Here is a 55091-nt window from a genome sequence, read left to right on the forward strand (position 1 = left end):
TAAAATGAAATTAGTGGAAGATATGTAGGCACTATAAATATTACTAAAATATTAAAATGATGATAAACAATGTTAATTTTGTCTAAAATTCGTAACATAAATAGAAAGATTCATTATGAAAACAATTAATATAATAATTTAAAATGACAAATGAAAACGGAGATAATACGAAAAACGGAGATAATAGTCTTACTAAATCAATTATATATACCACCCTCTCACTTCTAACCCACATTTCATGCACTCTTGCTTCCTCCTCCCTAGAAAAAAATCACAAAATTACAAATAAATCTCCTAAACTCTCAAATAAAATATATATTCACATATTATCCAACCAAAATCATGGGAAATTGCATAGAAACTTGTAGATTTGAATCAAAAAGATCAATAAAAGAAGACCAAAAGAAAGAAAAAGAAGGAAGTAAAGGAAATATGGGAGTTTATGTGAAAAATGTAGAAAATAATAAAAATGGTGTAAGAGTAAAAATGGTGTTAACAAAAGAAGAGTTGCAATGGTTGATATTGCAATTAAAAAACAGAGAAGAAGGAGATCATGGCAAGAGAATTGAAGATGTTTTACAAGAGCTTGGAAAAGGAAGAAAGAAAGTTTTTAATGGAAATCATTCTTGGAGACCTTCTCTTGATAGTATTACTGAAATTTCTGAAGTTCTTGAGATGAATAAATAATTTTTAATTTATTTTTTTTAGTTTTTTTGGTTTTTTTTTGGGGTAGTGTGCCTTTTTTATGGGGTGCTTGTTCATGAGATGAAGGTTTTGTGGTATGATTTTGGATTATCCAATGTATAAATATGTTTTTGAGATAGATTGAATGTGTTCATGAAAATCTTTAATTTGCAAATCAATTATCTATGAACATGTATAAAAGTCATTTAATTTGAAATTTTTTAGGTTGTATTTGAAACCTGTTTCATTTTAAAATGTAGATTTTAATTATGAAATAAGTTTAAAAATTTGAAAATAATGACGTTTGTAAAGTTATTTTCAAATTATAAGCTTAAATTGTTTTTAAAAACAATTGTGAAATCGACACAAATCTAAAATTGATTTTTTTTTACTTTTAAAATAGTTAAGTTGAGTCAAATTTAGATTTTAAATAAAATCATTATTTTCAAGCATAATATTTTTATAGTAGTAGTTTATTGCTCACCACTTATAGAAAGATCGAGTTTTTTTCATCTCTACCCACTTTACCTTGAAAACCATAATTGCCTTAATATAGCCAAGGTAAATTCTATATGGTTTATTTAAGAAAAACAACACCAGGTAAAGCCTAATAATTTCATATCAACCATTATATAGTACTATGTGTCATCATCATCTTATCCAATATATTTCGCTTATAGAAATATACTGCTATGTGTTGGAGCCTTTAATTACACATTAATAACATTATGGTTAGGATGATAATTGAGTCTTTTTGATATATTAAAAGTATTTTCTATTAAAGGACATAAATTCTATTTTCATATAATTTTTTCCTTCCCTATAATTAAAAAAAGAACACATTATAATTAGAGTTAAAATAAGAATTAAGAGTACATAAACATATAGTAATTATAATTTAAAATAGAAGGTTTGCAGCTTATTATAAAAAATTGAAAATGTATGTTTTTATCCGGCATGAAAGTGTGTCTGTGATCCATTTGGTTGATTATCCTGCATGTGTGGATCCTTAATTTGCGCTCTCCACCACATTGTTGTTTAATCGCTAGTTATATCCCGTTTTCGGAGCGGGACCATTTTAAAACAAAAAAAAAAAAACTTTAATGTCTCAAACAAAAAATTATATAATTGTTTAATTGGTTTTACTTTATTACACGAAGTATATCAAAGTAAACGAACTAATAAAATTCTAAATATAATACCAATATAATTCATAAAAAGTAATCATATAATCATTTCAAAAAAGTAATTATAATATGTTGCTTTTTAATGTACCATAACTTTTAAGTTTTATAATATGCTGCCTTATTTCCAAAAAAAATAATTATATAGTGAAAATCTTAGTAAACTTTATCGTTGAAGGTTTTACCTTTTATCTTTGTGGTAGAATGTCAATTCTCACAATCAACGGGAAAAAATATTATTTCTCTCCTTATTATCTGTAAAGTTTCTCTAACCTAATCTTGAATATAAAAAAAAATAATCAAGCTTCTACCTTGAAATATAGACTTGTCATTTACTTTGGCCAGTGAAAGTAAATGCCTTTTTCTTCAAAATCAATCTAACACTATTTTAAACATATTTATGTAAAGACTTTCAACTATAAAGATCTAAAAATCTTAGAGACGCATAAAATTATCTAAAAACTCTACACTTTTTCAACGAAAAATATGTCTAAAAAATTCAAGTTCGTTCAACACCAAAAAATTTCTAAAAACGTAAAAACGCTTAAAAATGTCAAAAAAAACCTGGGCGCGTAAAAGCATTTTGCATAATACTCTTAGAGTAAGCTATAATATATAATTTATACATTCGATCAAAGGCGACCTTCGTTCAGGTTGTTAATGTCCTACCTTCTTCAAGATTTTTCTATAACTAAGCTTTTTACTTACCAAAAGTGTTTGTGGCTCAATGGATAGAGCATCTGCACGTTGAATAGAAGGTTTAGAGTTTGACCTTTATTGGGCATACTTATAGGTATTAGTTGAGGGGTTTCTTAACTGCGCACATCCTGTTTACTCCCTCCTTAAAGGGAACGTCCGCATCTTTCAAGAAAAAAAATCTCCATCCAAACCCTAACTTAGACGGAATATTGAGAGTATCCTTAATCTTAACTTAAGCCTTTTAGTTTCAAAATGTTTTTAGTAGAATTTCCAATTATAAATGTTAAGATCGGTTACGAATTGAACTAAATTGATTTTGCACATATAATAATTTGCAAGAAGAAAAAAAATGAAAGCGTAGAAAAAACTCGATAATATATTGTGATAAGGCAAGGAATTATAATCAAAGAGTGGATACATCATCGTTCTTTGTGAGTGAGACATATATGAAGGCTGTTTTGGAGTTGTCCAATTTTGTATATGTGTTCAAACTTCTTTGGTCTTTGTGATAGCTTATAAGGCAATATTATACTTTTATGTTCTATTGGATTAGCATCATCATCATCCTACTCATAGAAAACTAATGTTAGGGTCTGGAGAGGGAAAGATGGCGGCAACTCATACCCATAAACGAGAGCGCAGCCAAAGGAGTCCCCCGACTCGAGGAAGATAAAGAGACGTGAATACACGTGAAAGATAACCTAAAGGCCTATAAAAATAAAAGTAGAACTAGGAAAACAAAGAACTAATAGAAAGGAAACGAAAAAAGCGAGAGGTTAAGGACACTAAAAGGTAAATCAAGAGGACATCAGTAATCTAAGACATGGATATAACCTCTCCAACTGCTTCCATCCCTAGTCAGGTCCGCTGAGAGGTTTAACTCATGCAAGTCAACTTTTATTTGCTCACCCCAAGTTCTCCTGGGTCTTTCTCGACTCCTTTTATCCTCTACTATAGTGCTTTCTACCCTCCTCACAGGGACGTCGAAAGTCTTTCTCTACGCATGACCAAACCACCTCAATCTATTTTCCGCATTTTTACAGATATAGGGGCTACCCCTAGTTTGTCTGAATTTGTAACAGGCCCCCTAATTTATCGGGTTTAAAAATAAATAAAATATAATAAAATAAAGTATAACAAAATAAAATAAATAAGTAATATTAAACTATACTATTTTATATAGTTAATTATAATAAATAAAGTAAGTTTAATTTTATCGGTAACAAGTTTTATCGCGTACGATGTTATCGTGTGACGTTTCTTTGCTGTTTTAACAAAAGTATAATAATTACTTAATTAATTTTTAAAAAAAATATTATAATGGAAGGGAGGTGAAGGGAGCAGCCGGTTTTGGAGGGTATGGGAGGAGTCTTGTAACTCATCTCATAATGGTGTAATTAGGATTAATTAGGTTGGTCCTTAATTTCCCATATTAATCCTAAACATCCTTTGTATTCCTCACACTTCAAAGCCTCAAGTGAACAAAGAAAAAAATCAGAAAAATTTTCCTCTTCCTTGTGCTCTTGCTTTCGGTATTCACAAACAAAAAAAAAAATTTGTTCTCTTATTTTTGTCATTCAACCTTTTGATCAAAGGGGTAAGTTTAATGGAATTGCTAATTGTAGATTTTCTTCTTCATCCTGAAAACCAGTACTAAACGCCTGTGTTGGGTGGGCGTCTCTGTACCCAACACCACCTTACAATCCAAGCATGAGGCCCGATCTCCCTTGCTCACTAAGAAATAGTCAACTTGGGTTGCATGTCCGGCGCTCTTATAAGTGGTCAAATGCTCGTCTTTCTTTCTAAAGATCGAGTTTGCTATGACCAAATCTTTTGCTAGCGCAAACTCCAGTAAATTCTCCCTACTCTCATTCCTTGCCCCCAAACCAAACCCTTCATGTACTGAGTTAAAGTTGCCTGCATCTCTGCCTATGTGTCCGTTAAAGTCTTCTCCTACGAAAATTTTCTCATCTTCCGGGATAGTTCTCATAAGGTCTCCTAGGTTATCCCAGAACTCGAACTTCACCTACTCATCGAGCCCAACTTGGGGCCCGTATGCACTGACAATGGATATAATCTCTTCCCCCACTACTATCCTAACTAGCATAATCCTGTCACTACACGTCCTTACTTCAACCAATTGCTTCGGGATATCATTAAACATTAGGATGCCAACCCCTTACTCTGCCGTCCAAACCTGCATACCACAACTTATATCCCTTTATACCTTTTGCTTTTTGCCCCTTCCACCTAGTCTGTTGAACACATGCTACATGAATTCTGTATTTAGAAAGCTCATTTGCCAACTCCAACGACTTCGCTTTTAGGGTACCTATGTTCTAAGTTCCCACTCTTAGTTCTAGATCCTGCTTACGTTGCCCACCTGACCCCTTCTCCTTAGACCTGACCTCAGGTGACCATAATTGCTTCCTAACTCTATATTCAGCTACTACAGACTAAGGTAAAAGGTTACAAACAGATCACCAGCATGGATCAACACAGAAGACAAATATATAAAAAGAAAAACGTAAATAGATTATCAATTCAATGAAAGAAAGCTAGAACACTGTGAAACAAACCTTTCGAAAGGTAAGAGGACACTCCAAGATATAAAAAAGGCAAGTACATACACAAAACAACCAAAAGACAGATCTTTCAAACCCAGCACACCAAACAATATTAAAAAGTAAGCAGTTAAATAAAACCCTAAAGCAAGAGATGCACAAAAAATTACTTAGAGATGTGACATACGAAAAGACGATGGAGGTTAAGAAGTGGTATCACCTGCACCTCGATTGGGTGGTTACCGGTGTACTAACGTCGATGGTGCTTTCACCTTTACATTGTTTACTTTCCCCGACGTCCTCTTTCTCCTTCCTCTGTAAAAATACCAATACCAAGCCAAAAAAAGACTAACAAAACTACTAAAACCTGGAAAAGAAGGTTAGATATTTGAAAATTTAATATAAGTTTTTAAAATGAAATATTGATCATTTTTAAATTAAATATCATTTTAAAGGATATGTTAAGGGAAGGGATTGCTAGGTTAGAATAAAACATATAACCTTATCTGAAAAATGTGATGCTTGTTCTACCTGAGTTAACAGCTTGTTTGAGACCATTGCATCAAGAGACGGACCCATATAATTAACCTATTTTTCTAATTGATCATTTTAAAATTATAAATGGTATTTTAACACATTAAATATACATAGGTGATTCTAATAGAAATGGTCTTACAATGAAACTGTCATATTTGAAATCATGTGATTCTTTAACTAAAATATTGCAATATGACTTTTCTGAATTGAAAACCAAAAAAATTGTTGGGCCTCCAGCAAGCAAAAATCCAAAGTTTACTGGATCATGCGTCCATCGCTTTTTAATCTTATAAATGTTAGGCCCACGTGACGTTCTGTCCATCTAAATTTTATATAATTTTTGTGAGAGATCGTCTTTCTGTGAGATCACTTTAAAATTATTATTTGCTAGTAACAATTCAATCACCAAATTTTGTATGAGACCGTCTCATCATGAGAGGAGCTCATATAGTTAGTCCATTTCTCTATTTGATTCCTTTAAATGTTATGAGTGATTACTATAAAATTCTATGTGAATACTTTAAGATTATAAGTGGTCACTTTAAGACAACAGGTGGATATGGGGCCAACTCAATAAAGATGATGTAACCGTGATGTGAGACCGCCTCATTTAAGAATTTATGAAATAAAAATAATATGTTTTTGTATGGAATTTTCTTTTTTATATATATATAAAAACACAGATTCTTGTGAGAGACCATCTCTAATTGGGCTGGCTCAAAAAGGAAAATATAGAGTAAATTTCTTGGTATGCATTAAGAATATTATATGTAGGCATTTAGAATATTGTAAATATTTAAGTACATACTCAGACTCAATGGGCATTAAGTATATAGTAAATAGGCATTAAAGATACTGTAAGTAGGCATTAAGGATATGGTGAGTAGACTAGTAGGCTAAGTTTCTCGGTAGGCATTAAGAATATTTTAAGTAGGCATTAAGAATATTTTAAGTAGACATTTTAAATACTTTTTTGGTAGGTATTAAGTATATTATAAATAGGCATTAAGGATAATGTAAGTAGGCATTAAGGATACAGTAAGTGGACATTAAAGTTTAATGGATTGGGCCTGAGAGACGTCTCTCAAAATAGACGGTCTCCCAGGAGACCGGCTTATATAAAAAAAGTAATAAAACAATACTAATTGATAACGAATAATAACTATATAAATATAATAGCCCATCTTGTAAGAGACCTTCAAAATAAATAAGAAGCTCATAAGCTAAAAGTCTTTATTATTGGGCAATTTAACCCAAATATGAAGCATGTCTCACGGTGAGACCGTTTCATACAAAAATTTGTGTTTAATATAGTAATTATTCATGTTAATTTGTGTAAAAATTATTCAAAAAGTGTGAATCATGCCTGGTTTTGAATTTTAGATTTGTTCTTTCAGGTTATCGGATCGATTTCGGTTTATTGATTTGAGTTGATTTTAAATCAGATTTTAAGTCTACATTGATTTTTACATAATTTTTAATTTATTTTGAAGTTGAATCAAGTCGATTTCAATTACAAGCTCGAATAAATATTAAGTTATTAAATTTATTTTAAACACTTTACTTTTGAATTTTGATAAATGAACTCAAATAATAGAGCTAAAAGCTGGGACAAATACGAGATGAACTATTAGTCAATAAGTCTAATTGTAGCCCGTGTTAAGAGTTGACGTGTTTAAAGCGCATGTCACCAGGAATTTTCGTAGAAGTAATCTTATCTCGCTTAGGTTAAAGTGTTGAACTATTACTTCTGTTAATAGAAAAATAAAATATAATTATTGTAGGTAAATTAAATTTCATTATTGATATCATTTGGTAATGCATATGGAGGTTCTAAACATGTTCGATTGTGTAGAATTCTAAAAAATTAGGGTCCTTATTATTAATAGTTTATGTTAAATGTTTAAAGATACAATATTATAAAAAATTTCATATTTTTTGAGATTGCATACGATTTTTAAAAAATTTGTCATTTTTTAATCCTCTTCCCGTAACGGATTGTTCATCCAGCGGCTAAGTATATTGTATAACAATGTTTGTATAAAAGTTCTTCTAATTTACTCTGTACAGTACTACGAATTTTTGGACAAATATTAGGAAATTTAGTGGTAAGAAAGATAAGACCAAAAATATTGGGTAGATGATATTAAAATTGAGAAAATTATATTGATAAAAAAAATAGTAAAATAGTATAAATATTTTCATAAAGAAAGTGAAACCAACAAAAATAATAATTGTAGCGAATTTAAAACAACATACTCCCCTCAGTTTACTATTAATGTAACGAATTAAATAAGATTCCACTTGACTATGTTTTAACTTATAGATTCATAATAAAATACAAATTAAGAGTAAGAGATAAATAGTACTTCCTCCGTTCCGTTTTAGTCGCTACATTTGTATGGGCACGGGTATTAAGAAAAGTAATTGACCTACACTGTAGCTGATTGACCTACATAGTATTTTATTATTGTTAATTGAAAAAGAAAAATGAAAAGGAAAAACAAGTTGTTAGGTTACTTTTTAGAGTATAATATAATATTTTATTATAGAATATAGAGTATAGAGTAGGATAAAAATAGGGTAGGTAGAACTTTAAATTATTGTTTTATTACTAAAAACGGAAATGTAGCAAGTAATATGAAATTACAAAAAATAAAAAATATAGCGAATATTCTGAAATGTAAAAAGTATCTAAAAAGCAAATGAGACGATTAGTACTAAATTTGGAGGGAGTATTTGATAACGAAAGTGATTTATTAAGTAGGAAGGACTAAGGAGAATGACACTTGTGGACTATAATATTCAAAAGTCATTTCTAGCTTTTTATTTTGTATAGTCTGATTAATTTATTTTATGCTCTGAAACATCTATTCATACACAGTTTTGCTATGTCATGCGAACATAAATAACATTTTTTAAAAATATGTATATTACATATTCTATGACCTCAATTACTCCTAATTCAATGATCTGTTTGGTAGGTAGTAATAAACGATGATAATGAAAATGAAAAATTACCGTAATTTTATTAGTTGGAATATCTCTTGGCTACCTTGATGGTCATACTTGTTTAACTTTAATCATCTCATTTTCTTTATAAAATTCATTCCAACGCATTACCATTAGGAGAGGTAATATCAGGTAATAATGAAAATTTGTAAATAAAAAACTTTTTGTGATCAAAGTTTTATTACCATCAAAATGATATAGAACTTTTCATGAAATTTTATATTATAAATTATTCTCATTATCACCATTTAATACACTAGCCTGTTAGAATGACTTTTTGTTTCATAATAATATATCTGAAACTAAAATCACTCATTATTCCTTTTAATATTATGACTGAAGAAACATATATATTGCATTTACAACTGCAGAGTGGTAATTTCATTTGCTAGTCCTTGATGTATGATTCCCCAATTTCATTATATGAGATCCATGTTATATTTTATCTTATTATCTAATTTAATAGGAGTATGTTATTATAATTATTTATATTTTATGTTAAACTCAAATAAAATCTTAATTTTCACTTAACTATATATTCTCTTACACTATAAGAGATTAGAATAATATCAAATTTTAACTAACGGAATCTAATTAATTAAATTCATTAGTGCATCAATCACTTCAATATTAATATGAGATTATATTAGAGTATATAACATATCCTAAGACCTCAATTATCAGCTTAAGCTTTTAGTTGAGTTAGTTAAAGAAATTAATAATGCAAAATATTTTTTGAATACTGTTTGTATTAAATTATTATGATAGATACAACCTATATTTATACAAAAACTGATAAGCTAAGCTGGGAAGTAAATAATTACATAATAAGTGATTACCGTAAATTATATTAAGAAAATATTCTCCTTTCCCGTAGTTCCTTGACAGAATTATCTCCCAATTATATATTAGAAAAATTGAAAATATTTGCAATAAAACATACTCTATTTTTAAACAACTAATAATTTCTCAATAAAATTTTACTCTTAACTCTCTATTAATAATAGAAAGTTCAAAATATATATTTTTACAAAACTGAAAATTGAAAATTGTAGTATTGTAGTACACTACAATTTTCCTTTTCTAAACTACGTTATGAGAATCTCTTAACTAAATTCTCTACGAAATCTATTCTAGAGATCTACTAAGTACTAATCAACTAGTCGATCTTAGCCAAATACCAACTTAAGTCTGATAGAGTATATAATATACTATGATGTTTCTATTATCAGTTTGAACTTTTTAGTTGATCTGATTTTTACATGTCAAATGAATCAATTCAACTAAAAATTTAAACTGATATTGAAACACCATATATTTTCTTTTTATGATTTTATGTACAAGATAAGGAAGAAAAAAAAGTAGGGACAAGAAAAAAATAAAAAATAAATAAACTTATTTGTTCTTATGATAATATTCATCATATTCTTCCTCCTCTTCAATAATGGTAGAAAGCTCTTTTTCAATAGAGGGAGACTTAATTATAGAAGAAACAACATTAATCCTTTGGGCAGGAAGATTAACAAGTTGATTAACAACTTCTTTAAAATCCAAAGCACCTTCTTCTTTACACTTAGCTAACAATTTTGTTGCTTCTTCTTTAGTTAACAATACTTTAACTCTAACACTATTATTAATCTTGTTATTAACCTCCTTAATTATCATCTTCCCTTGATCATACCCTTCAATTTTTTCTTCATCTAGAGAAGATAATAGAGGTTCCCTTAAGTTTAAGGACTCATCATTCTCAGGGTACTCACTACGGGCATACCCTACAATTTTAGGGCTTCTTTGTAGCTTTTTTGGTGGAGATTTAGGTTTCTTAGTTATGGTTTCAAGTATTTTTTCTATAGGAAACATAGTTAGCATGTTTTAAGGAGAGAATTGTGTAGTTTAATAGATGGGTTTGTTAAGGTGTGTTTGGTTTAAACTTTTAAGGTATTGTACATTATAAATAAATTGGGGAAAGTGAGTGTTGTATATATATATATACCAAGAGGAAGACTATAAAGTTAAAAGTATAATGACCATTTGGAGACCATTTGGAGTAAACTATAGAGCCACTCTCTTATTAAATTGTCTAGTCTTTCTAGTGGGACCAATAGCTTCTTATTTGAAGTTATTATTAGTATATTACTTTTGAGATATTGGTCATGGAAAAGAATAACTAAACCACCTAAAGTTTGAAAAGATGGTAAAAATTTCTAATAGTGGACTTGTAGTTAGATCAAAAGAGAAGATTAAAAAAATATGTAATTTAATGTATAAAAAAATAAATGTAATTTAATTTGCTACTTCTATAATATACACAAGTCTTTTATAATCTTAGTATAATAAGACAGAAATAAAGAAATATAGGTCATTTTAATGTTAATCTCAATTTTTTAGATTTGGGTATATTATACTAAATTCAAAAGGATGAAGGTGAGATCATTCAACTACTAGGTCTATTGTGTGGTTAAATAATATATGAGTAATAATCTTCAACTTAGAATCTAATTGTAAAACTTAATTTATAAAAAAATTAATATTTGTTGGGATGAGTTATCCCACATCGATAAATTAAAAATGGTGTGCACGCTTTATAAGCTATTAGAGACCTTCTTCCCATTGCCATATGGTTTTGGGATGGTATATATCTCCTTGGCTTATGAAGTGTGTGCACTTGTGTCCCCCCGTTAATATGCTGGCATTCACAATAAGTCCAGCCTAATTTAACAATATTAATAATTTAATCTTATATCAATTCGCAATAAATAATCTCACCTTTAAATAAATTTTTTAATAATCTAACCTTAAATTTCATGTGAAATATCTAGCCTCCTATATGAAAAAAAAGCATGTTTTAATTTAGGTGAGTTTTTGGTTCCTTAAAAAAAGTGTAATTACTTTCGCTTAACGTTCACTTCGAGGCCATGGAATAATAGGGGTTTACACTTTTCAACAGTTGTGATTAATGAAGTCTACGCACGGCATTAACAGTAAATGTGTTTTGTAGAAGTATTAATCACGAAGACTACTATTGAAATTTAAAGCTACTATTCTTGTTTACTTTTTACTATTCTCTGTTTTTCGACGTTTTTTTCTTTTTTTTTAAGATTTCAATGTAAATTTTAAAATTAAATAATTTTAATTGTGAGTTTTTTAAAATTCTAAAAAAAATATTTGAAAAGTATATATTGAAACAAATTTAACAAGATCCCACATGAATATGTTTTTTCTTATAAATCGATGAGAAATCGTAGTCATAGTTTGACACTGATATTCGTAAATTCTATTTGAGAAGAACTTTTGAAAACGAAAGATCAATTATCGTGATTTATAAATCACCATAAAAGACAAAAAAAAAAGTAGAATAAACAAAATTAAAAAGATAAATAAAAAATAACAAAACCCTCCATCTTATCAAATACCACTACATAAGGGTAATTTGTTACCGTTATTTACTAAAATTTACTAGTATTAATCTACATCTTAATAAATTTACTTTATTTTGCTTTTTATTCCTCCTCGCGAATTTGGTCTAATTCTAGTTTTAATATAATCCAAACATTTTTTATTTCTATATTCTATCACTTAAATCTTAAATATGATGCTCCACTATTTTACTCGGGCCACTATATATCGAAAATCCAATTATACTTTTTTTTTTTTGTGTTATTTAATTATATGGTAATTTATTGGCACGAAGGGTACTAATCATAAAGAAAAAAAGGAATAATGAAGAAATTTCAAATTTTTTTCTTAAAGGGTGTAAATCTATATTAAGTGTCCGACTAGTTTAAAAATTAATGATTTATATACATCATTTATATATGAAATAATAATGTAATTTAAAGCGCGTAAAGAGACAATTACACATAATCCACAATTTCTAGGGTGATAGAAATGAAATTTATCTTCTTTTAAAAAAAATATTATCATAGAAAATTCTTGATCTCCATGCATAATTAATCATGATAAGACCAGTACAAGGGGTCAAACCAGGCTCATAAAAGAACGTATAATCTATGATCTCATCACATTAGCTTAAATTAATCACAAAATCGGGTGAGAAACGGTCTCTTTGAGAAACGGTCTCTTTGAGAAACCATCTCTATTTGGACCGATTTAATATATATTTTTGAAATATTGAAAATAGGCTTTTAAAGTGATGTAAGTAGGCATTCGAGATATTGTGAGTAAGTAATAAGAATACATTATGTAGACATTAAGAATAATCTAAGTAGACATTAAGCTTTAATGAGCTGAACTTTAGAGATGTCTATCAAGAGACTAGCCGTAAATTAATTGGGATACAATAATATCATCAAAATATGTTAGAGTATATAACTTATCCTGGAGCCTCAACCATCAACTTAAACTTTTGGTTGAATTGGTTCCTTGACCTGATATCAGAGCCAACGTGACAAGAGGTCACGAGTTCGAATTTCAACTACTCATTATTTAAAGTGAAATGTTTAGTGTCAGGTATTAGAAGGGTATGTGCTGCATCCTCATGTGAAGGGATTTGTTAGAGTATATAACATATCTTGGAGCTCAATCATCAATTTAAGCTTTTAGTTAAATTAATTTTTTTACAATATACAACAAAAAAAATAATATAGATCCATTTAAAGTCCGTCTAAATCCCGTTATCAACCCATCCATTTATGTCAAAAAAGGCATTTTTAATGTCCAACCACTATGAGGCACCTATTGCCTTATGGGGTCATTTGATACTCTTCGGATTATAGAAAAATATATGCATTTTTGCAATGTATAGTAAAAGAAAAATAACTAAGACTATTATAATTTTTCAAGTTAGTTTTTTAGGAGATTGTCTCCTTAAGAAACGTATTTTAAGTCTAATTCATTAAAAATTAATACATATTTACCGTATTTTTAATGTTACTTACATTATCCTTAATGTTTACTTATCGTATTCTTAATGCGTACTTTTAATATCTTAAATGTCTACATATATAATTCTTAATGCCTACTTACAATATTTCAAAAAATATATAATAGACCGGCCCATTTAGAAATAATCTCTCAAAGAAACCGTTTCTCACAAAAATTTGTAATAATTTATTTAAAATTAATTACAACATTTTTTAAAAACAATTGCCCACTTCTATAATTCTTCGGCTGATCATCAACTTTTTATATTTCTAAACTTCATATATTCATCTTCTTTATTTATGGCCATATTTATTGGAAATAAATTTAGTGTACATTACTACGTACAAACTTTCAGTTTCAGTTAAATAACATTAAATTTGTTATCAACTTTTGAATCTGACTTTTTAAAAACACTTAACATAATAAATTTGACAAAAATATTAAGTCTCAAAGTTCACTAAATTACAGGAGTGGGCAAATTAAGAGCAACACTTGTAAATAAAGACATACCAAAATCCTGATTTCTGACTCATTCAACACGGAAAAAGTGTACTACTTAATGTAATGATGTTTTGAATGGTTCAAACGATGCATTAGTATTAGTTTCATTTTCAATAATCAAGTTGCTTTAAATAATATTCCTTTTTATTCAGCTTATGTGTCTTATTTTTTTTTATTGTTAAGTCGTTTTAATTGTCTAATTTTTATTTTTGGTATGGGTTTTTGACTTTTATGCTCTTAGTAACTTTATCATATTTTCAATTATACCCTCCATTAACCATAATAAGTTTTCTCCCTTACATTAAAAATCCATAATACCACTCTCTTTCCTACCCTTAGGGTCGCACTTTTAACTCTTCTTAAAATTCGTGAAAAATGAAATAAGACTGTTAAAGTAGATAGGAGGAAGTATAAGCAAACAAAGTTAGGGATAGAACCCTACAAATCATGTCTTATCTTCGGGTAGCTTTTTCCTCTTAGTCGTTGTGCACTAAATAGTTAATGTTTAATGAGAATGTGACATTTTTGTTATTCTTGAAGACTTGGTCGTCAATTTGGGTTTAGAATTTTCCATATAAAATTGAATGCTAAGTTTAATTTTCAAACATTATTTATGCTAACTCTAAACTAAAATTAAACTAGTTCTTAATTACTTCTTGTGTTTCCGTTATGTTTAAAAAATTTCTTATAAAGAGAGAAATTCAAATTTTATTTTTTTAGATATAAAAATTTGAATATATATACATATATATGAAATATTGTTATACTTTTTTAATGTGTTAAATTTCAATATACATTTTATACAATTTTTTTTATAAAGTATCATACAATTAACTAAAAAGACTGAAAAATTACACGTGACGTCTTAACATTAGGTTACCACATGGAATAAAAAGATTTCTTTATTCTACAATTAACTAAATAAGACAAAAATATATTGCAGTATTTGTGTAGGTCATTAAATAAGTTAAAATAAAAAAAAGCTGACAATATTAATTTTTGATGTCAAATCTCAAAAAAATTTGTTAGAGGTATATTTTAAATGTTTAATATTTTAGATTATTATTTATTTATTTTATACTTAAAATATATTTTTTATATGTAATATTGCTAAACATTTTATGCATTGCACAAAATTGTATAATAGTATTGTATTATATATTAGCTATTAAGATTTAAATTATAGTCGAAAACTGAGAAAAGTCTAATGCAGTACAATAGTACTGTCGTTGATGGAAGCCATCATTATTGTCATTAATGTAGGTCATCACTATTATTAGTTGAAATAAAGTTTGATAAATTTAGGATATATATATAAGTGGATCAGAATTTAGTAATTTGAAGAGTAATTACTGGCTGTATTTTTGTTGGTTGTTTATGTTCTATTTTTTTAGATTTTAGAATAGGCTAAAAAGAGAGAGACTTAAGTAAGAATCAATTTTATGATCTTATCTGAACAAGTAATACGAGATAAGATATGGTTATTGTTTAGGATCTACTTTTAATTTATTTTTTTTTGTTTTTAAAAAACAGGCACTATTAATTTATTTTTTAATACTATTTATTGTATGGAACTCATAAGACTTATTATATAATTTTAAAGCTAAATATCAAAATATTTAGTTACACAAAAACTTTTATATATTATAGGAAAAATAAATAATAATACTCCCTACTATTGTTCATGCATTATTTGCTAATGTCAAGTACTATTAGTTATTATATATTTCATAATATAATCCCAAGTATTTGCGGCCCGTTTGGTTGATGGTAATGAAGTAATGGGAATGAAATATTGTAATGGCAATACTAATGAAGGAATGGATATGAGAATTGGTAATGAAAATTCTTTTGTTTGGTATGCACAACTAAAAAATTATAATGGAAGATAATATTCCATTGATTGCATTTGGTTGTTAGTAGTAAAAAATGATAACGACTCTTAGTTTCATTATTGTATATTTGTATCTAAAAGCATTATTGTATCTAAATTATTCTATCTAATGATTCTTTTTTTAATAATAATATTTTTTTGGATAATTACATACATTACCTTTTTTTTCTTCATTATTTTTTTTCTTCAGCTCGAAACAACATTACCTTATTTTATTACCACAATAATACTTCATTACCATTACCGCCTAATACCATGTTGTTTGATGGTAATGAAAATGGCCCTTTTTGGTAATTTCATTACCTTATTTTATTATCATCCATTACCATTGAAGGCATCCAAACAACCAAAATTTTCATTACTTAATTTTATTACCATTACCGCCCTCTAATACCATGTACCAAACGGGCCGTTGGTGTACTTACGCAGAATAATTTAAATTATTGATTTATGCTCATAATTGAGTGCTTAATTAGAGAAAAAACAAAATATGGATTATTTTGAGAAAGTACACAATTATTATTATACAATAATCAATACTTGAGATTGTTCTATGTGGATCAATAATATTTGGGAATTGTTATTTGTGTGATTATCTTTAAATCATCAAATAATTTTTAAAAGAAAATATTAAAGATTTCTATGCGTCTTTAAAGTCTATATATGAATATATCATGATAGACCAATAAATTTGACTTGTACAACACTAATACAGTAATACTCCTAAATAGAAGTAAATTATCTGAGCAGCCATCATTTAATGCCTCATAATAATTACTCCTACAAAGTTAAATTCTTGTTATAATTTAGTTATGAATTCCAAGTACTTCATTCAAGCTGGACTTGTTTTAATTGATTTGTAGATAGCGTAAATGAAAGTATTTATTGTCCATTTAATCATTGATATTTAATTATGTAAATGATAATAATAATTAAGAATAATTTAGCTTAGAAAATTATTAATTCAATAATATTTAAATGAAGAGTGTCATTAACTACTTTTTATTTTTTTCTTTAAAAAAATTCCCACTCATTAGGAAGATGCTATTAAGTGGTAATGTTAAAATTATAAAAAATAATAAATATATTATATTTAAGAACAAAATCTTCTTCATCATGTGAATGATATAATAAATTTTACATAAATTAAAACTAAAATATATTTGCAATGTTATAATTTTAATATTAATAACTAAACAAGGAGAATAAATGGATAATAATTATGAAAGAATTTGAAGGATATTAAGACATCACATTGGCATTTAATCAGTTTTGTCTTACGGTTTTACCGTTAAAGGGTTGCAACTTGGGCAACTGGTATAAAATTCTAGAAGTACATACTTCATTCTCTATTAATAAGACTAATGTTTATCTGAATTAAGAAATCAAATCTTTAAAATGATAGTAATGTTAAAGTAGATGGTAAAAATAGTATTCACTCTATTCTCTATTGATCAATGTTTTCACGAAAAATATTTTATTTTAAAGTGACAAAATTAAAAAAGGAAATTCCTATAAAGTGATAAATTAAAACAAGGAAATTGAGATAAAGTAATAAAATTAATATGACTAATGTTTATCTGAATTACGTACTACTTCTATTTAATAAAAGTGATTAGATTAAAAAATGAAATTTCACATGGTAGCACAGAGTTTTCGACTTTTTTAAGTGGTAGATAAATATTTATTAAAATCCGCATAGTGATCTTAAGCTTTTAATTTTTTCATGTAGCTGACAAAATGTTAGGTTCTTTGTAAAATTATGTACTCATTTTGAACATATTTTTGAAAAATGTGTCCCACAATTGTGATTGCGATGTTTGTTTACTGAAAAAGAGTCGTTATAATGAGTAACAATAATAATGTAAATATAACAATAAACTTAACATTTTGTCTACCAAGTGGAAAAATTAGAAATTTAGAGTCACCATGCAGATAAAAAAACTTTGACTATCACTTGAAAATACCAAAACTTGAGATCACCCCATGAAACATTAAAAAATTTTGGGTGTTTGGATGTTGGTTTTTACATTGGCTTTTTAGTTAGCTTATGACTTTTAGCTTGTTAATTGATTAAATAGACAAAAAACATTTGATAATTGGCTTTTAAGCTAGTTGAAAAATTGGTTTTTTAAATCAAAATAAAAAACCATTCCAGTTAGGTTTTTTTGTTGGCTTTTGGTTTATTGATTCACTTTTTGTGTAATAAATAACCAACAATTAATACCTAAATTTACCAAACATCTCCATAAACAACAAGCTTTTTCAATTAGCTTAAAAGCCAACAAGAACAATTAATATTTCCAGCTGATTAAACAAGCAATTATAAGACTAACAGCAAACAACCAACACTCAATTGTCGACACCCATTTATTTGAAAACATCAATAATGAAGGCCCTTGCTAGCTAGTTGCTATATAGTGATGGCCTGATGAGACCTTCATGACGGAACTTGTCTTTCCTTACAATTATAAGAATCAATACTAGGAGTACTATTTGTCGACGCCTTTCCCAATTCCCACCCACAAACGGCAAACCCCTCATCAGAACGGGGGCCACAACTGCCATCCTCGATGTCCTTCTCGACGCCTTGCTACTGCCCACGCGAGTTTGATTTATGGGTTGTGGTTAGGAGTGTTCAACGGGTCGGGCCCCTATTTGGAGCCGTTATCCAGTCTGTTTTTATAAGAGTTTTAAATGGATCGGATCGAAAATGAATTCTTCTACGATTAAAAGGAGTGGGCAATATAAGGGGCAAAGGTGTAATAAGGATCGAACACAAGCCTTTAGAAATGGAAAAATGGATCTCTACTATTATTATTATAAATGACAATATCAATAAGAATTATTAAATTTTTACAATTTAATTATTATAAATAATATTTTAATCATTATAAATTAATCAATGGGGATAGTAATAATTTCTATTAATAAAATGGGTCAAATAAAGTCCATATAAAATTTTAAGAGCCTTATCTGACCGGCTCATATTCACTTAGCCCCAGCTCGACCCTTAATCGGCCCATTAAATGTCTCTAGTTGTGGCCTTGTGAGAAGGTTGCCGGAGTTAGGGGAGGGGTTTAATATGGTCGCCGGTACCATGAGAGCGGAAAGGGAGGATGACCAGAGCTGGGTAGAGGGGAATGAAATTTTTTCAAGTATTTTTATTTTATTTTATCCATTTTAAACTTGAAAAAAAGAATAATACAAGATGAACTGATAATCAAGTAGCTGATATTTTGGTCTTTTCGTGCCAAATGAATAGGGCAGTAAAGTTGACCCGACCTGTTAACCCGATCTAAATTTAATCCGAAATAAGTAGGTTTGAATTGAGACTTTTGACCAAATTAATTAAATGGGTCAATCCGATCTAATCTGTTTATTAAATGGGTTAGGTTCAGGTTAAAATTTTAAACCTAAAAAAACATGTATAATCCATTTAATTAAATGTGTTAATTTCAAGTTAAATCAATAAGTACAAGCTAAACTTAGTTCATTTAATATTTTCTTATTTTTCATAGTAAATACAAAATAAATAACAAAAAAACATAAAGTTAAAATTAAAGCCTAAAAAAATCAAATTTAATCAACGTTAAAAACCTTAAAAAGAAAACAAAAAAAATTATAAACGGGTTAAGTAAATGAAATCAAGTCAACCTGATCTATTGCAGGTGGGGTCAAGTTGTGATTTTCGACCCAATTAACTAAATGGATTGGGTTTGGGTCAAGAGTTTTCTGATTTGTTTATATATGACCCGAACCCGAACCAACCTGATCTGTTTGACAGGCCTACAAATGATACTTAAAGGTGAGAGTTTTAGATATTAATCCAAAGTTTAGACTTATATTGGTAAATAGAGGTGTTCAACGGGCCGAGTTGGGTCGGGGTAATTGTTAAACGGGACGGGGCGGGTCAAGCCCGTTTAAATCCAACCCTCTTTGACCCGATTTTTAAAATTTTATAAAAAAGTTTTATTTTTATTATACTTTAAGTCCCCTTGGATCGACTCACTTATGTATATAATAATATCATTTAAAAATATAAAAAAAGTGGTAAATTTTTTTTTTCGCAATTAATTCTTATAATTATCCGGCCCAGCCCTTTACACTAAGGCCGTTAATAACCCGCCCCATCATTAATTCGACCCGCTAATAACCTATTAAAATGTGATCTGATCCTTGACCTGTTAAATCGACCCGCCCTGTTGAACATCTCTATTTGTAAATAGTCCAGAAAAGTATTTGAAACAGCTCATTTAAATAAATTTGAAGATCATTGAAAATACAGATATGGGTGTGCAAGAAGGAATAATTCTTGACATAATAATTTTGTATGCAACTTACAATTTAACATCAATATATATAAGAAATAACAACCAATCGATATTGGAACTAGAGCTGGTAACGGTTGGCTATGTGTTAGACTTGACCCATATGGTTTAAAAAATAAGTGGATTTAAATAATAATTTTAGAAAATTTATTAGACGGGTAACACCAGACTACTAAGTTAACGGGCGGGTTACGCCATAAAAAATACTGGTGGGAGAATTCACCTACCCACTTATTTTATAAATATACAATTTTTATAATTTTTATTTTTAAAATTATATGAGAAGATAGAACACTTCAATAGCCAAACTCTATTTCTATGCCTTATTCACTTTGATAGTTCAATAGTGTGGACATTAGGAGTTCTAACTTCACCGTTTTATGTATTTTTCCTGCATCGTCAAGTGTCTTATCTTTAGAGAAAATTCCGTACTTGGACTATTTCGGACAATGTGTTGCATTATTTTTAAGATTATATTTTAAATTTTTTATATTGGTCATGCTCATTTATCCGCAGGTCTCGTACGTTAAAAAAATGGCGGATAGCGATGGAAAATAAGGTCCACAAAGGCAGGCAAACTATTGAAAATTTGAGTCCGAAGGAAATTTTTTAAAAGCATGTCTGGTCTAATATTCTCCCAACTCCGACCATAAACACCCCTACATGAGAAGGATGAGGGAGTATACTCTATTGATGTATTTTTTTATTCAGGTGTAGGCTAGAAAAATATTTACAAATATGAGAGAGAGAATTAAACATTTATGTAGGTGGTGAGTATTTAAACCTTTTGCAAAAGTATTATACTCACTTAGTTCCTAGGATTATGCTACACTATATATTTTTTTACATTGTTCGATGCACCGATTCAATTGTTAATATTATTTTTTACTATAAATAAAAATAAATTATAAAAATTTGACATAAATATTTCTTACATTCAAACGAAATAAATAAAATTTCACTTAATTATATTTTAACTAAATCAACTATTGCATAATGGTAGGAACAAATAGAATATTGGTGATTGTTTGACCATTTTTACATTGATTAGAATTTTTTATTGTAGGTTAAACTTAGAAAATAAGAGAGTTAAATAAGATTTAATTTTTGGACTTTCTGCGGACAACACCATGCTTTCTCAAATTGAAACAGGACGTGAGACCTTTGAATTTTGACCAAAACTTTGAAATGCGTGAATCATCAGCATTGGTCAGACTAGTTGAATACGTCACATGAAAAACCCGAACACATTCCAAATCCCTCCTTCATTTTCTTCCCTCGTTTTACAGACGCGGACATTCAAACTCCTTGAAACAAACAAACAAAGAAAGAGATGGGTGGAGGATCAGCACACGCTTTGAAGAGAATCCCTCGCATCAAATTCCCCGTACGCCATTCCAAGCAATCTACTGCTGGTAAGTTTCTTTAGCTTTCAACCATATTTGCACAATTTACTTTAGTTCTTCATTGCCTTACAATTACTCACATTAAGATGTTATATTAACATGTTTTTCAATAATTTTGACAAAAAAAAAAAACCCTATTCGAACCCAACCCTTTCCGTTTAATTAATTGAATTGATTTGGGTCAGAATCGGTAATACCGTAATATGATATTAATCCGCCTAAACCCATAAAAATTAAATCATGCATTTAGTTCAGATTAATCCGTGTAACCCATTTGAATTTGAAGTTTGACATAAAGGCTTTTCAATTAATAATGATTTTAGTTAAGAATCGATTTGGGTTGAAATTCTTGTTCGTGAATGTGATTTTTTGTAAAAATGATAGATTTCAACACTTTTGCTCTGTTGTATAAAATTCAAAATAGCAAATTACATGATTTATTTAGGAAATTTATATGATTTTGTATCGGAGTTTTGTTTTGTTTTATAGATAGAATCATGGATCTGTGTAAAAACTTAAAGAGTTAGGCCTTTTTAGTTTAATTTACAGAAAGGTTGATTAGAAGTGGGAATGCATTTTGGGAAATGTGGGAGCGTAAGTCTCAAACAAAAAGGATGGTTTATGGAATCAAATAAAGTGAAACAGTTTTATTGTCTAAAATTTGCAATTGTGTTCATCTCCCCATGCAAGGCATGCATCATTTTTATGCTTTTGTTTATGGGTTAAGGACTTAAGGGTTAGTGTTGGTCATTTACAAGTTGAATCGAGGAAGAATCCTTTGATAGGATTAGGAGCTTCTATGGACAGTATGTTTATTTGCATTATTGTGTGGGGTGTGGGTCGAGGGTGTGTGTGGAGTGGGGTGGGGGGAGGGGGAAGGTGGTGGAGAAAAGTGCTATCAATGCTGAGTTCTGGGATTTGGTGGTCCAGCCTTAGGATATTGACCACTAATTTATTAGGCCTTGGTTGAGCTTTTACCCATCAATTACTCCCTTCGTTCCCAATTTGCCCCACTCCGAGTAGTTGTTTTGGTTTGTGGTTGCAGAATACAGCAACAACAACAATGTTAGAGTCTCAATCCCAAAAGGTTTGATTCGGCTACATGAACCAATATATTAGTTCTAGTGATTATCTACATGAATTTTTCTTTTCCATTCATTCTATTTTTTACCATCTCAATTTGTAAATCTACATCTTTCATATCCTTTTCCATTCCTATCCTCCAAGTCATCTTCAGTCTTCCTCGTCCTCTTTTTTGTCTTCCAAGCTCTAACTTTCTATTTTTTTACTAGTTCGAGAATACTCCGTCTTTGCACACTCCTAAAACAATTATCTTTCATTTGTTCCTCAATATTTTGAACTCTTAAAACATTTGATATAAATTATTTCGAATTCTATCTCTCAAGGTATGTCGATTCATCCATCGAATCATTTGCCACTCCCATCTTTTTACTATGATCCTTTCTAAAAGCCCAACATCATGATTCATAGTAGCATTAGTCTAATGGTTCTTCGATAAAACTTGCCCTTTTAACTTTAAGGGCACACCTCAATCACGCAATATTCAGTAGTTGCTCTCCAATTTTTTTTTCACTCACCCTTAACTGTATGGGTCTCATCTTGTTAGATGCCCCTCTACTCTAAAATATGGACCTAAGATTTTTGAAACATTCACTTGAAGCGATTCATTTCTCTTTTAGCTTTATAATATAATGCCTCTCTTTATCTTGTTTGCACTAAAATTACACTCCACGTAAACTGTCTTGCTCTGACTCAATTTGAAACCTCGTAACTCTAACTCTTGTCTCCATTGTTCTAAAACAAATGTAGATGTGACAAAGAAATTATAGGCTAAAAATAGAAATGGTTCAAAGGCTAGGAGACGGTCTAAAATGAAATGTCTGTCAAACTAAACTCTTATGGGGCAGAGGTCATTATTCTTGAATCTTGATGGAATACCCGTGAATTAAGTTACAAGAAATTATAATCTAAAGGAACATTTAGGATGTAGTATATGTTACTCAGACTTAGCTTGAATATTTGTGTGGAACATGAGTACATCTTATGTGTCCGATTTGGCTACTTGCTAATTTTTTCTTTAATTTTAGATCAAAATGAAGTGTTCAAGTATCCTACTAATGTCGAATTATTGATGATCTGACATGATATGAGAGGTAAAATGAACAGTCCAAGTGTTCTACATTGTTAACTATTCATTCTTCTTTTAAAGGCTAAAGCTATGGAATCCAGTTTCTGTCTTAATCTTTACATTGATGTTTTGATCTATAATCTGTCTCTTTTTCTGAATCAATATATTTCAATGTGTCTTAACTCTCTATATTTGATCCAATGATGAATCTAGTGATGACTTTTCCTTTTTATCTTGGTTGGTTCTAGACTTCTAATTCAGTGTATACTCCAAAATTTTAAGGTTGGCTGCCTACTGTCATATGATTCACTAATCTTCTTCCGAATTGCGAATCAAAATAAGCAGATTATTGTTAATTTTGGGTTTTTTAGAGTCATTTTGAATAAATCAAAAGTTCAAACGGCGAATTAACTAATGAATTATGTTACAGTGGATTTGTGCGCCTGTTTGAATAATGTTATCTGTTAACAATTCGTTTTCTGTTTAATTTGTTTTTGATATTTACAACTTATTTATATAGGTAATTTTCTTTCTTCTGTTTGCTAGATTCTTCTTCCCTAACGACAGATGATGCCTTGAAAGCATTCCTATCAAGGTCGGGTTCCAGCAATACCGCCTTGTTTGCCTCCGGGAAGGCTTCTGATCAGCCTAAACGAACACCCGTCTCAAATGATGAGATTGAGGCTATACTGGTATTGTAAATCTTCCTAAAGCAATTCAACATATACCCCTCTAGATTTTCAATTACAAACTACTAACCATTTTTCATATTTTTCTACTTGTATTGTCTGCAGCTGGGTGGATGCATCTGAACTTATTAATCACCCCATTGGCTGTATACTTTTTTGTAATAACTCATTTATGTGGGCCACTATTAAAACTGATCTATTGGCTCACATAGTTGACGACAATCTTTTGACATTCAGACTTTAGCATTGTTTTGTTGTTATTTAGTGGAGCATGGTGAAATGGATTTGGCTTTGAAACTTTGATGCTACTAACAACAATATTACACCTTTTGTTGGTATTATGCTAAACTACAAGGTTTTGTATGTCAACCATAGTGGATGCGTTAAAGAATTGATAAAGACTACTAAATTGTGTGTAAGATTAAAAGTGAGCGAAAATTTTTAAATAATAATTATAGAAAGTGGGGGAGAAACTACCTATTTTTAGAAATGTTGTGAAATTAAAAAGGCAGATTAAAATAAATTTCTTAACAAAGAAAGTAAGTGATAATTAAGAATATGCCATTGTTGCTGCCTGATGCATAGACTCAAGGAAAGAGAATGAAAGTCCGAATATGCGTGTGATCTTGTGAATTCTGGTCACAGGATTTAGGTGGGGATTGATGCGGTGGGAATGGATCTTTCCCATTACTTTTTCACCATTATTCATACTAAGATCTTGACATTTATTTTAGAATGAAAATAAAATGTTAAAATTCCGTCAATTTCTTTCATCAAATTATTAGATTGGACAGTATAGTCTCTTTTACTTTATAAGTAAGAGAAAGAATTTCAACTCGGGATTGTTTGGTTTGATCTGCTCATATACTTGATTTAATGAACTTCTCATACTTAAAGTTCAACCTAAAAATGTAAATATTTGAAAAAAAAACTCCAATCAAACTAATAAATAAACGTACATAATTTTGATATGTAAAAATGGAAATTTGGAGATTAAAAGGTGGAATTGGGATTGAAAATTGATTGTTGGGAATTGTTAAAATATAATCCAAGTTCTTGTTTGATATGTGTGATAATGAGATTGGAAATAAATTATTAAATTTACCATTTTACGTATTCTAAATAAAGATACATGTTTTGATTTTCTAATAAATAAGGGCAATTTAGTCTTTTTACATACATTTCAATTTCCACCCACCCATTACCACCCCTTCCATGGTATTATTTCCTTGGGAATTAAGGGTTCAAATTTCATTCCCGGTCCCTAAATTTATTCCCAATACCATTTACCAAACATGAGAATATAGCATACTTGGGATTACAATTTCCATTCCCACCTTTTATTCCCACATATCAATCACCAAGGTTGATGTTCCAATCCAAAGTGAAACACTTAAGACTCCTAAGTCCTATCCTATGAAAGTCAGGTAAAGTTAGCAATTACCCTCTTTTTCGGATAAAAAGATTTGGATTCAACTCTCATTAACCCCTCCAAGCCAACTTTGTAAACCAAAAAAACCCTAATCTTTGTGGATAGATAAATCTTAGGTCGATTATAAGTCAAATATTTTGGGTCAGTTTAAAATCGAATCTTAGGTTCACATTAGTTTTTACATAATTATAAATCTATTTTAAAATTAAATTAAATTGAGTTCGATTATAAAGGTAAATAAATATTAAAAGTTCGTTTTGAACGCCTTGCAATTTTATAGTTGAACTCATAATGTTAATAGGATGAGCACATGATTATGACCAAAACCCAGCATGCTAGTACCGTATGTCGTGATTAGTAAAACAACATGAGACGTATTCTTCCTATTGGTCTATTCAACTCTATTTCAATTTCCCTTTTTTTTTTTGGCGTTTTACAACACACAACAAAACAAACTCAAACCCCCCCTTTCTTTCCTTTTTTTTCGTCTCTCTCCTTAATCATCAATCCAGCTAATTCCATTCTCTTCTGCAGATTCCACCTCCATTAAAGGTACTTTCTTTAGTGTTTTTATTCCCCTTTCATCCTAACTTGATTAAGTATTCAATTTTTCAAGGAATTTCACAATCTCTGCAAATTTTGCTCTTGGGTTATTAATCAAGATTAAGTTTTTATTTCCATGTTTTCTAAATTAAAAGTATTTGTAATTTGTGAGTATTCTGTCGATGGAAATATAGTGTTCATTAGAAATTTTGTTTAATTTTATTTTTATTTAAGTTTATTTTTTGGATGATTGATTCAAAATCAATTTAGGATGATCATTGATAATGGGTATCCAAGTTGAAGTATTTTTTGAAGGGTTGGGGTTTCTATAGAGGATGATGGCTGGATGTGATTTGTGATTAGGGTTTAATTTGAGGATGTAGATAGCCTAATTCAATGAAGATAGTGAGAGATATTTCTTTAAGTCAAGCCCAAAGTGAAATCTTTTTTCTATTTTGGGGGAGCGAGGATTTAATAATCTATTAAGCTTAATATGGTACATAAAATTATTCTTGATTGGCTAATTAGCTGGATCAGTTGAAGTCTTTTTGGAATGTATACCTATTTGGTAGCTGCTACTAAATGGGTGTTGTGTTAAGACTTTTTAGCCTATATATCCGTTAAAAGTTCCCTGCCTTTCTGTGGTGATGAAGCTCTACCCACATACTTGTGTATTCCTTCATAGTAAATATCCGTTACCCTTACGGCCCATTTGGTAATCGTTACTAAATGATGGGAATGATAATGAAAAGTTAATGTAATTTTGGTAGAAACATCTCTTGACAAATCTAATGGCCATGATTCTCCTTCAATAATCTCATTTTCTTTTATAAAATTCATTTCAATGCATTACCATTTGAACATGTGGTATTAGATGGTAATGGAAAATTGTGAAGTGGGAAATTTTTTTATGATCAAACTTTCATCACCTTGAGATTTGCATGATACATATCATGAAAATTTATACTACAAAGCATTCCCATTACCGTCAATATGTACCGTTAACCAAATGGGCCGTTAATACCATCTTTTCAAGTGGCAATGGATTGTAATGACGTTTATGAAGAAAAATAGATGTTTGGTGATAGAAAGTATTACCATGAAGGTTGGCATGTAACTTTTGTAGAAGAAATGACATACTCAATATCGCCACCATTTAGTATAGCTTCTATTAGGAGCATTAAGGCAACGTAAAATCTTGGTGGGTTTGTGGATTACGAAGAGATTCACAGCTATACATGATTGGATTGAGTGTAAGGGTTGCTGATAGATATTACTTGGGTGCATACTTGAAGATTCTAGTTCTATGTTAGGTAGCTGTTTGTTCAGGTTGCAGCACAACCGAAATGATGGATGACTGTTAGTTAAGATGCTTTGTGCTGTTCCAAGCGTGTTGTCATTTTGTTTTCCAAAGTTTGTTTACTCGCAATGGTTTAGATTTGGCCGCGACTAGCTATTTTGGTGCTCATCATCACACCAAAATTATACGGCGTTTACTTTTGCCCTAAGTTAGACATGGGTGTGGAACAATACATTTCGGAAAACTATTCTAGATTACGAACTAATGATTATGACATGCCGAATTCTCAAATCGCAACCTAAGGTAGACCGTAAACTGCTTAGTTACTCAGGATAGTCTATGATAAACATGATAGGAGTCTTGAGGTACAAACTTTATATGGGCATTTGATACGTTGTTTATTAAGAAATGTGTAAACTGTCTATGGCATTCTTCATTTTGTATGATTCAACTGATGGCTGCTAGCCGCTAGTTCATTACTAATCACACTGATAACTTCATTTCAAGGAAGATCATTACTAAACACAATGGTATACAAGAAAACTTGAAGAAAATTCTGGGCGTTTATTGCATGGTTTATAAAGGATTATGTACTACACAGATAAAGCTCGTTGGATGCTTTCTTTTTTAACTCTAGAGGTCCCTGCTGTATGATTGAATAGTAGCTTAAGATGTTAGAGTATATGTAATTTGGAATACAGGGAGATTAATCACACAACATACATTCATGTCTACGTGTGTGATTAGTTTAATATAATGACCGAATAAAGGGATCAATGGATACAGGGGATGTTTGGTAGAGAGGATATTGAGGTAAAAAGAGTAGAATCAATGTCAAAAAGTAGATTTGACAAATTATCTATTATGTGGTTAGTAATTTGTATATTGTGGGCTCGAAGAACAGGTTATAGTGAATCTACTCTTTCCACTTAGGTAGCGTGATGAGCTTGAAAGAAAAAGAGGAAGTGGTAGTCTGAACACCACTTGAATAAAGTAGTGTCGCATGATTTGCTAATCTCCCAATTAATATTCCGTTAGTTGTTAATTGAAAAAAGAAAAATGGATTGAAAATTTGGAATCTGTAGGAGCATTGTACAGTAGTGTCACATGATTTGCTAATCTCCCCGCGAATCATTAATCGAAAAAAGAGAACTATGGTTGTTTTGGGCTATTTGTAGGCGATTATGAACAAAAATCGCAAATTCAGAATCAAATTAGCTGGAGAAGTATGTGACATTGGATAGGAATGAGTTCAAGAAGAAAGCACATGTGGGTGATCATTAAAATTGATTTTTCGTAGTTGTACTTGTACATTAGTAATAGATAGTGCTAAATAAGGCATAAAATTCGGTTATCATTGATCTCTCAAGTCTCACATTGTTTTGTTTTGTTTCGTTCGTGTAGCCAACGACTTCATATTACGAATTAAGTTTTGCATTTTTTGCTACTACATGTAAGGTTCCTTACATGGGATTTCCTCTGCCTTCTATTGAACTTTTGCAGCCTATTTGGTGAAGAGGAAGCTCCTTAATGGGTGATGGACCTAGAACAATAGAGATCATACCAAATTATTTTGATACTTCAGCTTCTGCAGAATCTCCACTACCCAGAAGTTCAGATACTTCAGTATCCGGTGAAGATTCTCCTCGTACTTCCACATCTGCCTCTACATCTCATCAAGAAAGAAATTCCGCTTCTTCTAATACAAGCACCAACCGGCCCAGGTACCTTATGTTTCTAAAAAGCAAACCCGTAAAATCTGACAATTTCTAGGTTATTCTTACCCTTCTTTTTTCCCCTCGGACTTCAGGTTCGTTCAAAATCGTTCATCCACTCGAAAAACACTGAGAACTGCGTCATTCATGTTAAGGTTATTTAGTTTGAAGGGGCTGCGTAATATCGCTGGTCTTAATGGTGAAGAAAAGGTAAATGTAACCAACATTGAAAAATATCATCATCATCTTACCCAGTACATACCACTCTTAGAAGCTATGATCAGGGTTTGGGGAGGGTTGGATGACAGCTGACCATCAGGGTTTGCCCTGAAATTTTAGGGCCCAGGACGAAAAATATATCATGGGCCCTAATTATATGTAAAATATAGATTAATAAATACAAAATTTGTAGTATCAAGAAAATGTTACACACCAATACATCTTAAGTAGATTGTTAATAATGAATGAAATAAGTATTGTATATCTTAAGTACATAAGGTCTCAAATTTGATGCATATGAAGACAAAATTTGTCTAATTTTTTCGTGGGCCCTAGACACAGGCCCTTCTTGTGCTTGCCTAGGGCCGGTCCTGCAAACCATATTCCATATTCTTATCAAAAGAGTCTTCTATTTTACTTGATAACACTGTACTTGCTTTTTCCTTGTACTCACAGGTTGAGCTGAGTGCTGTAGCACTAGAATCTCTTCGATCAGAACTTGCTGATTTAGAAGAACGAGAGGCTCATTTAAAAGCACAGTACGAGATGCTTGCCCTTTCCTCATATATCTTGTTTTCAACCGATTAGCTTTAAAACCTCTCATTGACTTGTTCTGTATATTACAGGTTGGAACATCTTGATGAAATCTTGCGATGGGCTCGACTAACAGGATACTTGTACATGAGAACCGTATGGCTCAATTTTCCATTGTTCAGTGTCTATGTTGATCAACTTTAGTTTTCAATAATTATCGTTTTTACCTTTGTCATCGTTGCAGCGATGGGCAGCATTACCAGGCGAACTGCCTCCCATTGATGATTGTGATGTTGATGATTGGGTTCCACGCTTTACCGTTCTACAAGGATCTTGTATCTTTTTCTACCTGTCTTCTACAGGTACTTAATTACGTGGTGTCGACATGTTTGTTTATAATTTAAAGCTTAATTAAACTAAAAGATCATAATGGGCTGACAAAATTAGAGATGGTCTCTTATAAGAATTTGTGAACATAGTAGAAGCCAAAAAGGCGAAAACTGCATGAAAATGCCTACGCAAATGAACTAAAATTCTATGCTGGAAAATTTTTCTCGCAATCCCCTTTTTTCTACTTCCTCTGTTCTTTTTTACTTGCTACACTAGGCTTTGCACAAGAATTAAGAATTCTGAAAACCTAGCTTGTAGGTTACTGTTCATCAGTAAAAGTAATAATTTTTTATTGTTGTTATTTTTAAAAGAAAAAGGAAAAATAGTTGATAATTAGCTTAATTTCAGATAATTAAGAGAGATATTGTTTCATTTCCCCCCCAAAAATTTTTACCCACCCAAATTCTTTGTTTTCCCTCCAATATTACAAATTATCAGCAAAACTAAAATTTTTTACACAAAAGTCAGCATACACATTTCATCTTCTATAAATAGATCAAATTGTTCATAAATTTTCAACACTTCTTCATTTCAATTTTCTCCAACTGCTGTCCTTTCCTCTTAAAAAGTTCATAAGAATTTGGATCCAAACCAATTTCTTTCATCAACTCTACAAAACCAACAACAAGCAATCAAAACCCAGATCAAATTACAGAATCATAAATCAAATTAAAATAAAACAAAAAAATAAAACGATATAAACAAAAAAAAATTACAGAATCAGAATCATAATCAAATTAAAATAAACATGACAAAACAAAAAAAAAAAGAGATCAGATCCAACATTAAATAAAACGATATAAGAACAACATGCAACAACATCTTAAATCAAACCAGATCTGATAAAGTACCAAAACTAGATCATGATTTACGGATCAAATCATACCAGATCAAAGTTTTAAGAAAATCAACATACGAAGAACATGCAAGAGAATCATTAATCAAAACAGATATCATCAACTACTAGAACAAGATTCAACACTAAATAAATCGAAATAAGAACAACATAATAAGAACAAGATCTCATCGTTTTCGTAATTTAAAACAAACCAAAACCATGACAAAACATGACAAAACAAACAAAACCCAGATCAAATTACAGAATCATAAATCAAATTAAAATAAAACAAAAAAATAAAACGATATAATCAAAAAAAAATTACAGAATCAGAATCATAATCAAATTAAAATAAACATGACAAAACAAAAAAAAAAGAGATCAGATCCAACATTAAATAAAACGATATAAGAAAAACATGCAACAACATCTTAAATCAAACCAGATCTGATAAAGTACCAAAACTAGATCATGATTTACGGATCAAATCATACCAGATCAAAGTTTTAAGAAAATCAACATACGAAGAACATGCAAGAGAATCATGATTTTAGGATCAAAGCATACCAGATGACGATTAAAGCAAAGTTTATAAAGAATATACCAGAAGAACTAGAGAAATTTCGGAAAACCCAGATGTAAAGCTTTAACCAAATACAAAACCAAAGATCAGAAAAAACCCAGATCTAAACCATCCTTTCGTGAGAAATAGCTCAAGAAAACCAAAGAAATTAACTCAGAAACGCATTTGAAATGAAAGAAACCCAAAGATGTTTAGGGTTAGGAAGAGAAAACGGCAGAGAGAATGAGAGAGATGGAGAGCGGAAATGGCAAAGGAAGATGGGATTAGGGTTGGGAAAGGAAACGGGTGCCTTATATAAAGGCATATCAACGGTCAGATTTGCCAAACGAAATCCAACGGCTAAGATTCATCCCACCATTAATATAAGTAGTTGGAAAGGTTGGTTTAAATGGGAAAATAATTAATTAAGATAGTGTATTTAAATAGAGGAAAAAATTAATTGGGATGGTTGGTTATGGGAGATTAGTAGAGTTTTTAATGAGAATAATAAATATGGAGGGAAAATTAATTTTAATTGGAAATAAATAAAGATTAAATAATGGTAGGTAAAAAAGTTAGAGAGGTATAGAGTATGATAAAAGTAGGGGTAGGTAGAATTTTAAATGATTGATTTATTACCAAAAATGGAAATGTAGCAAGTATTGTGAAATTTCCCAAAATGGAATATGTAGCAAGTATTAAGGAACGGAGGAAGTACTTGTTTGTTATGTTTGAGCGGTTTCAACATGTTTATTTGTATTGGACCGTATTGATGATCTGATAAAGCTGCTGCAGATTTGAGTCCTCAGGATTCAGCTGTTATTTCTGATATTGTTGAAGTAGGCCCATTGGCATGTTTAGATCGAGAAGATGAAGAAACTTGGCACTGCTTTTATATTGTGACACGATATGGACTTAGGATCGAATGTGCTAGTGCTTCCGAAATACAGGTAAATTTAGCATTTCTACGCCCATCAGCGGAATTCTTCCTGAACTATTATGTTCCGTTTCTTGATACTAGAATCTTGACATTTTTATGCAGGTTGATTCTTGGTTGAGAGCATTACGAACTGAATGCAAGTTTGAAGCTGATAAACCTGATTCCGTTGATCAGAACCATGAAAGCAGTTCACAAATTTGTACAGAACATAGCTAATGATTGTAACGTTATTGAAATGTTAGTGTGAAAAGTTGGAAGTTATTATCTTGCTTGTAAATATAACCACATTCGACGTAAATAAAGTAGTTCGTGCTTATCGATCAGACTAGCGCTACAGATGGGGATTTTTGTGTCGTCTTGAGGCCGTGTAGTGTAGATAATCTGTGCCCCATTTTTTGGTCCTTGCTACATAGTTGAAAAAATCTGACCGGTTTATGATTCACTTTGATGATCAAGTTATATTCACTTTCATCATCATCATAATACTCATTCTATCCCACCTATAGAAAAATTATGTGCAAGGTCTAGAGAGGGAAAGAAGGCAGCAACTCATACCCATAAAGGAGAGCGCGACCAAAGAGTCTCTCAATTCGAGAAAATTTGGCACAGTTCATCAATCGGTCTTGGTGTGTATTTTATTCTTAATCTATAAGTTAAAACATAATCAAGTGAGATTTTGTTTGATTTGCTTCAACGCAAGAATTATTAATGTTAATTTTTTATAATTTTTTAGTATGTACTTTATAATTAAAGATATTAACATTTAAGTTAGAACATTGGATAGTGTGATACGTAAATTTGGCAAAATCTGAGGGGCAGAGGAAATATCATTTAATAATTGATAACATTTAAGGTTTCATCGAATTTGTAAAGCCATAAATTGTACGTTGAGTTAGTTTAGTACACAACATGAGTTTACCCGACACCATTTTATTGACCTCCTGATCTCACGTAGAACTTAGGTTTGAATTACGCCAAATCAACCTCAATTTAAATCGAGCCATAACAAAGAACCTTCTCATTTAAGAAGCAATAAGCTTTTAGTTTGATCTTTGTTATATTTTGCTCAACTCATTCGATTAACAACATATGTGAATATCAATTCGAAAACAAGTCGATTAGGGATCATTACGATTAGGATCAACTTCAACTCGAATCAACTTACGAGATATTAGTTTGTGACAATTCGTCACATAATCGTATCGTGGCCCACTTGTGTGGACACACGACACCCTTGGTTTGGGCCTACAAACCCACGGGTCAAGAGCGTTCACTTGCACATATATTTGGTGAAGTTCAGTGTTTTCCAAAACTATATGCTTATACAAGGATTAGCTCATAAACAATACATTCTACATATGGTTAAGGCTTTGAGTAGCAAAAGGTACTTGACTCTACAACATCATAAACAAATGGAATAGAACATAACTAAATCTACAAGTGTTGGAAGTTGAATCATAGAAAACAAACCCAGATCCATCCCCTTTTACCAAACCAAACCAACCAATTTATTTCCTCCGATAAATACTCTCCACTCCAGTCTACATCCCTGCTCCAATCACTCCTCTGACCATTCTTTCTCTCTCTATATCTTCGTTGCAACACCCAATACAATGAGGTCTCAGATTTGCAGATCTGCTTCTAAACTTGCTCGTTCTGTTGTCTCTTCCTCCAAGAACACCACCCGTTTCCTCCCTGGTATATCCTTCCTCCCTTCTTTTTTTCAGTTGGAACTGTATATTGGTTCATATAATCGGTTTCAAATCTTTTGAAATTACGATTAATAAAATACAAAATAAGATTGGTTAGTGGGTCAATCTATTATTTTCTGTTTATTTTTGTTGATTTCTAGAAACATTAATTTGCAAATCTTTGTGTTTGTGTGATTAGATCTGATGGATATGTGGGGATGTTAACTAGTTTAGTGGGTACTTTAGAGTTGGGAACGATTTTGTCTTAAAGTTATTATTTTTGGAATATGATATGATTGGTGAATTGCTTATCTGGAAGTAGTATGTGGGTTAATTTATATAATTGTTATTACTAGAGGTTTATGAATGTCTTAATGATTAGATGCTTCTTAACAGTGAAAACATAGCTTTTAAGTTCTAATCATGAATGTTAATTGTCGGTTAACTGTGTTAATGAAATGAAGTTTTCGTAATTATTGGAGTTTCTTGTCAATGGTAGATAAAAGGTTAAATTGGATATACTGTTTGGTGATGGGAATAGAGAGCATGATTGCTGACTGCTAAAATATAGAATTGTCATTGAATCAAGGACATTTTGAATAGTTGGGTATGTTTTAAAAGCAACTGCTAAGGTAGAGGAGTGTAACATACTTCACTAGCTAATTTGCAATTTGCTCAAATTGGTCTAGAATTAGCCCAAAAATGACCATAATTTGCTTTATTTGATAAACGATTTGCTAGGAGATCAGCAAATTGTGTGACAATAGTAGTAGAGATTAGTCAATGAAGAATGCTTGAAAGGCTTGGTTTCAATTTTGTAAAAGAAATGGATCGATGTGTGATATGAATTGATGGCATCCCTCCTTAATTTGGCATCAATGCATTATGCCAAAGTAATGTCTTTGCTCAAAGCCGGAAGGTCGTTTTATCTGAGATATATACATGATGCAAAATGTATACATTGCAATGTTATGTTCCTTGGAATATATACATATTGATCCATCATCCATTATCGATGGATCTAACGACTTATAGTTCGTTGGTTTTGGATGTAAATGCACTATACTAAAATGACTATCAAATCATGTGTGCTTTTTATTTATGTGAAAGCGAGATGATGTTTGGTTACTGGGTCAATTTAAAACTTCTTTTTTATTACGGGTTAAGGTTGCCTATACTTAAAACCCTCAAATCTTTCTTAGGCTGGACGCCTGGACCCAAGAAGTTATTATTGGCATTGGGTTAATGTTAGTTGCTTGTTTTGTTTGTTATCATATTGCTATATCTATTTCTGTTAGTAAGTCATTATGTTTGAATCGCAGAAGGACGAGCAGTGGCTGCTACAGCTGCAGTTTCCTTGAGAGGGAAACTACCTTACTTGGCCTCTTTAGGAGGAGCAAATGCATCCAGCACATGGCTGTCCACTGCGTTGGCCATCCCTGCTGCAGGTTTGGATATTCACCTTTTGAAAGCTACAAATTGGTTGTTTCGTCCTTGTTCTTTTCTCCCATAATTGTAATTTTCTTTTCATATGGTAAGCTGAAGCCTGAATTATATTCCCTTTGTCTCATTTCGATTGTCTTACTTTTGGGAATGTAGAAGTTCAAGCATTAGATATTAGTAGAGTTGGTAAATTAAAATAGTTTCCAATAATTCATAGCCATTAGTCCTTTGATAATAACACAAATTCTTAAATGAGACGGTCTCATGGTGATACCATCTCTAATAGGTTGACTCGTGTTAAATTAGTGTTACGGTGATCACTTACAATTTTAAAGTGATCAATTAAAACAATGGGCTAATTTAATGATAGTATAAGATGAGCTATGATAGTAATTAAAGTGATGGGGTCATAGTGATTTAACTATGTTAGAGGACCCATAAAAAGTTTGTTTGACTAAACAAATTTTATGGACAAAGTGTTATAAAAGGCTCATAAGTCATTATGTCTCACTTCAGCAACATATGTTGTTCAATCTGAATTCTGAAAAGGCTTATTGTCTTGGTGAATGTAGATCTAATTCTTTTTCCCGCTTTACAATTTTTGTTGGAATTTTGTATGGATAAAGATGAATTCGGGAAACTCTTTGTGATGCCCTTAAATTAATGTATGTCATGGGAATCTTTTATGCCCTTAATCTACGTAACTTAACGTCATCAAACAGGTCAAGAAGTAGTCGCCTTTTATATGTTGTAAGTTGGATTACGAAATTAGTTCTTCTTGTTGAAGTACTCCAATACTCGTATTTCACTTTTCTGATTTGCTCGTTTTTCTATTTTGTTTCCTATGTAGTTTACATGCTTCAGGACCAGGAAGCTTACGCTGCTGAGGTACTTCCTTAAGCTCTCTTAAGTTTCACAATCTGTATTTTTCCCTTGTCAAATACTTTTCCATTAAAATTATCAATGGATTCTGAGAGAATATTTCATTCCGAAATTATTTGTAGATGGAGCGTACTTTCATTGCTATCAAACCTGACGGAGTTCAGAGAGGGCTGGTAAGCTTTTTCTAGTGCACTTCTTATTTAAATGAATTTGTAAACGATGTGTTCTGCCAAGGGTCGAAACAGAAACAACCTCTTTGTTATCACTTACAATGGTAAGGTTGCACACATCCGACCCCCCAAACCCCATTGCTTGGGATCTTGACATTGCAGTATTGGAATGTTGTTGATATTATATTTCACTGTAATGAAGTATTTGAAAAGCTTCATAGTTTTTTTCTTGGAAAAAGTAACAATAATAATAAACATTTTGCTTATTTTCCTACAATAATACCGACTTTTGATAAACCACGAATAATACCAACTTTTGATCAACCATAAATGATACCAACTTAGGGGTGTTTCCCTATAATATCTCTAGCATGTTAAAAATCAAACCATAGGAGATTATATGACAAAAAAAATTGGTAAATTAATTAATAAACTAAATTTGGTATTATTCTAGGAAAAAACCCCTTAAATTGGTGTTATTCGTAGAATCGTGATTAATCAAAAGTTGGTATTATTGTAGGGAAATTAACGAAAGCTTGTATTATTTATTTTTCTGTACAACATATTTATCAATGTTTGAAATTTGAAATGTATAGATCTCAGAAATCATCTCTCGATTTGAGCGTAAGGGCTTCAAGCTTGTTGCAATCAAAATAATAGTACCATCAAAGGACTTTGCCCAGAAGCATTATCATGATCTGAAGGAGAGACCCTTCTTCAACGGCTTATGTGATTTTCTAAGCTCTGGTCCTGTCGTTGCTATGGTTAGTTAGGATAACACTCCGTTTCTTTATTATCGTTTTCCCTTTTCTTTGAGATCGAAATTGAAGCTCTTAGTACTGAAACGTGCTTGTTTACATAGGTTTGGGAAGGCGAAGGAGTGATCAGATACGGAAGAAAACTCATTGGAGCCACAGACCCACAAAAATCAGAACCAGGAACCATCAGAGGTGATCTCGCAGTGGTTGTTGGAAGGTATTGCATCTTTTTACCGAACTCAAATTAGAGGTTAAAATGCAGTTAGATCAGTGTCACATGATTCGCTAATCTCTCTGCGAATCGTAAATAGGTTAAAGCAAATTTTGGTCGGTTTTGGGCTATGGTTTGTCCATTTTAAGCGAATCTCCAATCGAGACATACGAATTAACTAGCGGATCACGTGACACTGAGTTAAATCATAGTTTCCCTCTTTCGCACAATTCTAATAGGTATTGTTATGGCGTAGGAATATTATCCATGGAAGTGATGGCCCTGAGACCGCTAAGGATGAAATCAATTTATGGTTCAAGCCCGAGGAATTGGTCGACTACACAAACAACGCTGAGAAATGGATCTATGGAAACAATTGAAGACTTATTACATCTCGCGGCTTCATTTAGATCCCATAAGTTGGGAAAGAAACATTTTTACAACAATAAAGTCAGTCTGAACTCTTGTTTTAGATCAATGAGTTCATTAACATTATTTACTCATTGGAATAGATTTCTTGAAATCTAATGTATTTTGGCTCCTTATTTTTTGTTGAGAAAGTGAGCCTAGAAATAAGAATACATTCTCCTTGTATTCATGATGATAAAATCTTTAAAATCTCCCAAATTTGTGTTTGGCAAGAACTTGAGTGTTGATCTGTCAGGTGTTGCTCACATGTTTATAGAGATTCTGAAAAGAATTACTTTAGCTTTTTCTCAACAATAGCATGAAATTCTCTCACTTTTCTTCGTAACTAATGTTGAGAGTCACTTGGTGGCAAAACATTTTGTTTCAAAAAGTTAGTTTTTTGACCGAATTTAAAGTCATATTAAGCTCGTAAAAACGTTATTTGCAACTCATCATCCTCATACTAGGTATATTCCACCTGTAGAAGCTATAATCAATGATATCTCATCAAAGTAGATAACAAGATTGCGGCCAGTGATATCCTCAATTCAAGAAAGACATGCAAGAACACAATAAAACAAATAGCAAAATAAGACGACTATTAACATATCAAAAGATGTAAATAGTAATCATGACAATTGACAAACATTGGATGGTATTGGACATAAGTTTAGTGTCTCACCGTCTTTAACTAGGTTTGTCCCTAGTTAACAAGATTTATTCCAAGTTTTTTTAGGCCTACAATGATTTATCTTTTCATCAACCGTGACGTTTTCTATCTTTCTCATTGGTGCGTTGATGATCTCCTTCTGTTTATGTCTAAATCATTTTAATCTATTTTCACTTATCTTTATAGAAATAGATGTAACTTATAGCTTTTATTTTAAAACTTAGTTTCTAATCTTCTTCATTCTAATATGTCGTCAACTTCATCTTAACATTTGCACATATGTTGTTTCATATATGCTCATAGTCATACCATATCATTTCAACAAGTCTTGTATGAGATCGTCTTACTGTGAAACGGACATACAAGCAGCCAAATCTTTTATATTTATGAAACAAAATTAAAATTACTTAAACTTGGCAGATAACTGCCATAATTTATTTAAAATTATTTTTTTATTTTTTTACTATATTAGAATTAGGTCAACCTATATTAAACTGTCTTATAATGAGACGGTCTTGGAGTAGTGTTTGTCATACGCTCATACCATTTAATAGTAGGCCCATCATTATAATTCTGTGTAACCAATACGGACTAGATTAGACGAATGAGCTGGAAATTCATATTAGTATTTCTATATAAAACGACTCAACGAGACCCCCAACTTTTAGTCCCACAAGGAAGAAAAAACATTCACGATTCCCCTAAACCTAATTTTCAATCGAAAACTTCTCTCTTAATCGCCTTTTCTTTCTCTTTTTCGCGTTGATTCTTCTTTTCTTCTATCAATATCAGGTATCCTTTACCACTCTTTTCTCTTTCTGCAATTGATTTAAGAAATTTTAGGGTTTTGTTCATCTTTATCATGATGCTTGAAAATACTAAGAATATTTTAGGGTTTTGCTTTGGGTATTTTCTGACAGTTGAGCATTATAGAAAATTGTGGGCTGTTTCTTGATTCTAATTTGGAAACTTTTCCCTCAATTATGTTTCTGGATGATTTATTCGTACTTCCTTGCGTAATTTTCTCTGTTTTTTTCCTGCGTCTATAATCAATTAATTTTCTTTTCTATAATTTTATGTTGATGATGAATCGAAAAATCAAAAGATTTTGTAGCTATTGCGAAGGACAATTGATTTGGAAACAGAAAAGCTTGTTGAATTCTTTTTAGTCCTTTTAAAAAGCTTGGTTGGTCTTTTTGGGTACTAACAGTCATGTTCTGTTTCAGATGGCTACTAAACCGCTTACAACTGAGGCCATTGCTCTCACCGAGAAAAAAATGGACATGAGTTTAGGTAATATCTACACGTCCAATTACAGAGTTGGTATTTTCTTATCTGTTTCGTTGTTTTATTCGGTAATTTAGGTTATATCTTGTGCAGATGATATTATTAAGATGTCTAAAACAAATACCGGGAAATCAAAGAAGCAGAGGGAATCGGTATGTCGAATTTAGATTAGTGCTATTGTGTTTGATGCTATATAATCGTTAATCATTATAAAATAATTAGGCTAATGCCATTTTTCTTTAATGACATGTGTCTTGCAGAATAGAAATAGGAAACCTAGTAATGCTAGACAAGATAAAACTTTGAAGGTACGGCAATATATGGAATCAAGGTCGACTCTTAGACAGGTTGGTGCTTAGATTTTTGGTCCTCTCTTGAATTCAAAATACTAATGGAAGAATTTGATTTTTCACTCAATCTGCTATATTGAGCATTGACAATTTGTTTACTTTGCTGCATTTAGGGGGCTCTTGCTCAGAGAAGGTCCAACTTTCAGGGGAGAAGTTTCCCGTTGCCATCTGATGCTGCTCGAAAGGCAATGGTTGCCCCCTTCCGCAATGGTGGTTTTAACCACAACAGGTCTACTGATTGGAGCAGACCAAGGTAAAGGTGTTCTGTGGCTTACATGGATTATCCTGAATTTATAAATTCTTTGTATGCTGCTTGTTTTATCATCTAGGGGATATAACGAGGCTTATCAATTGTAATTGCATGGCAGGTAAATCGTGATTCCATTAGTCTTCATCAATCCACCTGGTTCCACTTAGTAAATATTGTGAACATTAAGCTGTGTTGCTCCAAATGCCAGAGGTTCATGAATGATTTCGGTTGGATCATATTACTCTGTAAACCTAATTGGCTGATACCCAAGTAGCATCCCTGAACCTTTAACTTCTCACTTGTTAAATGCACAAGGTTCCTCAATTGGTTAGGTTTTGCCTTTATTGGGCAGTCACATCTATCTTTTGTATGGAGGCATGGTTCCTTTTAGTGATTTTGGGATGTTTATTGGGATTAAGGACATGGGTTGACGATTAATGATTATGGAGAGTTTTTTTGTGTAGTATTGGAGCTGTTGGGTTTTTATCTGTGGTTGCACCTGCTGCTTAGGAAAACTCACCCTTTGCTATGGTAGTTAGTTATGAGAGCTTTTTGGCTTACCAGTTGCCGTTGTAGTTATTCAATGCGGTTGTTCTGGTTATGCTTCGAATTTGTGTTTGCTTTGGGAGTTAAATGCTATTTCTGTTGTTTTCAGTTCTGGATTTGACGTGTTGAGGTTATAGGCCTTTCTTGCACTGTTAGCTAGCCTGTTCATACCTGATGAAGTTATGGGTTCAATATGTATGAAGGATTTTCCCTGCCAATACAATTCCATCTGAAATACATAGCTTAAAAGCTTGGCGCTCAAATTGGATGTTGGCTTGCTACCAAGCTTGTGACATTTGAACTGTTCATCTTGTTGCTCAACTTGATTCGTCTTTTGGTCAGATTAATTTTTCAAATTGCCTTTTGGCTTGTTCAGGTCATTGACTTGGTGGTGGATGTCCACCAGGTGTTCTTAATCATATACTCCAGTAATGCATAATGCTTGATACCTTATAGCAAGGATTGCTTGCATAGGTCATCTACTGGTGGTGTATGTCCACCAGCTGTTCTAAACCATATACACCATAGTAATGTTTGATAGCACATGGCACATAGTGGAGGTTCTTTTGTTAGATTTCAATTTGGAAAATCTGAAGAATTTCATGGAGCTGATGACGGTACTTCTGGTTTATTAAGGCATTAAAGTTGCCTTTAGCTTGCATGTGATGTTGTTTCTCATTAGTCAGATACAATAGAATCTTCTTCAGTGGTAATCTGATGGTTCATCTGCTAGTAACTTGTGGTTTTGTGGCGCTTCTTCTATCTATACTCAACTGTTGGAGTTATTACAACTATAGAAGTCGTGTTTTATATCAAGTAGCATTCAATTATCCTTCAAGCTTTGGCTCTGTATTTGCCTCACTGTAGTTATACTTGTAACAAGCAACTTCTGAAGAGTTCTGAAATTTTTGCTTCTTGGTGGTTTCTTCCCTTGGTTGCTTTTCAAGTTTGCATACACACCTTGGAAGTATACATCTTGTCCCACATTTTTAAGTCTAAGGGAAGTACATGGTTGGAATAGTTTGAGATCTTTTTGTTGAAAATGATTTTTTGTATGTACCATATATTCAGATGTAGCTTTATGTAAGCTAGTGTTCCCTCTTAACAGAGTTTTTTTTCGGCAATGGACTGGGCCACTATGGCGATTGTTGCAACTTAATTATGCATTGTTCTGTGGTACCTAATTTGACTTATGTTATGTTGCATTGTGTTGCAGGCCTACTGGTCCACCAAGACGTCAGGGTAATGCATCAATTAGACACAATGCTTTTAAGGTATTTTATGCTTCCCTTTGTTACTTATATGTAACCCCTTGTTTACATTTTTTGGCACTTTGTTTGAGGACATTCTATTGGAGTTTGAATAGTAGTGGTCTCTCAACTCAAAAAAGGGCTAATATACTTTTTGAAAGGAACTTTTCTTGGGGGGTGTTTGGAGACTTATGAGCTTCAAACGACGTGCCTTGGTGCCTACGAAATACAGACTATAGCTATTGCTTGTCAAAAGTTGAAATCCTGCGTAAGAGCTTGAATTTTGTCGTGAAAACCAGCATACCAATTTTACAATTTAGTTTGGTGATTGAACATTAGAATTTGAAAATGCTGTTTGCATCTTTCTTATGAGAATTTACATTCTTATTGAATCTTGTACTAGTGTGTATTTGGTGAGGAAATCTTCTGAGGTTTGTACTCTTGTAGACACAGCCACAGCAGCAACAGAGCCAACAACTGCAACAAAAACAGCGACACCAACCTTTCCAGAGGGAGGAAATGATCCCGATCCATAAACCAAAAACATTGGATTCACTGTTTGCTAACATGAAGGAGCAGAGGATGAGAGCCGTTACTCGCACAAACAACAGCAATGCAGTACGGGGTACGAATACTCAGCCAAGGCAACCTTGGTTAAGGGGTCGTTTTGGCAGCTACAGGAGTTAAGCGGATGGTTAATTCGATGGACTGTGCTTGTTGCAACATGCAAGTATGATATATTAGTTTTGTCGGAAATGAAACATGTTTTCTGGCCTTTGGAGGTCTTTATTCCTATCTCTATAGGGCAGATTTCACCTTTCATAAACCAAGCTCGTTCAGTTGTCTCCTACATATATCACCTTTGATCTCATTTGGAAATCTGTTTGTACAGGCGTGGTTTATGCTTTACTAAAACGGTTTATCTGCAGTTATAAATGCCTTTTTCCTGAAGATTAGGTCTTCCTGTTATTGATCAAGTGTAGATTTTATTGTTTCAAAATAAAATTTTGTAGTATTTTTTCATTTGAGTTTATGGCTAGAGGCTAGAGTTAGTTAATAACAAAACATCCTTGCTAATTTTTTGGATTTGCAACAATCGTTATTGAATCTTATAATTTTAATTAGGGAAGTTCATCATTTGGATTTTGATTTGGGTTCAGTTATACTTAGATTTATATTCTAATTTTTTTTTGTTAAATTCAGAGTTGAGCATAGATTTATTAGGGATCTGAAGAAGTTGAACTTAGAGATCATGACTCTTAAGGTCTGGTGGGTTTAGGGTTTGATCTAGGTTTAGAATTATTTTTTTCTAAAAAATTACTACAAAATTTTTAAACATTCAACTGAGGATTTTCTGTTTGGACCTTTAGGTCTAAATTAAGTGGATTGCTCGGATTGAGATGATTTGGATCATGTCGAGTTTAAATTCTTTAGGGGTTTAAGACTCATGCTCATTTATAGATTTACCAAATACTCTGTCGACTGTAAATTTGAAATAGTTTTAGTCAAAATGCGTTGATTTTAAAAACATTTAAGTTCTTTTGTTTCACAAGTGGACAAAAAATCATTGATTAATTTCTTGTAAAATAAGTTTTTTATCCATTTATAAATGACTTTTGGTGAAAATAGATTTGATCTCAAATTTATTTTGCAAGGAAAAAAAATTGTTTTTTGTGCAATTCCCAGTTGTCTATTTATGTTTCTGTGTTTTTTGAGAAGTTTAATATATGTTTTTGTTTTTTGTGCAAGAAAAATATTGTTGGGTTAATTTTTTTTTATTTTTCTTATAAAAAAGTTTCTATTCATATTAAGGAAACATAATGAGTATGATAATTTTTAACTCAACAAACCTCCCGTAAAACGGTTGCATACGTGCGATTATTTGCTGGTTCAGTTTATAATTTTAAAGTTGTTATTTTAAAGTTTGAGCTGGACATTTTAGACCCTTAAAATAGGTATTTTAATTCTTGGATTTGACAAACTTTAAACCATCGGAATAGACATCTAAAGTCTTAGAATAGATATTTTATTGTTGGAATAGGTAAGTAAAATATAAAATCAAGGGTTGGAGTAAGGTTTTAAGAATTAAAATTGGCATTTTAAGTAATTAGATTTGAAGTCAATAGCTAAAAAATTAAACTAAGCATCTACAGAAGAAAATTGAGGCTTGGAGTAAGGGGTTTTAAGTATTAGATTTGTTCTTTTAAGCCTTAAAATGGGTCATTTAAGACTTGAATTAGGATGGTATAAAATTTTTTTGATCGCACACGTGAGGGGGTCGCGTACAAATCTGTGTTTTTAAGTTGACCTGAAAAATTGATCAAGATTTTGATTTACTTAATCTTTTTATTTTTGAAACTTGATTAATTTCTTTACATTCATCAATATGTTTTTACTTCAAATCGATTATTTTTCTTTCAATTTTTAAGATTTTAGTCATTTTTTTATGATAAGATTTGAAATCAATATTTACAGCAAATCAATATTTCAACAAACATATTGACATCAAGTAATAGACATTTTATAAACGAATAGTAATAAATCTTTTTTTTTTTGAAGTAAATATAAATAAATCTTTTATTGGATAAACACAACAAATAAAACAACTGTTTTCACATATGTATATTGGATTTTCGTATTATAAACATATATACATAAAAAACAGTATCAATTGGGGGTGTAGCTCATATGGTAGAGCGCTCGCTTCGCATGCGAGAGGCACGGGGTTCGATTCCCCGCACCTCCATTGTTAGTTTTTTTGACATCTCCATTTTTCCTTGCTTTCACCTCCTCAGCAACTACCTAAAGTCTAGAACCTTCTTCCGCACTTCCGCAACAATCTAGAACCTTCTCTTCCCCACTTCCCCAACAATCGAGAACCTTGTTCTCTGTTCTCATTCTGGAATTCTAACAAGTTAATATTTAAAACAATAACTATGCACTATGCAAATGTTGAACTGATTTGTTGGTTCTTAAATGACAGCTTAAAGGAGAATAGAGCTTGGTTGTAGGCAATGATCAAGATCAGATTTTCAGTAACTCATCACTCGGTCCTTTTTTGAGATTGTAAGCGACTAAAATTGATATCTTAAAGCTGATATTTTGCGATTATAAGTGACTAAAGCTGATATTTTGCGATTATAAGTGACTAAAGCTGATATTTTGCGATTATAAGTGACTAAAGCTGATATTTCGCGATTATAAGTGACTAATGCTGATATTTCGCGATTGTAAGTGACTAATGCTGATATTTTGCGATTGTAAGTGACTAATCTGATATTTTGCGATTGTAAGTGACTAATCTGATATTTTGCGATTGTAAGTGACTAATCTGATATTTTGCGATTGTAAGTGACTAATCTGATATTTTGCAATTGTAAGTGACTAATCTGATATTTTGCGGTTGTAAGTGACTAATCTGATATTTGGCGATTGTAAGTGATTAATCTGATATTTGGCGATTGTAAGTGATTAATCTGATATTTTACGATTGCAACTGATTAAAATTGATACGATTAAACTGATTAAAATTGATATGATTAAACTGATTAAAACTGATATGATTAAACTGATTAAAACTCATATGATTAAACTGATTAAAACTGATATGATTAAAATTGATATGATTAAAATTGATATGATTAAACTGATTATAAATGATTGTAACATATCATTATTTTCAAAAAATGATGAATCAAATATGATCTTATGCAGCATCCCCATGGGACTTTTCCTTTGCAAGAACTAGAATCAAAAGGGAGCCTGAAGGCCTAGAAAATTGCCCTAAGAGAATGGATGAAACCACTTGACAGTGATGCCAGAGTATGTTTTTGCACTTGGATTGCACATAACTCAATTTATGTGTCGAAATCAGATTCGAACAATTCATAATTTTCCATCATGGTTTCATAAAATCTTCAAAATCAAGAAAAAAATGTTACTAAAAGGAGTTTAACTGCTCTATATTCGGTCTCTTGAACTTAAAAGTCGCCCCTCGATGCGAACAAACTTCATCCAACTAGTAGTCTGATTTTTTGCCACTATAAGCAACTCAAACCAAAATCAAACAAAAAACAACTTCGAAAATATTACAACAGACCGTAATTTGTTTAACTTAGCCCAACTGATGATTCACAAACCAAAACAGAGCGACCTAGAATTTCCGCTCTCACGGAGAAGATAACATGAGCTAGGAAGTAGGGTTGCTTACTTTCTTCTGCGCCTTTTCTATAAGAGGCTTCAACTGTTTCTTTTCTGCGAGAACCTTAAGGAAATTGAACAAGAACGGAATATAGTTGTGTTTCCTACGGATGTTTTCGGTTCTCCATTTCTTGAACTTCTCCTCCTCCATAATAATCTTCTCGGTAGCAGCTTCAATCCCGATATTAACTTCAGCGAGTTCCCTGTTAAGTTCTTCGACTTTGACAATATCGGATACCCCAGATGACTGTGCAGCTGCCAGTTGCTGTAAAATGCGCTCTCTCCTTCTCTGGCACTCTTTCAACTCCATAGTGTACACCTCTTTCCTGTTCTTTACAATGGCCAAAAGATTAAACCTTATCTCATTATTTGAGTACCTCTCTATGCGTTCTTGGATAACGGGTTGTACCAACTGTAGCCAATCGGAGTCACCTTGTCCACCTGAGCATGGGCCAAGGCTGATGGGGCCCTCTTTAAGCCCATCTAGCTCATACAGGACTCCTTCGAAGGGTAAGTAGCTTATAAAATGGTAGACATCATCATCCTTGGTTGCAGCCTTTTTCTCATCGGAAACAAAGGGCTCAGGTCTTGCAAAACTATTGTGTGCAGTTCGAATGGGTTCACTGTTGTTGATAGCCAGACCTTTAAGCTCAGGTGGGAAGTTCTTGGTGAACTCTTTCAGATTCGACAGCTCTGGGCCCACATCGACATCTGGGGAATTTAGAAGAATAGACAGAATTGCTTGTGTCGCACATGCGTTGTTGATAACCTGATAAGTAGTTGCCGACAAAATTAAATTTAAAAAAAAAAAATCTCAAACTATTAGTGAAAAGGAATTTGGATGCTCATTTACCTGGCTGGCAAAGAACAAGTTAGGATTTGGCTCTTTGATGACGAGACGTTCATCTTTCTCCCCAGGACGCCATTTAAACAAGAATATCAACCCATATACAGGTCTGTCATTTAAAAGATATGATGTTAAAAGTCATGATAAAGATGAGGTCTTGCGGGAACTGTAAAAAAGAAAATGAATTTGAGCTAAAACTGTTACTACTACTCACCGCAGAGTGTTGAGGGTCTCTAGATCCAGGGAATATAGCTCTTCAACCTAATTCAGAAACATTTACCAAAGCATAAATTGAAGTACATGGTGACAAAGAGCTAAATATACTACTAAAATCCCATTCCAAAAAAACAAAACCAAAACTTTATACAGGAGACCGACATTAAGATTGATAAAGAGCTAAATATATTATAAAATGAACCAAGACAATGCCTCGATGTATGAAGTAAAAGAATCTCCCAACCAGTGTGTAATATTAATATCACACAACAAACCCGGACAAATATGATTCGGTATACGATCAAAGAATGGAAGTAACAAGAATAAATATTCTGTTAGATTAACAGAAGACTTATACCTGAACACCCTTCACTTGCATTTGCTGTATAAGCTCCGTAAAAACACCTGGGATTCAAGTTTCTTAGTTGCAGCTATACAATATAAGGATATTGATAGAATTTTAACACCAGTCAAGCCTCAAATGCACTTTCAATATCTAAAGCAGAGGTCAAGAGCATAAGGAATCAATTGTAATGTATAATGTGAAGTAATGCTTATGGTACTCATGTTACGCTAACCTGTTTTCTCTAAGATGTGCCAGTGAGAGTAATAAACAATCGTGTTAAATTGTCAATAAAACTATTTCATCACATATCATGCTAAAAAATGGTTTGATAAAGTTGTCATGGTCCAGCAACCAATTTGTAAATGCAAATTTCTTTTAAGAGCCTGTTCTCTAGAGGTGAAAACAGCTCAAGTGACTCGGGTGCGCTAAACTTAACTAAAGTAAAAGAATAGTTAAAATGTGAGGTTGAAAGTAATGTGCTCAACTGAAGTAAACAGTCTTGAACTCAAATAACCCAAATTGAACTGAAACTAAACTCACGAAAACTGTCCCTAATATTATGTTTGTATCACCTAGACCGTGAATAAGGCATGTGTGTAAAAAGCAACAATCACACATTTGATCAGAGAACTCTAAAAACAGGGGAACAGTCGAGCATTAAAAACTCAACTAACTTATTATCTTCCAGATGCACCAACAGGTAATTTCTCTCAGCAAACTACATCACATATTAAGTTAAAGGATGGTGTGACGAAGTTTTCAAGGTCCAGCAACCAATTTGCAAGTGTCTATTTCTCCTTAACTCATTCTCTTGTCATCTAGACTAAGGATTATGCAGAGCGTGGGCGCCACCAAAACTATATATCTGAGCAAATTGCACTAATACATCTTCTAAACAGATTGCATAATTTACAATACCTAAGCATAGAAAAGGGAAGCCAAAAGCCTAAAAGAACCACTTTGTTCAATGTCATCCGTGCCTAATTAGAGGAATAAACCATCAGATTTCTCTCAATCTTCCAACTTTACCACATCAGCTTTGCACTGAAATTTTACTCATTTTTCATTTTCCATTTTCAGACGTCTCCTAAACTCTTTTGGAATTAACACTTTACATCAAAAACTCACTTCAAACTCTTTGAAAAAGAAAATGATTCTTGGATTTGCAGGGCCAAGCATAAAACTTTTCAATATATTCCAAAGTGTTGACTTCAGATTTTGGCTAAAACTCACGCCCGAATCACTAAAATACCACCCATAACATTACTTTAACACTAGATACAAGAGGAGAGTGCGGTTGCCAATCTGAAGTTAATCGAAAGTAGGTCTGCTACCTACAAGTAAAAAATCATGGAAACATTAAGTGTGGGTCACATTGCAAGCTCAAATGTGAGGCATATTGCCACAAGTATGGCAGCAAAAAATCCTGATATGAAGTAACAAGCTTCATTTTTTTCTTACCGCTGGTTTCCATTTTTTTTCAATAAAATAATCAGATTCTACTTCACCACCACATGCAAGTAACCGTTGAATAATTTTCAGTAAGTTTCCTCATTTATAAAATACACCTTTCTACTTATGATTTTGGATCAAGTCATGGTTACATACTTCCATCATCTCTTTTAATTGTGTCATTTCTCCCAAAACTGTCCAAGTTTTACAACAGAAATAGTGCAAGTAAATATGAACAAAGAAAGTATAAACAAGTCACCAACTGTTAGATGTACCTGGCAATGTTATAGAAAGGACTAAACAGATACAAGCTTGAAGTAAAACAAACTACGACACTTACAAGCTTGAAGTGAATACATAAGACCTATGTTACTTGAACTCGGTTACTGATGTCGGATACTGGTATGTGTCAAAGTGTCGGATACGTTTAAATATTCAGTTTTACACCTAAAATGAAGTGTCTAAGTGCCATACCAATGTCCAAGCATCAAAGATCGGACATGGGTACGTGAAACAAAATAAAGAGTCTAAGTAACATAGCATAAGACAAGCCAGTAATCATCAAAACAGGATATTTTCCTTTTCAATAATACATTTAATTTTGCATCCCGAACATCTAATGGTTGTCAGATTTACCAAAAGTACAAGATTCTTGTGCGGACCCTATCACATTAATCCAATTTATGCTTAAAGTTTTCCATCAAGGAACAAACAACTCAAAAAGAAACCAACAAACTCGAACATACACATCAGTTCAATTTTGCACTAGAAAGCATAACTACATTAAGAATTGGATTCTCGTGAGTCATGAAAAATGTAAAACCAAAATTCCATGATAGTAAACCCATTTCCTACAACTACAAGACCGTATTTCCAAATGAGAACGTACCCTACATGAACCCGTCTCTACAAGAAACAAAGAACAACGGCAAAAGTTTAATCGCAAAAGAAAAGTCAGCTACATGAACCCATCTCTACAAGCAAAATAAAAATCCACACATATGATAAAAGCATAGAAAAGCATACCAGGATCAGACTCAATTGTGCACCAAGACATGATGATCAGAACAAAAAACCTGTGAACACCAACAAAAAGCAACAACGTAATTCCCACTGACAACAGTGCCAACAACAATGGCAAAGATTTAATCCCAACAATGGGATCAACTACATGAACCAAAACAAATCACAGTGTAAAATCGTCCCTTATATAGATTATACATTGTTCGCCTTACAATTGTACAAATAAAAAATAATTTCGGAATTTATACGTTCTCCTCCTCCATTCATTCAAACCTATTGTCAAAGTAGTTTGTTCTTAAAAACCAACTCTTTTTCAACCGTCTTATCCTGGTGAACTCTGGTATACTTCTTTTCTCCTGAATTCCTCAAAGGTTTCAATCTTTCACTTTTCTAAGTAAATTTTCACTCCTCCTTGCACGGGATCAAACCAACATAAACAATTTTCTATCGACAAGAACCTTCTTAACTTATGTTTTCGTTTAGAATTAATTCAGATAACTCAATTGAACCAAGAATAACAAAGACAATTTCTTACCAAAAAATACCTTAATGGGGTAAACAAAACGAAAACCTAAATTTCACTCTGGAGTGTATTAAGCAAATTAGATCACTGACGCTTAAATTTTTTCATGATTTGCAAAACTACAAAACCCTAACGCAAATTTGTTGTTCTGCTAAAACTTGAATTAGGAAACACAAAAAATTACACCAGTTTGAAGCTCAAAAAGCACCCAAATCAAAAATAACTAGAACGAGAAAGAGTATGAATAAATTTGGGAGAAATTACCAATCGCAATCCTTCAAGGGTAGTCCGGTGAGAAAGAGTATGGAAGAGGGTTATTCGTTCGTAAATAGAGTAGTTGTTTTCATGGAAGATCCTTAACCAAATTAAAGAGAAAGACGAGAATAAAGCTGGAAGATAAGTTCGGTTTAGTAATCAAGATCTAATTTGGTCCATTGGGTTTCGAGTAAGAGGCCCATTATCTATCTTTCAAGGAAACACAACAAAAATCTTGCACAAATCCTTCGTCCCGGTCTTATTATGAGACCGTTAATTTAGGCCGGTCCAATTTGTGCGTATAACAACATTACGTATTTTTTCTCTTTTTTTTTATTTTTTGGATATTTATCAATTTTGATCTTAAAGGTATTAATTTTGACGTTAAAATTATCAAAGATAGATGAGAATTAAAAAAAAATCATAAGTCATAGTTTAAAATTAAAACAAGATAAATAAAAAGGAATTGACAAATAATGGAGACTAATTCTCTGAAAAGGAGGGATTAATACTATGACAAGATTTTCTAGATTAATCACCAACAAATCAAAGAATTCCACAATTAATAGTTACATTTATCTTGTGATTATAAAAAATGTAATGACAAATTAGAAGCATTGATGATGTGATATAGAAAATAAAGATAAAGTAGGATGCAATATTGAAGGTGTATGTGTGTCACTTCATTAAAAATAGGTCGGTTAGCTACTCCTCTAAGCTAATAGAACTACTACACTTCCCCCTTTTTTTAACTTTATTAAACATCCCTTTCCTCTATTAGTAAGATGGATCATTCTATTCTATTCAACAAAAATTGATATATTATATAATAAGATACTCTATTGTTCACTACACCAAGCTCAACATTCTTGCTATCCTATTATTTGTTAGAATATCTTTAGACTTCAATCGTCCGCTTTAACTTTTTGTTGAGTTGATTTTGTAATATAATGTTAAAAGTCAACGTGACAAGAAGCCATAAGTTTAAATCTCAATCACCCTCATTTAACGTGGAGTATTGAGGAGGGTATATGCTACATCCACACTTATAGCCAAATGACTCTCATATGAGGGACGTGTTAGAGTGTATAATATATCCTCTTAAGCTTTTGGTTGAACTGGTTCTTTAACATTGTTATCCTATTTTATATTTTAATATATATATATAAAGTATTATTATTTATAAATATTAAATATTTTTTATTTTTATATTGTTGAACAATTTTTTTTATATAGAAGTATATATAAAAGTAGGTGATACAATTTGCAAGTAAATTGGACAAACCCCAAGATTCATGGTCAATGAACTTCCACTTGTGGTTTCGTACTCCACTTAATCAACAAGAAAAAGGTCTGAATATTGTATAATAGGAGTAATATATTATTTAATAAATATAATATCCATAAAATTATTAAAATATCTAAAAGAAAATGTAATTACAATATCTAGATCATTCTACGAGACCTATATATGAAGAACAAGTCTAAGCTAATCTTATCTATTTAATAAGTACTAGACTTTTCTGAATTATTTTAGTACCCAAGATTGCTTCTCGGGTATCATCTAATTATCTTAACTTTATTTATCCAATTTTCTGGAATTTTCTACTATGCTTTCATATAAAACAAATACTCCATGTACAATTATTTTTGGTTTCATTCTGGAATTCTCTTTTGCTTTAGACTTTATAATTTACCGGCCTTAACTAAACCTTAACCAACATCTTCTACATGCATCATTTAAAGAGATTAAATTTAATAAAACACATGGAGAGTAAATAAAAATTTGCTGATCGGAAATATCAGTAACATCACTAGTAAGAACTAAGTAGTAACAGAAACAAAAAAAATTTCTATCTATTATAGAAAAAAATTATGTGGAACTATTAATTTAAATGTATCAACTATCAAGGACCGAATTCAATCAGGTTAGCATACAGTGGCGTAAGATACTCAAGGTGAAAGGGAGCATAGCCCGTCCAATTATATATATATATATAGAGAGGGGGGAGGGAGGGAGAGAGAGACAGAATCTGCACGTGGACTAAAAGGTTTGGGTTTGATCCCTACTTGGCGCATGTATTAATTGAGGGGTTTTTTGACTGCGCGCATCTCTCTTTACTTCTTTGTTGGAGTAACGGATATGATTTATTCACATCTCTCAGGAAAAAGAAAACTCCCACCCAGACCCTACCTCGTGTGGGATATTGGGAGTGTCCTTTACCTTTTATATATGTACTCCATATAGGAAAAAGTTTAAGTAAAAATCATCCTTATATTAGAATCGTGAGAAGCAATTTGTCTGACAAAAAAGTGTTACTTTTATACAAAAAAGGTATTGTTTTTAAGCCAAAAAGTGTTACTTTACAAAAATAAAATTCGGAAAAAAAACTCACAATAAAGTGTTACTTTTAAGATAAAAATGTGTTACTTTGTATTTATATATTTTTTTAAAAAGTAATACTTATTTTGCTAAGAAGTAACAGCTCTTTTTAAAAACAAAAGTAACACATTTTTATTGGAGAGATTGGTTCTCACGGTTCTCATATAAGTTTAGTACTCACTGGAACTTGACCCATATATATATATATATATATATATATATATATATATATATATATATATATATATATATATATATATATACTTCCTCCGTTCCATAATACCCGCTACATTTTCTATTTTTGGCAATTTCATATTACTTGCTACATTTTCGTTTTTACTAATAAAACAATCATTTAAAGTTCTTCCTATCCCTTTTTTTATCCTACTCTATACTCTATAGTCTATACTCTATAATAAAATACTATACAATACTCTATAAAATAACCTCAACCTATTTTTCCTTTTTCTTTTTCAATTAACAATAATAAAATACTATACTCTATAAAGTAACCAATCAGCTACAGTGTAGGTCAATCACTTTTCTTAATTCTCGTGCCCATGCAAATGTAGCAACTAAAACGGAACGGAGAAAGTATATATATATATACACACACACACACACACACACACACACACACACACACACACACACACACACACACACACACACACACACACACACACACACACATATATATATATATATACACACATATATATATGTATATATATATATATATATGTATATATATATATATATGTATATATATATATATATATATATATATATATGTATATATATACATATATATATATATATGTATATATATACATATATATATATGTATGTGTATATATATATATATATATATATATATATATATATATATATATATATATATATATATATATATATATATA

At 31.5% G+C, this 55091-nt stretch overlaps 6 protein-coding genes and 1 non-coding gene across 9 annotated transcripts; 5 read left to right on the forward strand and 2 right to left on the reverse strand.

Annotated features, from left to right (window-relative positions):
• The first annotated feature begins 203 nt into the window (after nucleotides 1-203).
• On the forward strand, nucleotides 204-1075 carry LOC130800862 (uncharacterized). Its single transcript, XM_057664570.1, has one exon. The coding sequence runs from the start codon at nucleotides 343-345 to the stop codon at nucleotides 685-687; it is 345 nt and encodes a 114-aa protein (XP_057520553.1). The 5' UTR covers nucleotides 204-342; the 3' UTR covers nucleotides 688-1075.
• Nucleotides 1076-9840: 8765 nt separating this feature from the next.
• Nucleotides 9841-10648, reverse strand: LOC130800863 (uncharacterized). The gene has a single exon (XM_057664571.1). The coding sequence runs from the start codon at nucleotides 10547-10549 to the stop codon at nucleotides 10076-10078; it is 474 nt and encodes a 157-aa protein (XP_057520554.1). The 5' UTR covers nucleotides 10550-10648; the 3' UTR covers nucleotides 9841-10075.
• A 10715-nt stretch (nucleotides 10649-21363) lies between these two features.
• Nucleotides 21364-28869, forward strand: LOC130800864 (uncharacterized). The gene is made up of 3 exons (XM_057664572.1): nucleotides 21364-21705; nucleotides 24392-24537; nucleotides 24640-28869. Exons 1-3 carry the CDS (start codon nucleotides 21624-21626, stop codon nucleotides 24655-24657), a joined length of 246 nt encoding a protein of 81 aa, XP_057520555.1. The 5' UTR covers nucleotides 21364-21623; the 3' UTR covers nucleotides 24658-28869.
• LOC130800865 (uncharacterized) lies at nucleotides 26381-38806 on the forward strand. The gene is made up of 15 exons (XM_057664574.1): nucleotides 26381-26518; nucleotides 29313-29533; nucleotides 29620-29734; nucleotides 30200-30282; nucleotides 30370-30433; nucleotides 30522-30639; nucleotides 32863-33017; nucleotides 33110-33172; nucleotides 34633-34705; nucleotides 36021-36146; nucleotides 36992-37029; nucleotides 37146-37196; nucleotides 37790-37957; nucleotides 38056-38168; nucleotides 38419-38806. Exons 2-15 carry the CDS (start codon nucleotides 29340-29342, stop codon nucleotides 38540-38542), a joined length of 1485 nt encoding a protein of 494 aa, XP_057520557.1. The 5' UTR covers nucleotides 26381-26518; nucleotides 29313-29339; the 3' UTR covers nucleotides 38543-38806.
• Nucleotides 38807-39637: 831 nt separating this feature from the next.
• Nucleotides 39638-43946, forward strand: LOC130800866 (uncharacterized). Of its 3 annotated transcripts, none has more exons than XM_057664575.1 (7): nucleotides 39638-40256; nucleotides 40467-40533; nucleotides 40621-40679; nucleotides 40788-40874; nucleotides 40991-41130; nucleotides 42890-42947; nucleotides 43371-43946. In XM_057664575.1, the coding sequence occupies exons 1-7, from the start codon at nucleotides 40224-40226 to the stop codon at nucleotides 43608-43610; spliced, it is 684 nt and encodes a 227-aa protein (XP_057520558.1). In that variant the 5' UTR covers nucleotides 39638-40223; the 3' UTR covers nucleotides 43611-43946. The 3 variants fall into 3 exon arrangements, with proteins under 3 accessions (XP_057520558.1, XP_057520560.1, XP_057520559.1); XM_057664577.1 differs by having other exon boundaries at nucleotides 39638-40032; nucleotides 40605-40679; XM_057664576.1 differs by having other exon boundaries at nucleotides 39638-40032.
• A 1650-nt stretch (nucleotides 43947-45596) lies between these two features.
• On the forward strand, nucleotides 45597-45669 carry TRNAA-CGC (transfer RNA alanine (anticodon CGC)). Its single transcript has one exon. It is a non-coding gene; the product is annotated as a tRNA-Ala (tRNA).
• A 1095-nt stretch (nucleotides 45670-46764) lies between these two features.
• LOC130800867 (ubiquitin carboxyl-terminal hydrolase 2) lies at nucleotides 46765-51950 on the reverse strand. Its single transcript, XM_057664578.1, has 6 exons — nucleotides 51795-51950; nucleotides 51011-51060; nucleotides 48545-48591; nucleotides 48185-48231; nucleotides 47977-48079; nucleotides 46765-47892 (listed from the first exon to the last, which is right to left on the reverse strand). The coding sequence occupies exons 2-6, from the start codon at nucleotides 51039-51041 to the stop codon at nucleotides 47113-47115; spliced, it is 1008 nt and encodes a 335-aa protein (XP_057520561.1). The 5' UTR covers nucleotides 51042-51060; nucleotides 51795-51950; the 3' UTR covers nucleotides 46765-47112.
• Nucleotides 51951-55091: the final 3141 nt, after the last annotated feature.

This window comes from Amaranthus tricolor, chromosome 15, assembly GCF_026212465.1.
Source record: "Amaranthus tricolor cultivar Red isolate AtriRed21 chromosome 15, ASM2621246v1, whole genome shotgun sequence".
Lineage (NCBI taxonomy): Eukaryota > Viridiplantae > Streptophyta > Magnoliopsida > Caryophyllales > Amaranthaceae > Amaranthus > Amaranthus tricolor.

Excerpts from the sequence above, each read along its gene's own strand:
- LOC130800867 (XM_057664578.1), bottom strand. The coding sequence starts at position 51,041 with ATGTCTTGGTGCACAATTGAGTCTGATCCTG. Across the intron at positions 48,080-48,184 it reads GAGACCCTCAACACTCTGCG|ACCTGTATATGGGTTGATAT; the intron begins GTGAGTAGTAGT and ends TTTAAATGACAG. Across the intron at positions 47,893-47,976 it reads ACTTGTTCTTTGCCAGCCAG|GTTATCAACAACGCATGTGC; the intron begins GTAAATGAGCAT and ends ACTACTTATCAG.
- LOC130800864 (XM_057664572.1), top strand. The coding sequence starts at position 21,624 with ATGGGTGGAGGATCAGCACACGCTTTGAAGAGAATCCCTCGCATCAAA. Across the intron at positions 21,706-24,391 it reads TTCCAAGCAATCTACTGCTG|ATTCTTCTTCCCTAACGACA; the intron begins GTAAGTTTCTTT and ends TCTGTTTGCTAG.
- LOC130800866 (XM_057664575.1), top strand. The coding sequence starts at position 40,224 with ATGTTTCTGGATGATTTATTCGTACTTCCTTGC. Across the intron at positions 40,680-40,787 it reads CAAAGAAGCAGAGGGAATCG|AATAGAAATAGGAAACCTAG; the intron begins GTATGTCGAATT and ends TGTGTCTTGCAG. Across the intron at positions 40,875-40,990 it reads CAAGGTCGACTCTTAGACAG|GGGGCTCTTGCTCAGAGAAG; the intron begins GTTGGTGCTTAG and ends TGCTGCATTTAG.
- LOC130800862 (XM_057664570.1), top strand. The coding sequence starts at position 343 with ATGGGAAATTGCATAGAAACTTGTAGATTTGAATCAAAAAGATCAATA.
- LOC130800865 (XM_057664574.1), top strand. The coding sequence starts at position 29,340 with ATGGGTGATGGACCTAGAACAATAGAGATCATACCAAATTATTTTGAT. Across the intron at positions 33,173-34,632 it reads AAGCTGATAAACCTGATTCC|ATTTGCAGATCTGCTTCTAA; the intron begins GTTGATCAGAAC and ends ATGAGGTCTCAG. Across the intron at positions 38,169-38,418 it reads CTCGCAGTGGTTGTTGGAAG|GAATATTATCCATGGAAGTG; the intron begins GTATTGCATCTT and ends GTTATGGCGTAG.
- LOC130800863 (XM_057664571.1), bottom strand. The coding sequence starts at position 10,549 with ATGCTAACTATGTTTCCTATAGAAAAAATACTTGAAACCATAACTAAG.